The following is a 71,127-nucleotide window of genomic DNA, read 5'->3' as shown; positions in this document are numbered from 1 at the left end:
GGTGAGTGAGAGCTAAGGCTGAGGAAAGCTGCTGAGCTTTAGAAAATAGAGCTGCCCCTAGGTTTAGGCTCTATCTCAGCAAATCCTTACCACAGTAAGAAAAAATGTATGTTTCTCTGGCTTATACTGAGTAAGGTTTGCTCTTGCTCTGTGTTGAATCAAGTAGCTTTGTTCAGTGCTGCAGACATCAACAGGAAACTTGTAAAGAGCCACTTTCTTCAGTCTGGACTTCACACTTACACCTTCTAAAAGCTGAGGCAGAAACTAACATTTGAAGGTGTTGAGGAATTTTCATTGTTATTTTGTGGTGATGGGCATTGAACCCCTTCAGGGCCCTGCACATGGCAAATCAAGAGAGCTACACTCTCAGACCTAGTGTTTTCATTATATCTTTATGAATATATCTTGGTATATAACTTAGTACTTGTACACATCTTAAATAAATTTGTCTCTTTATATACATATACACTTGAAAAACTTGTCGTTGTTGTACCTGAAGTGTGAAACTTAACAAGTAGTCAAGCTAGTCTTGAACTTGCTGCAGGCCTTACTTCAGTCAAAGGGCATTTAGAAACAAAAAACCAAAAATCTGGCAGTTCTTAGTAATTCAAGGTGCTGCAAGTTGGAAAGCAAAGTCAGATTTTTTTTTCTTCTTTGTCTTAATTACAGTTCTACTGCTGTGAAGACTCCATGACCAAGGCAGCTCTTACAGAGGAAAACCTTTTCGCTGGGGGCTTATTTACATTATAGGATTGCTGATCACTATGATCATGGTAGGTAGCATGGGTGTAGACAGGCAGGCAGGCATGGTGTTGGAGAAATGGTCATGGGCTTTACATCCTGTCCCTCAGTAAGAGAGGGTGACACTGGCCTGGCATGGGCTTTTGAAACCCCAAAGTTCACTCCCAGTGACACACCTCCCACAAGGCTACACTCAATCCTTCTCAAACAGTTCCATTCCCTGGTGTCTAAGCCTGTGAGCATATGAGCCATTTTCATTGAAATCACTATTCCTGTTTTGCTAGTCCACACCATAGAGGCTCATGAGTGTCTTCAGCTGTTATCCCTGGGGTGAGGAAGGAATTCACCACAGGTAGCTAACTAAATGCTCAAAATCAGTGGTTCTCAACCTTTTGATGCTGCGACCCTTTAATACAGTTCCTCATGTTGTGCTGGTCCCAACCATAACATTTTGTCTAGTTATGAATCATAGTGTAATATCTGAGATGCAGGATATCTGATGTGTGACCCCCTAGAGGGGCCACCCACAGGTTGAGAACCTCAGCTCAAGAGGCTGTGTACACGGCTAAGGCGCCCTTGGTGCTGTTTGGCCAACACGATTGAGTCCTTAACTTTCTGTGTTGTCTGTGCTCTTAAGGTCTTTCCTATACCTTATACCCATCTTCACTCTTTAGGTGCTGAAGTCCCAAACCTCAGCAGACATCTTGATGTAAGATGAGGGTTTAGGTCTGAATCCACATATTTTAGTAGAGTCCTTGGACAGAGGAACAGCACTTCTCCAAGCTTGTATGCTCCTGTTGCCAGCGAGTGTTTCTCAGTGCTCTCCATTGGCGTTTCGAGTGATACCATCTACAGTGCCTGCACTGGTGCTGTAGGTAGGTCATTTACACTTTCCCCGGCTCTACTCACTAGATAGTAGAGTGTATTTCCATCCCTGTTGGAGCAAACTTATCACATTACCCAAAGGTAGCTGTTAAGATTAGATGATGCCAGAAATACTAAACGTGCATGCGTGTGTGTGTGTGTGTGTGTGTGTGTGTGTGTGTGTGTGTGTGTGTGTAGACTCTTTTCTGCTGGGACAGGTGGATCCAGTGAGGGGATCGAGAGTGCTTTGAGAACACAGTTGTATCGGCTTTCAGTGTTATCAGTTTTTATAAATGCTTAGACCTGGAGACTCCCTCTAGAAAACACCTCTCGTCCCTCCCTCATCAAGACCCTTCACCCTCTGGGGCTCATTTATTTAGGCTCATGAACATCTATCTGAAGATAGAAGTAATTTGTGACTGTTTTCCATTTTAATGAAGTTTGAAACACATTTTCTAAGAATTTATAGGGTTTACCAGTGCTGTGGAAAGCATCGAGAGATGGAGAGCTAATCAACCTGAACTTGCCCTCGTGAGTGCTCATGCAGTGTTGTAGTAGAATAGTTTAGGAAGAAACTGAGGTAAGATGTATGGGGGCTCCTGACTCTTCTCTGATCTCTGACTCTCTTGGGCAAGGCTTGGTCATCTTGTCAAGCCATGGGACCCTCAATGTCTTTCCATTGCTCTTTATCTCCACCCCCCCTGCTTCAGCTCTGGTATCACATAAATATGCTGTCCCTCCCAGTCTGGGTCCAGGCTCTGACATATTAGGGACCTAGGCAGATGTGGAGTTGAGTGAATGGCTCTCAGACCCTCTGCAAGGTAAAGATGCCTGCTTCCCAGATGCTCAGTGTACGACTGTGACTAAGACCCTCAGACTCGAAGGCTCGTGTTTAAGAGCTTGAAGTCACAGTCGTAACTGTTGGAATCACTTCTGGGGGACAGATCCTGAAGCATGTATCTACTTCAATCACTGGGCAATACAGGGAACTGCTTGGGGTGGCTGGGGTCCTCCAACTAGTCACATTCCAGATCCCTGGTGTCAGCAGCGGCTGCTGCTTCAGCCCACATTTTGGAGGCATTTATATACCTGAACCGACTAGGGGATCAGATTTCTCTGAGCCATTGGGCAGTGATTGATCAGAGGGAGTCCTGGGACCATGGGATGTCTCTGGTTCTGCACTGTCTAGAAGTCCCTTGACCGCTGCACCCTACCCTTCTCTGAGGGGCTCTGAAACCCTCAATGTCTTGAGGTCTGGTCTCTGGGGATCTCACTTGGACCTCCCGAAATATTATGATGTGTCCACCATATAAGGTCACTCGGGTATGGATTCAAGCCATAAAGTCTTTATTAACTGGCAACTAAACTGGGTGTTCAGGACCTGAGTGTAGTCCCAAAGTGCGAGCTTTTAAGCACAAAAGTCACATCCTGTGTTGATGCCTCAATTAGCAAGAATACTTAGCTGAGATACGGTGCTGCTTTTGCCGGAGAATAAACCCGTTTAGCATTCCGCAGGGTACTGTGGATGGAGAGCCTCTTTATCCTTCAACATCATTTACTCTTAATTTGTTTTGATGACATTTTTCCTTAAGTATATTTTAACAACAACGTTGTGGGAAGCACAACGGGCAGACTAATGTTAGAGCAAGTTTCTCCTGGGAGAGACTTTCTGAGCAGTTAGCATTCGTGCGTGTGATTCTTTCATACAGCCCTTCCACGCCCAGGCTTTCGCACTTTTTAAGACGATGCACGCATCCATGTGGCTCTTACTATGTCAGGAAATACGGACACACTCTGAAGGGAAGGGGACAGACACAAGGGGTTTTTAATGCTACAGAAATGAACATGCCAGCTTGACACCACGTGTGAAAGGTTCAGCCCTCGGACGGTAAAGCTAGCACATGGTCACCACAGCGTACGTGTTGCACCTGTTCAGAAGCACCTTCTGTAGAGGAAGAAAGGCCCATGTTCCTCGTATTCAAGGCGATGGACCCACAGTGGTTGAAAACCCTGGAGCGAGGCCAGGATAGAACCACCAGTCCAGACTGCGGTGTCTCTCTCGGGCAGCACATTTACCTGTGGGGTGTCGTTGGGACACATGCTGCTCAGTTCCTTCTGCAGACGGTTGGGGAAACCCCTGAGCATAGTGCTGCCCCCACAGAGCAGGATGTTCCCCATGAGGTCTCGTTTGAGTGCAATGTCACACTTGTTAAGGCAGGACACGGTTTGGGTGTGGAGGCCCAGCTGCATGGACTTGATTAGAGATGGCTTGAAGAACATCTCTGAGCAGAGGAACCTCTCCTGACCCAGACGGATCTCTTTCCCATCAGGCAGAGTATAATGGATCTCGTGTTCACTGGGAGGGATTTTCTTCTCTTCAATGGGATCCAGGGCCACAAAGCAGCATTTCGTCTTGATGTCTTCCACAATACTAAGGTGGTCCTCAGAGAAGTGTTTTCCACAGTTGTTCATCAGGTTCATCAGGTAGTTCGTTAGGTCAGATCCCGCGTAGTCTAGCCTCCCTGTGATGCTGGGCAAAGGATAACCCTCATAGATGGGGACCACATAGGACACACCATGTCCGACCTCCACCACCAGGCCAGAGGTGCGTCCGTAGGAGTACATGGACAGGCGGGACTGGTAGGCGATGTGCATTGCAGGCGTGTTGAAGGTCTCAAACAGCATCTCGGCGTACTTCTCTCTGTTGGTGTGAGGACTCAGTGGTGGGTCTGAAACCAGGACCGCATGTTCCTCTGGGGCGATCTTCATCTCCTGTCGGAAGAGGTATTCCCAGATGTCCTGTACTGTGTCCCAGTCCACAATGATGCCATGACGCAGGGGGTTGACCAGTTTGAGATGTATATCTGGGTTAAAGAGCTCACGCCCCACAAAGGTCTCTTTGCGATTATCCCCAGTCTTGGCTGTCTCCATGTAGGGCTTGCCCACTGTTGTTGAGATCTTATGAGTGGGCTTTGGCAGGCCAGCAAAGCCACATTTACAGAAGCCAGTACCTAGGTCCACAACCACTGCTTTGGTCACCTCTAGCCTTGGCCTATCCTTGGACACAGCTGACTTAACAGGCTCTTCTTTCTCAGCATTGTCCCGACGGACCCATACTGCCCTCTTTGCTGGGCCATCTCTTAGGGAGGCAGTCTGGAGGACCTGTGTCTGCATGGAGGTCTGGTCACTAGCTTTCTTGGCAGGCCCGTCCCCGATGTTTGCTGTCTGTGGAGCCCACACAGCATCCAGAGACATACTGCTCTCAGAAAGCTCTCGATCCTGCTGGCTACAAGGCCTGAAAGGCTTAAATCAGAGGACAGCTTGAGAATCTGCCCAACAGTGACATCACTGATTGTGACATAATTCAGCAACCCAGGGCTTTCTAGACCCTGGAGAGTGGTGCTAGGGTACATTAGAGATACTGTCTTTCAAGTCCCACTCCCCAATTTTGTAGGAAAGATTGATTTGTTCATAGTGGTTGAGTGCCTGTGATATGCAAAGCACCTAGGAGTACCACAGTAAAAAGAGGAGCAACAGAATCCCGCCCTTATCTGGTCTGCATTCGAGTTGGTGTGCACGGGGGTCGGGTGGAGTGGGGGCGGGGAGAGCACAACATATTTATTGGTTGAACAAAAAATAAAATTTAGAAAAGTTTTTAGAGAAAAATCAGAGAAGAGAAAGAAAGGGGATGGGCCAAGCCGATGTGGTGTAGGCAAGCCTCCCTGAGCTGGCAGTAGTTGTGTAGGGAGCTGAAGGTGACCAGGTGACATGTGTTAGGGACGCAGTAGGTGCAGAGGACTAAGTCACGTGGCTGGTGAGTTAGTGCAGGGGCAAGCAGGACACAGCCAGCTCCAGCCCATGGCGGTGTATAAACCGATTGGAGTAGCCATACTCATGTCCCTTATGGATTGCCTGGGAGTCTGGCAAACAGTTGAATCAACATCACAAAGACTGGCCCAAAAGCTGAATGAAAATAAATGTGACTGGTCTCTGAGAGAACACGTTTGCTGACCCCAACTGAGAGAATTTGCAAGAAGGCCGATGTGACCATAGGAAAGAACGTGAAAGCTTAGATGGGGTGGGTGGGAAAAGTAAGCCTGGTGGGGACAAACAGGTCCTGTCAGGCGTGGGCTATTGTGAGGGCTTCACTCTAGGTGGGCAGGGTTAGAAAGCACTAGAGAAATTAGGACAGGTTGATACCATCTGAGTTAATTTTTACCGGGGTCTACTGTTGCTGTAGTAATTGACAGGCCCTGCTGCCTCACTTTTGGGTACTAAGGTGACGAGAACATAACCGTAAGAACTATTTTTGAACATAGGCTTGCAATCCTTCATTAGAGTCATAGAGTGTGCACTGAATCAGACGCCGCTCAGTCCCACAGTGGGAACATTAAGGCTCAGGTGTACAGACAATGTCCAGAAGAAGACAGCCTTCCTCAATGTCTTGCACACACATGTTGACACCTACCGTGTGTCTGAGGCTGCTTGACCATCTAACTCCAGCTGGATCCACTGGATCCCATGTCCACCACACTTAGTGCAGAGGTCTTTAGACCTGGTTAATTGGTGTTGGATGAACTCCAGTTAAAGAATTATCACTCTGAACCTCTACACTAAGTGCAGAACCCAAACTCTAACCTTATGCCTCCCTCACCTTAGACCTTACCCTCAGCTCTGCTAGATGTAAGACAAACACTATGCTGATGGGTTCCTTCCTCTCAGGAGGTGGTGGCAGGTCCCCATGGCCTTAGATGTGAGATGAAAAGGGCAAGAGGCTGCTAGTTTCATTATGGAATGCCCTTGGCCTTGAGGAATGAAAGAGGGGCGGGCACAGGCTCTCTGAGTTTTGTGACTAAAACGGAAGCAGCCTTCAAGGTCTTTAAGAGATTTGGTTAATTGGTATTGGGTGAACTAAAGTTAAAGTTACTATAGCTCTTAAAAGTTTTCTCTTGAATTCTGAACCTCTTTAAGGTTCTGCCCAGCCCCAATATTCTGCAAAAATAACATACCAGAAGTACCTGGTGCTCTGCCTGATTTTGTTTAGGGGCTCAAATTATCAATGTCAAGGAGCAGAGGAGGAAATAAAAGAATTAATTATCACTGAATGATCAGTCATGGACAGGTGAGAGGGAACAGAAAGCATCGAGGCCGGTCAGGTCCTGGAGCAAACTGTTATTCACGGATGTGTGTGGAGGGCAAGAAAAGCAAGCCCCCCCCTCAACCCCCATCTAAATGGATCATTCCTGGTGACATCACAACCCAAGTGGTTGTCAAGGTACTGCTGGAGGTGGGCTCTCATTTCTCCCCAGGAGCTCTAGGGTGTGGATGTAGGAAGGTGAGGAAGGGAGGCAGATGGCGACAAAGAACAACCCTAGCCCTAAGCCCATGGGCACAGCTCAGGGAGATCCTGGAGAGGCAGGAACACTGCCAGCCCCCGAGGCTGGCATTCGGGACACAGGTTCCACTCAACTGAAGGCAAAACCCAAGAAAATACGGAAGATCAAGGCGCTGGTCATTGACCTGGGCTCCCAGTACTGTAAGTGCGGCTACGCGGGAGAGCCGAGGCCCACCTATTTCATCTCCTCTACTGTGGGCAAGCGCAGTGCCGAGATGGCTGCAGATGCTGGAGACACCTTCAAGGAGACGTATGTCGGCCATGAGCTGCTCAACATGGAGGCATCTCTGAAGCTGGTTAACCCACTGAAGCACGGAGTTGTGGTGGACTGGGATTGTATCCAGAACATCTGGGAGTACATCTTCCACACCGCCATGAAGATCCTCCCCGAAGAGCATGCTGTGCTGGTATCAGACCCTCCGCTCAGCCCCACCAGCAACCGGGAGAAGTACGCTGAGCTCATGTTCGAGACCTTTGGCATTCCTGCCATGCATGTGACCTCCCAGGCGCTACTGTCCATCTACTCATATGGCAAGACCTCCGGGTTGGTGGTGGAGAGCGGACATGGCGTGTCGCATGTGGTGCCCATCTCTGAAGGGGACCTGCTGCCGGGCCTGCCCAGCCGCGTAGACTATGCGGGCTGCGACCTCACCAACTACCTCATGCAGCTACTCAATGAGGCAGGGCACAAGTTTTCAGACGACCACCTGCACATCATAGAACACATCAAGAAGAAGTGCTGCTATGCCGCGCTGCTGCCAGAGGAAGAGATGAGCCTGGGCCTGGATGAGCTGCACGTCGACTACGAGCTCCCGGATGGGAAAGTCATCACCATTGGCCAGGAGCGCTTCCGCTGCTCCGAGATGCTCTTCAAGCCCTCTTTGGTGGGCAGCACCCAGCCTGGCCTCCCTGAGCTCACCGCGACCTGCCTCGACCGCTGCCAGGGCACTGGCTTCAAGGAGGAGATGGCTGCTAACGTGCTGCTGTGTGGTGGCTGCACCATGCTGGATGGCTTCCCCGAGCGTTTCCAGAGGGAGCTGAGTCTCCTGTGCCCAGGGGACAGCCCTACAGTGGCAGCTGCTCCGGAGAGGAAGACGTCAGTGTGGACCGGCGGCTCCATCCTGGCCTCGTTGCAGGCCTTCCAGCAGCTTTGGGTCAGCAAAGAAGAGTTTGAGGAGCGGGGCTGTGCAGCCATCTACAGCAAGTGCTAAGGGGCGGGCCCCACAGGCAAGAGCTGGAGAGCAGTGGCCCTCCCTGGGGTCACTCTATACCTTTACAGAATTTCGCATAAAAGTTTAACCTGTAACGGTCATGTCTGGTCTGGCGTTCTTGGTCGAATCTGATAGCGGGTGGGGAGAAGTTGAGGTTAGAGATGATAACCCTTTCCTTAGTGTTTATGACTCCGTCTAGTCGCCAGATGTGAGACATAACTTCTCCTGGGAGACAATGTGAATGGGGGAACTGCTGTGGCAGTGTTTCCAGAAAGGAAGGCAGCTCGAAATGAGTGGAGAGTCTTATAAAAATGGCTGGTGTCTGAGTCAAACCAGAGTGAGCTCCTCCCAGACCGTTCAGGGCTCTAAGCCAGTACATCCCACTTCCTGTGCTAGCTCCAGCTGCATGTCTGCCTGTTTTCCTTCTGTCCTTCACAATGGCCTTGCTCTGGAGCAATGGTGCATGGGAGGGCCAAGACTGGGAAGGCCTCTTATGGAGATATTAAAAGCAATACCCCACTTTTCCCTTCACAAAAGAACGACTACATAAGAATTTTGTTCAAAGTTTTAGAGAATGTCTGATACGCAGATGCAAAGACTAATGGGCATCCACCCATCAGTTGTTGTCTTGTGTCTGCCCTGTCCCTGAGGTTAGACCTGGAGAGTCTTGAGAGCAGGAACTGAACCTCCCAGATGCTCTTCAAGCCCTCCCTTCAAACCAATCTCTTGTTAACTTGTGTCTAAAGAGCCCTCTTGATTTTTTTTTTTTTTTGGCAAATTACCAATCCCCCTCTCTCTTTAAAGTATATAAAATATCCCTTTCACATGAGAAAAAATGGGTCAAAATTTCGTAGTCAACTTTAGGCTTTAAAATTAAGGCCAGGGCTGGAGAGATGGCTCAGCGGTTAAGAGCACCCGACTGCTCTTCCAGAGGTCATGAGTTCAATTCCCAGCAACCACATGGTGGCTCACAAACCATCTGTAAGGAGATCCGATGCCCTCTTCTGGTGTATCTGAAGACAGCTACAGTGTACTTATATATATAATAAATAAAATAAATCTTTAAAAAAAAAATTAAGGCCAGTAGCTTAGCAAAGGAGAGTTTTGTCTTACCTGAGGTTTCCAGAGCCATGAGTGACACAAAGTGTTTAAGTCCTACTTGGCATGGCACCTGCATGCAGTGCCTGTCCAGGCTGCCTGGTCTCTCCTCACCAAATATTACCAGGTATGCACCAAGTGTTATTCAAATACCTTTTTTTTTTAAAAAAATTGGCCAGTTTTATTATTTATTTTTAATTTTAGTTTTATTTCACTACCTGGGCTGGATGGCCTGGAACTCACAAAGATCCATCTGCGTATACCTCTCAAGTGCTGGGATTAGTGTGACAACCATGCTCAGCTTGTACAGAGTGTTTCAAGGAATCAGCTTGAGGGCTGGAGAGATGGCTCAGTGGTTAAGAACACTGACTGCTCTTCCAGAGGTCCTGAGTTCAGTTCCCATCAGCCTCATCTTCTGGTGTGTCTGAAGACCGCAATAGTGTACTCATATAAGTAAAATGAATCTTAAAAAAAATCAACTTAATTTTGATATAAGTCACTACGTTTTTTTGTTTGTTTGCAGACTGGAGAGATGGCCCAATGGTTAGCATAGGCATTGCTCTTGTAGAGGTTCTGAGTTTGGCGCCTAATGACCCCTCTGTTGGGCGGTAACTAACACCTGTAACTAGAGCCTCCAGGAGCTCAAGGAGATAAGAAACGGCACTGTGCACACATTACTCACACAGAGGGAGACTTCAAAATCTCTCTGAGAAAGATTTTGTTCGACTATTATATTTTTTCTGGCCAACCACTGGGAAGTTAAGGTAGAGATGTGGCCCGTTTGGTATGTATGCTGGGCTGCTTTTAATATCTGCTAAGAGTTGATAGTTAAATATTCTGGAGTAACTTGAAACTTGCCATGATGGGACCATTTATACCGACAGAGCAAATCCGTCTCCTCAAGCTTGTTTAAATTGGGAGAGTGGGGAGAGTAGTAGATCATCACTTGTGAAGGCAATTCCAAAAAAAAAAAAAAAAAAAAAAATCAAAAAACCAAAACAAAAAACAAAAACAACAAAAAACTCCAAACCAAAAACCAAAACCAAAAACAAAAACAAACAAAAAACCAAAACGAAACAAACATAAAAACCAAACAAGAACAGCAGACTCAAACATGAATGGTGGTCCTCTCAGGAGGTTCAATAGACCTGGGAAAGAAACAAGGACCCCATATTTGAAAAGTTCTCTGAGCAGTTCTAATAGACATTCTATGAAGTTGTTCAGAAGACAGTGTGACGCATACAGTCCATATTTCAAGCAAACCAGAAGTTTATTTGACATTAGTGGGACAAGCCAATAGTGCTGGTGCCCAAGATGCCACTCCTTGGAGTCAGGACAGCTGTGTGCAAGCTCCGCTCTCCCTCAACCCCTCATCCACTTATCTGTCTCCTCTCCCGGGCTATGCTCATGGATGTGCCGAGGTGTGGTGGTTCGTTTTATGTCAACTTGACACAGCTAAAGTCATCTAAGAGGACCCCTGTCAAGAAAATGCCTCCATGTAATTGGGCTTGTAGGGCTGGAGAGGTGGCTCAGCGGTTAAGAGCACCTGACTGCTCTTCCAGAGGTCCTGAGTTCAATTCCCAGCAACCACATGGTGACTCACAACCATCTGTAATGGGATCCGATGCCCTCTTCTGGTGTGTCTGTGGATGTCTATAGTGTACTCAGATGAAAATACATAAATCTTTGAAAGATTGGGCTTGTAGGCAGGCCTACATTTTCTTAATTAGTGATTGGTGTGGGTGGGCACAGCTCTCATGTAGGTGGGCTAGTGGTCCTGAGTTCAATAAGGAAGTAGAGTGAAAAAAGAAGGTAGGAGAAGCAAGCCAGTAAGCAGCACTCCTCCGTGGCCTCCCATCAGCTCCTGCTTCCAAGTTCCTTGCTTGAGCTCCTGTCCTCACTTCTTTCAGTGAGGAACAGTGATGTAGAGGTGTAAGGGTAATAAACTTTCCTCCCTGAGTTGCTTCAGTCACGGTGTTTGGTCACAATGATAGTAACCTTAATTAGGACAGATTTTTTTTTTTTTACCAGGATAGTAGGGTATGGGTCACCATGACAGAGGTGATCACACTGTTTTGGGAAGGTTTGTGGAAAGACATTGGGACACTGGCCAAGAGAAGCCATTGAATGTTCAAAGCTTGGTGAGCTGCTCTGTGGGAGCTTGGAAGAAAGGAGTGTTGAGAGAAATGCAGATGGTGGGAGCCTGTCTTGGGAAGTTGCAGAGGGAAGTGTAAAGACTCTATCAGGGCCATTCAGAAGAGATCAGGATTGCTGAAATCTAGGAAGTATTTCCTTAAGGTCAGCCCACAGAGGCTAAGACCCAGAGGTGTCCAATGTTGTAACTTGTGTTGGCAGCTTATCTCAGTAGTGTGTAAGAGTCACCCAGGTTTTGAAGGCATGAAGGGCCATGGATAGCACCTGAGGCTTGCCACTGGGAGAGGTCAGGGAAGGCCATTGGTGGAGGTGCAGGGCTAAAGGGGTCATGCAGAGAAGTTGAGTCTCAGTACCATGAAGAGGGCCCAGAAGAGCCTGTTGGTAAAAGCTCAGCCCAGTTGCAGCCAGAGATCCCAGAATTTTGGAGATGCCAGTACCATGGGATGACCGCCAAGAGCAGCAGCAGTGGTGGAGTGGAGCTGGCCTGAGAGAGGAGGTAATGTGTGTGTGCCACAGAAGGTGGAGATGGAGAAGCCCAGAAAATTGAGGCTGGTAGAATCTCAGAATATGTCTCCATAAGGTCAAGCCTACAGATAATTTTCTTAGTTAGAAATTGATGTAATAGGGTCCAGTCCACTGCGGGTAGTACCACCCCTAGGCTGGTGGTCCTGGGTTCTACAAGAACGCAGGTTGAGCAAATCATAGGGGCAAGCCAGTAAGCAGTACCCCTCCATGGCCTCTGCACCAGCTCCTCCCTCCAGGTTCCTGCCCTATTTTGAGTTCCTGTCCTGGCTTCAACAATTAAACAGTGTTGAGGAAGTGTAAGCCAAATAAACTGTTTCTTCCCTAAGTTGCTTTGGTCATGGTAATAGCAACAGTACCCCTAACTAGGATACCGGACAAGAAACTTCCGCCACCTACCTCTCTATGTTACTGTGACCATGGTTATGTCTGCCTTGGCTTCTGTCATCATGAAAGGACAGTGACCTCACTTGTCCTTCTCAGCATCATGGACCACTGATCTTGGCCTGAAGCAGGTGCTCAGTTTGTTTCTGGTAGACCTAAGAGGTATTTTCTAAGAGTCTCAAACCTGATGGTATATTACACTCACCCGGGGAGTGCCTGAGTTTACCCTGAATAAAATCAGAATGTCTGTGGTAGAGCAGTTACCCTGGCATGACCTCGGAAGCCCTCAATTCTGATGTGTAGCCCAGTTGAGAACTGCTGCTCTAGGGAAGCCTCGAGGGCCAGTCTTTTCCATTTGCACAGTTAGAAATGCCAGCATATCTAGCAATATCTAAATGCATCGTAACTCATCCTGGAAAATGTGTCTCCTGAATGTCAATCTGCTACTTCAGCATTCTAGAGGGGTCTGAAAAGGATCCAGGCTCCAAGTTTCGGCACTTACGTAAGTATGTAAATTGACATAAATCAAATGAGTCACCGCAAGGCAGAGTTCTGGCAGAGTTCTGGCAGAGTCAAGCTAGGAAACCCTGGAGTTACTCAGAAACAGAACAAACAGGGCCTGGAACAAAATGTCCTTTTGATAACACATGCTTGACTCTAGTCAAACGCCAATGGAAAAGCCATGCCTAAGCCCCCTGGAACTGTGATGTCTTCAGGAGAGAACCCTGTGCAAGAGGGTTCTGTGCAAGATTTGCACTTTTTAACCCTCTCATTCCACAGAAGTAGGGGTCCTGTTCATAATCCTCCTACCGGGCGTTAGTGGTTCCACACAGAGCTGAGCCTCCATTCCTGCTCAGTTACAAACAGGGGATGAGATGTGAGTCTGCTTAGCACTCAACCCGCCATCTCTCCATTCCCCCACCCCCAGTCCTCTGCTACTGTGGGGCTCGGTGGAGAGCTGATCTCATACCCCCTCCTCAGAGAGAGCCATGACAACGTTTACTGAACTTCTATCTAGCTGGTGTGTGACTAGGATAGGTGAGTCAGCATTTCACCATAGCCATGGAAATGCCCGTGACGCACAGTGGGGAGCTGAGCCTTCAGCCCAAGTGGTCAGTGAGCTTTACATCAATATGGAGTTGTCCAATTAAAAACACTTAAATGAGCTAGAGTCTTTGTGGGGTTGGGGATTTAGCTCAGTGGTAGAGTGCTTGCCTAGCAAGCGCAAGGCCCTGGGTTCAGTCCCCAGCTCTGGAAAAAAAAGAAAAGGAAAAAAAAAAAGAGAGAGAGAGAGAGAGAGTCTTCATGATGGTTTATATAGGCTTGGCCCAGGGAGTGGCACTATTAGGTGTGGCCTTCTTGGAGTAGGTGTGTCACTATGGGCATGGGCTTTAAGACCCTGGTCATAGCTGCCTGGAAGCCAGTCTTCTCCTAGCAGCCTTCATTCAGATGAGGAGGTAGAACTCTCAGCTCTTCCTGCACCAGGCCTGCTTGGATGCTGCCATATTTCCCACCTTGATGATAACGGACTGAACATCTGAACCTGTAAGCCAGCTCCAATTCCATGTTTTCCTTGTAAGAGTTGCTGTGGTCATGGTGTTTGCTCATAGCAATAAAACCCTAACTAAGACAGTCTTATAATATCAAAACATCCAGAAGTCAATTAAATGTTAAGTGACTTAACAAATGTTACTTAACATTTGGTTGTGAAAGAAATTTGGTCTTGCTCAAAGGAAGATTTGCCTTTTGCTCTTAGCATCTGGAAGGTAATCTATATCTTACCTCAAAGTAATACCTTTCCTTAGGGTTGGTCTGGTCACATCCAAAAATCTTAGGGTAATTGACTATGCCAGAAAGATCAACATTACTATTTAGGGAAGGGAGCTGGGGCCACAGTTGTCAGTTGACTTGAAGGCTGAAGTTAACTGTGTAGGTATTTGATCAGTTATGCCTACCTGTGAGTATGCTGTCACTGACACATCAGAAGAGGACATTAGATCCCAGTACAGATGGTTGTGAGCCACCGTGTGGGTGCTGGGAATTGAACTCAGGACCTCTGGAAGAGCAGCCAGTGCTCTTAGCTGCTAAGCCATCTCTCCAGCGCAGTTATGCCTACCTAATGTAACTCCAGTATAAACACTGAGCACTAAGACTTGGGAACTCTTTCTTGATTGATAAGACTTGTACAAAGTAGCAAGCATTGATATTGGGAGAATGATGTGATCTCAGGAGAGAGAATAATGGACATTTTTGAATTTGAACCACAACCAAACTTCTAATAGGGTCTGATGAATTCTGGGAGTCCGTGGAGCAAATGATTGCTTAGGGAGTTCCTGGGACTTACAGTTAAGATGTGACAATACTGTGGTTAGGGACAACTCCAAAGGACTTTGTAGTTGGCCAAAGCTTCCCATACCTGTCAGTAAACTGCACCAAGCACAAGAAAAGGCAACAAGTTGAATCGGGCAAATAAAGGTAAATGAAACAAGGCGTCAGGGACGACTGACAGACTCTTAAGAGGTCATTGTAAGGTTATTTAATAAGCTACTGGAAATTATCACCAAACACAGAAAGTTGGCAGAAAACTAAGCTGTGAACAGGCAGGGCCTGGGGAGAGGGCCCTCTTGGCAAAGTGCTTGCTGCATGACATGAGGGATGGACTCAGATCCCCAGCACCACGTAGGAAAGGTGGGGATAGCAAAGAAAGCCTGAGAAGCTGGTGCTGGGAGGAACTGAGAGGCAGCTTGGCCAACTGAATCCACCTAGTGAGAGACCCTGTCCCTAACAATAAGACAGAGAGCTGTGGAAAAGGATGCATCAACCTCTAGCCTCCTACATGCTGTCATGAGCAACCCTGCACAAGTGTGACTATGGATGAACACACACACACACACACACACACACACACACACACACACACACACACACACACACACACACAAATAATAAAAAGACAAACTCATGTAAATGATAGCATAGAAAAATCTACCTTCAAGTTTGAAAAACTCACTGGATGGGCTCAGAGTTTTGCTAGAAGACGAAGTCAGTGACCTTGCAGACAGATCAATATCATTTCCTTAGTAGACATGGGATATACCTTTCTTAAATGAATGGAGGCAGGGTGTAAATGGCAGCAGGAAAAGGGGCTTGCTGCCAAGCCTGATGACCCAAGTTCAATCCTCGGAACCTATAGTGTGGAAGGAGAGAACCAGTTCCCTCATGTCATCTTTGGGCCTCACCCATCCCACCCAGTGTGCCATGTGTGTGTGCACACACATATAATAAATACAGAAATAAAGTATAAAAGAAAGCAAAATATTGCTTACCTTTATGTGCAGGTAATCTGTCGGCCTAAGTAGAGTCCTGTGGCCAGTGCCAAGAATCTAACTGACATTCCTCCAATGGAAAGAGAAGACCAATAGTGTGCTCAAAATAAAATGGCTGGGATATCCCAAATTTGACAAAAGATAAAGAGTCAAGAATAAATCATGGCCAGGCCTGGTGGTGGGCACTCAGGAGCTGAACCAGGAGAATCAAGATTGCTCCAAGTTCAAGGCTAGTCTAGTCCACGTAGTAAGTAGTGGACCAACCTGGGCTGCAGAGTGGTCCCCTGTAAAACAAAAACAAAACAACAACAAACCCGGACAAACCAAACAACTGCTCTTAACTAAACAAAACAACAAACACTGTGCCAAGACACTTCACAGTCAAACCAAACAAGTGCTTGAGGAGATCAACGCCCCTGCTCACAGGGAACCCTGGCTTGAACGACAACACACTTCTCAATTGAAACATGTAAACCATAAAGAAGTGGCACGATAAATTTCAAGAACGGAGAGAAAAGAATCCCCAAACCGGTATGTCCCCCAAAGGCCAACCTTAAAGGATGGCTAGAGGAAACTCTCTGAATCGGAAGGAAATGGCAGTGGGCGAAGGTGTGGAGCTTCATCAGGGAAGATGAAGCTGAGATGGTTAAAACTGGGGAAACATGGACAACTGTTTAGCTGCTGGAATCCTGAAGTATCTTAAAACCATGCTTTATGGTCAAAGCAAACATTTATAGTTTTATCTGCATTGCCACTTAAGAAAATTATATCTGAAATGTGGGAAGAGCGAGGTCACTTGAATGAACACGAGGTCTATAGATTTGGGGGATGTGTGTCCACTGCGGTCTGTTACATAGGCTTCTGTTAAAATTTTCTGTTAGAAAATAATACAAATTGATATAAAGAAAAACACAAATAAGGCTGAATTCTTAAAATTATAAAACTTGTAGGCGAGACAGAGGAACAGACAATAGAAGGAACACGTTGTGTGTTTCAGCCTGAACTGCAAGTTCAGCTGTGGTCCTGTGATCACCCAGCCACATCACAGCCTTCTGAGTGCACGTAAATGTTTGCACAGATAAGGATACAGTCCTTGGTGATGTCAGTGGGATGGAATGAAACCAGGTGCCTCAGTTACTCTGTGGAGGCAAAAATACCAATCTATGCCTTAAGACAACTACTGACAGACCAAAACAAACAGAAACACCCCGCATCCCCGCGTCCCCGAGTCCCCGAGTCCCTGCGTCCTCGAATCCCCGAATCCCTGCATCCCCACATCCCTGCATCCCTGTATTCCGGAACCTGGGAGCTGGCTAAGTTGGTAAAATACTTACTCGTATAGCAAGCATGATGATAACCTCAGAACCACAGAAAGTTGGGTGTGGTGGTAGCTTGTGGAGTCAGCACTGAGGAGGTAGAGAGAGGTGGATCCTGGGGCTTGCTGGCCAGCTGGCCTTCAAGCCAATGACACACTCTGTCTTAAACAAACAAGGTGGCTAGCTCCTGAAGAACAACACCACAGGCTGTCCTCTGGCCTCCACATGTATGTGTATACATACATGCACACCTCTACCACCTGTTTGCACGTGTGTATACACTCACACCCCCCACATGCCCACACACCCTAAAAAAAGCCCTAGCTCTATCTATATTCGTGATCAGCCACAGTTTCAGAAAGCTGACTTCTCAGGACTCAGGTAGTGATCTCCTACACACAGTTCTGCGGGAGGCTGGGCAGCTGCAGGGCTTCCTTGGGAAAGTGTCCCTTTTTCTGCTGCTCTTGCAGCTGGCTCTGTGTTCCTTTCATTACCCAGCCTGGTGAGTGGCATTGTAGGGCTTCATTTTCCAAGATCAAACCAGTTCTTCTGCTCTCTTAGCCCAGTCTCCTGCCTGTGGCTCTAGCCGAAGAGAAACTGCAGTGCTGCGTGTGGACTTTGCAGGTTGTGACCCTTCCTTCTTCCATGTTCCTCCTGTTGCTATCTGATGGCTGCAGTGCAGCCTGGACTTGCAGCCAAAGGAGAGGCTCATAAAGGACTGAATGGGAGGAGCCTGGGGTGAGCAGGGATAGGAGTCATGAAGGCATGTGCCAATCGTAAGGGGTGACCTAGACTCTCTTGTTCCTGCCGTGGTCCTGGCGGTACTCAGAGATGGGAAGAAAAGCAAGATTGCACTCTTTGAACCTCTGCTTGGCAAGTCTGGGAAAGCCGAGTTTTCCCCGTGCGCCCTCTGGCTCCCCAGCTCCTTGCCTGCCTTTTCCAACCTTGGCCTGCACCCTTTCCCAGCCTCTGTATGAGTCCTCCCTGCTACTGTCCCGTCGTTGGCTGAGCAAATAATGCAGTGTTGTTGTTTTCAAAGTCGAGTTTTCACGTGAGGACCATGAAGGAGACAGTGTTATTTGAATGTGAAATGTCCCCCATATGCGCATGTGTTTGGACACCTGATATCCAGCAGGTGGCGCTATTTGTGAAGTTATGGAGGCGAGGTCTCTAGCAGACTGGATAGAGCGGCAGGGTCTGGGGTCTCAGCTATTTCCGAAGAAGCTCAGGCGCTGGTTGGCACAGCAATGCATTTATTAAGGTTTTGCATTAGAAACCCTAGTTATGACAGTGTTCACTAGAGTTAGAAGGGAATCTTTTTCTTTTTTTTGAAATATTTTCTCCACTTTGAGTATTATATAGCAATTTTTATAAGGATTATCTTGCAAATAACTATCATGAGAAAGATATTCTTATAGTAGATAGAGGTGATCCACAGATTGAAAACTACAAAAATACTTACTGCAAAAATACTTACGTATTTTTTTTCAGACTTTGCTGTACATATTTAATATTCAAATCATATGCATAATATATATATACATACATATATATATATATATTTTACAATCCAGCTGTTGTTCCTCCTCCTGGTTCCCCTTCTCATGGTTCCTCATCCCTCTCCCCCTGTGCCCCAGGGGATGCTCCCCTACCACTAGGCCTTCACCCTCCCTGGGGCCTCAAGTTTCTCAAGGATTAGGTGCACCTTCTCCCACTGAGGCCAGACTAGGCAGTCTTCTGCTATATCTGTGTCAGGGCCTTCAAATCAGCTCATGTATGCTGCCTGGTTGGTGGCTCAATGTCTGAGAGATCTCAGGGTTCGGCTTAGTTGACTGCTGGTCTTCCTATGGGGTCACCTTCCTCCTCAGCTTCTTCCAGCCTCTCCCTAATTGAACCACAGGGGTCCCAGACTTCAGTTCAATGGTTGGGTGTAAGTATCTGCGTCTGGCTCAGCCAGGTGCTGGTTGGGTCTCTCAGAGGACAGCCATGCTAGGATCCTGTTTCTAAGTAATATTGTCAGGCCTTGGAGTCTCCCCATGATACGGATCCCCAGTTGGGCCGGTCACGGGACCTCCTTTCCCTCAGGCTCTTCTCCACTTTTGTCCCTGCGGTTCTTTTAGACAGGAACAATTCTGGGTTTTTGACTGTGGGTTGGTAACACCATCCCTCCTTTTGAGGCCCTGCCTATCTACTAGAGGTGGCTCCACAAGTTCCCTCTCCCCACTGCCGGGCATTTCATCTAAGGTCCCTCCCTTTGAGTCCTGAGAGTCTCTTGCCTCCCAGGTCTCTGGTACTTTCTAGAGGGTTTCCCTACCTCCTGCCTTCTGAGGCTACATATTTCCATTCATTCTGGTGGCCCTCTGGGCTTCTCTCTTGACCACCACATCACACCTGATCCTGTTCCCCTTTCCCCTCCCCATCCCCTCTCCCACTCAGGTCCCTCCCTTCCTCTGCCACCCATAATTATTTTCTTCCCCCACTAAGTGGGATCGAAGCATCCTTACTTGGCCTTTCTGCTTGTTAAAGTTCTTAAATTCTGTGGACTGTATCCTACATATTCTCTACTTTTTGGCTAAGATCCACTTATCAGTGAGTGTATACCATGCATGTCCTTTTGGGTCTGGGTTACCTCACTCAGGATGATATTTTCTAGTTCCATCCATTTGCCTGCAGAATTCATAATAGTTGAGTAATATTCAATTGTGTAAATGAACCGCATTTTCTGTATCCATTCTTCCATTGTGGAATATCTGGTTGTTTTCAGCTTCTGGCTATTACAAATACGTTTGCTATGAACATTGTGAAGCACATTCCTCTGTTATGGTGGAGCATCTTTTGGGTGTGTGCCCAGGAGAGGTACAGCTGGGTCCTCAGGTAGTCCTATGTCCAGTTTTCTGAGGAACTGCCAAACTGATTTCCAGAGTGGTTGTACCAGCTTGCAATGCCACCAACAAGGGGGGAGTGCTCCCCTTTCTCCACATTCTTGCCAGCATTTGCTGTCACCTGAGTTTTTGATCTTAGCCATTTTGATTGGTGGAGGGTGGAATCTCAGGGTCATTTTGATCTGCATTTCCCTTATGACTAAGAACTTTGAACATTTCTTTAAGGACTTCTCGGCCATTCGAGATTCCTCTGTTGTGAATTCTCTGTTTAGCTCTGTGCCCCATTTTAAAATTGAGTTATTTGGGTTTTTTTTTTTTTGGTTAGCTTCTATATATTTTGAATATTAGCCCTCTATCAGGTGTGGGATTAGTGAAGTTTTTTTCCCAATCTGTAGGTTGCTGACTTGTCTTATTTACTATGTCCTTTGTCTTACAGAAGCTTTCCAGTTTCATGAGGTCCCAGTTATCAATTCTTGATCTTAGAGCCTGAGACATTAGAGTTCTGTTTAGGAAATTTCCCCCTGTGCCTCAAGAGTTTGAGGCTCTTTCCCACTTTCTCTTCTATTAGATTCAGTGTATCTGGTTTTATGTTGAGGTCCTTGATCCACTTGGACTTGAGCTTTGTGCAAGGTAAATATGGATATATTTTCATCCTACTATATACAGACCACAGTTAGACCAGCACCACTTATTGAAGATGCTTTCTTTTTTCCATTGTATGTTTTGGCTTCTTTGTCAAAGATCAAGTGACCATACGTGTGTGGCTTCATTTCTGGGTCTTCAATTCTATTCCATTTATCAACCTGCCTGTCTCTGTACCAATACCGTACAGTTTTTTTTTTATCATGATTGCTCTGTAGTATAGCTTGAGGTTAGGGATGGTGATTCCCCCAGAAGTTCTTTTATTGTTAAGAGTTGTTTTCACGATCCTGGGTTTTTTGTTTTTCCAGAAGAAATTGAGAGTTGCTCTTTCCATGTCTGTGAAGAACTGAGTAGGAATCTTGATGGGGATTGAGCTGAATCTGTAGATTGCTTTTGGTAAGATGGCCATTCTTGCTATCTTAATCCTACCCATCCATGAGCACGGGGAATCTTTCCATCTTCTGAGGTCTTTCTCAATTTCTTTCTTCAGGAATTTGAAGTTCTTGTCCTACAGATCTTTCACTTGCTTGGTAAGAGTCACACCAAGGTATTTTATATTATTCATGGCTATTGTGAAGGGTGTTGTTTCCCTGATTTCTTTCTCAGCCTGTTTATCATTTATAAAAAGGGAGGCTACTGATTTGTTTGAGTTAATTTTACATCCAGCCACTTTGCTGAAGTTGTTTATCAACTGTAGAAATTCTCTGCTGGACTTTTTTTTGGCTTGCTTATGTATAATGTACATTATATATTAAGGTTGGAAAAACACAATACCTTATCATGAGCATTATTTTATATGTTCCCTAACCATCATTTTCAATGTCCATAATGCTAAACTCCCCTTTTTTCCTTTTCTTTGATAGTTAGGTGATTTCTTTCTTTCTTTTTTTTTTTATTTTTTGAGACAGGAGCTCGATATCTAGGCTAGCCTTGAATTCAGAGAGCTGGGATTAAATGTTGGCATCACCATGGCTGGCCTAAATTTTTGATAGCATACGATGTGGCTTAACGTCTTTGTGGATACTCTTTCTCACTAATGAACAGTCTTTTTCCCAGTCAGAGAGCTGTTGTGAACCTCAGGCTTGGGGCTCTACCTTTGGGTCTCAGTTCTCAGTGAATTTTGGGTGTGAGAATGTCTCTGCCCTATGGTTCGGGTGTCCTTATATCTAAGGTGTTTTTCTTCGTTGCTTCATTTTCACTCTCCCCTTCTTCCCCCTATCCTTTCTTCCTTCTTTGCTCCTTTTCACTCAGACGGGGACTTCTGTGTGGTCCTCGCTGGCCTGGAAATTGCTCTGCAGATGAGGCTGCCGCAGCCTTCGAGTGAGACCCTGGGTTGAGATTGCAGGCTCAGGCCCTCACACCCAGCATAAGGGGGGTTTCTTTAGACAGCATAGGCGAAATCTTACTTGTAATGTGAAAATTAAGGTTTTCAATTAAGAGTAGAGACGACACTGTTGTGCTTTGGTTAGCTCTTTCTTTATCATTGTGCCTTTTCTTTGTCCCCTTTCTCTGGTATTCGGATGTTTTTCAGATAACTCTAAAACAGTTTTGTTTGTTTGGTTTCTTATTACATTTATGTATGTATGTATGTATGTATGTATGTATGTATGTATGTATGTATATGTATGTATGTATGTGTGGTATATGTATGAACGTGTTGTGGTGCATGTGTGGAAGTCAGGGGACAACTTCTAGAAATAGGTTCTCTAGGATCCATGACATTAAGCTCAGGTAGCTGGGCTTGGCCCTAATTCAGGAGGTTGCACTTGGCCGTCAGTGCTTTTAGCTGATGATCCAGCTCTCTAGACCTTGTGTGGTTTTTGACTCCCAGTACAGCCCGAGGAAGACCTTGAGTCCACTGCCTACATGCTGTTATTACAAGCCTGAGCCACTGTGTCCTGTTTATGTGGCATTGGGACTTGAACTCAGAGCTTTGTGAACTCAGAGCTCTGTGAATGCTATGCAAGCACTCTACCAGCTGAGCTACACCCTGGCCCTGGGTTACGTATTCTTATGACGCTGTTTTATCTTCACTCTTGTTTACTAATCCTCTTCTTCTCCATGTTTTATGCAAGCGCCTTAGGTTTTAGGTTTTAAAATACTAGCTCTTATTTTATTTACCAGCTTTTGAGACAGTCTCATGAATCCCACCTTGGCCTTGAACTCCTGATGTTCCTGTTGTCATCTAACAACCAGGGCTACAGGCATGCGCTATCACACCTGGCTTTTAGTTACGTCTTTTTTTTTTTTTTTTTGGTTCTTTTTTTCGGAGCTGGGGACCGAACCCAGGGCCTTGCGCTTCCTAGGTAAGCGCTCTTCCACTGAGCTAAATCTCCAACCCCAAGTTACGTCTTTTTAAATAGTCATCTTCAAATAACAGCATTCTATTTCACAAAGCTTGTGAAAACTTGTGCTTTCTTATACCCTCTGTAGGGCCCTTTGCAGCTTAATAACGACAGAACTATTAAAACATCTCAGAGTCCCTTTGACCATCCCGTTCTTTAGCGGTAAACAATGACCCTAGCTTAACAAACATCCTTCCAAACCTTTGCTGTGTGTTTACATGCATTTGTGTAGATACTTACAACACACATAGCTTATTTTCATACATAGAAGATAGCATGATGTGACATCCTACAGCAGGTGTCTTTTATTCTGCAATGCATCTTGGTAGTCCACCCTAATTAACACATCCAGATTGGCTTCATCGTTTCGGGTACCTTTATGGCATTCCATTAAGTGATTTTCCCAGAGTTTTTGTTAAGCTGTGGGATGTTTGTGTCTTATTCTCCGTCACGGTCAACAGTGCTGTAAGTAAGGGGTCCTTCCGCATGCCTTATCATAGGCATTTGCCCAGAGTGTGTACCTGGAAGTGGAAGTAACATTTTAATGGAACTGACCTTCCGGGGAAAGAGCAGAGATGGAAAGAAGCCAGAAGATCTCAAGTTAAAGTTAAATTGGAATTAGAAGGAGGTGGCAAAGGGCGCGGGTAAGGGTAAAGGCACGTGAGAGCGTTTAAAGCTTTGGGAAGTTTCTGAAAAAACTTACAAGGTAATGACCTCATATTTGGAATGAAGGACTTCTGGGGGAACACTACTAGGAGGTTATCATTTTTATGCCCCGGGAACAAAGAAGATACATCTCTTCATCGGAGAGAGCAAAAGTGTCGGATTGGAGCCACATGGGTGAGTAGACGGCGTCTTGTTACCTCTGAGGGCTGTGAACCTAAGGAACTTGGAAAGTCGCTGTGTCTGCAGGCCCGCTGGTCAAGTGCAGTCACTGTTCACCAGAAGCAAGACCTTGGGCGGGTCAGACTTGCTCACCGGCTCAATTTGAGCCCTAAACACTGATCTATCTATTTTGCCCTCGCTCTAGGATGCCGAACGGCAGAAGGAGACTGCTTAGCTCAGCTAAGGAAGCTGCAGTGGTGGGTAAGAGGCAGGGGAGTAGACCACATGGCTGCCACCCCTGCCCCTCTGCAGCCCACTCTGCTCTTCTCTCGAGCTTCCTGTGGACGGTCTCTCTTCAGCACCATCAAAGAGGTCCAAAAGGGAAAAGCAAACAATCCTAATTACAGGCTAGAGAAGGAGACCCATTTCCATGGAAATGTCACCAGTCTACAGACGATTGCTAGCCTGAACCAAGCACCGAGGAAGCCAGGAGGCTTCGGTTTGGGTCTGAGACGCGGAAGGCTGCCGCGCTTATAAATAGTCTCTTGACCGCCCAGTGGAGCCTCTCACCTTCTCCACGCCTGTAGAGGATGGGGGCTGGGCACACTACCCGCATGAGGCTGTTCAGAACGTCCTCCATGTTCCCTCCATAGCCATTAACTCAGGCAAGAAAACAAAACAAGCAGATGAAAACAATAACAGAGTGGAGGCAGGACACCCACACAGAAAGCTGGTACTTGGGAGGATTTCTTAGGGCCCGAAAATGAGAGAGGCGAGATTCGAAGTGGTGCCCCCGTAGGGACTTGCTGACTGTCACGATAGGGGTCCTCCCAGTGACCTCACAGGCAGACACCGTGAGAATGTGGCATGTCTGAGCTGTCTTCTGAGGACTTGGAAGCAGAACATGGTTCCCTTGAGTCCACAATCTCCCTGCAGTCGAATAGTTGATATGGCTCTTAAAAGGCGGACCTTGAAGAACTGTACCCCAAGTCTGGTGTGGAGTCAGGGTGAACGAGGGACTCGGAAGAGTCAACATCACTGAGATGAGTCCAAGAAGCTGGTGTCTGACCCTTCCCCTACCCCCACCTTGGGGTTGTCCATCACTGTGCAGTGATTGTGCACATCTTACTGCAAGCACTCCATAAACTCTATGGGACCCTTCCAAGGTTTGCAAGTCAAAAGAGTCAAATATTGGCAATTTTGCATGATCTAACTTAGCATGTTTTTTTTTTTTTTTTTTTTTTTTTTTTTTTTTTTTAGCTCAATGGAGATCTAGACAATGAGTTACCGAGACCTTTGAGTGAATACACATTGGGTGAAGAGACGTCTCCCAGGTGTGAATATTAACTAATAAGTGACCTAGAATAGAGGTTTCCGTGTCTGTGAGTTTAGAAACCATCTCGGTGGAAACTTTAGTTTATTACTTTTTAAAAAGAGATACTGGTACCTATGCTGGCCACAAGAGGAAGTCAGGTCTGGGGTGAGTTAGAATTTGGATACCGGAACCAAGCTCCAGTCCTCTGAGGGAGCAGCAGGCTTTCATTGCTGAACCATCTCTCCAGCCCCACTTAAGAATTCTCAGACATGATTTATGAGGAAGCAGGGCTTCAGGTTTTAGAGGTAGTTTTGTTCTTTATGTTTTCAGATCAACACCCCCCCACTCCCGGGAGCATTGTCTCCACAAACACTGTGGGAGGGGTTTCTCCCTAGACTGGAAATAGGATGTTGTTGTTGTTTTCTTGAGACAGAGTTTCTATGTGTAGCCTTGGCTGTTTTGGAACTTGCTATGTGGACCAAGCTGGCTTCAGACTCATAGAGATCTGCCTGCCTCTACCTCCTGTGTGCTGGGATTAGAGGCATGCCCCACTATAGCTGACAAAAGGGTTTTAGGGAAACCATAGTAAACCTTTTATAAACAAGGTAACAGCACTGCCTTTATTTTCTGCTGTATAACAGAGTACTTGAGACTGGGACACTGCAAAAGTTCCAAGAGCATGGTGGTATGAACATTTGCTTGACCTTTGGTAAGGGCCTAGTGCTGTGTCAAACATGGAGGAGAGCTGGTGAGTCCGATCGTCGTAGAGAGACAGCATGAGGGGCTGGGCTTGCATTACATTTAACAACCTACCTCTTTGGTAATTAACCTGATCTTTGGAGAAGCACATTAATCCTTCTTACAGACCTATTCACCTCTGAAAGATTTAACCTTCCACTACTATCTTCTTGGAGACCAATATTAATTGTACACAAAGTACGGCTGCCATTAACCCATCAAAGGATGAGAAGAAAACTCAGAGTGGATCACAATGCAGCACCCAAGTGAACTGGGCTTTGGACTTGATAACAATCCGGTGCCACAAGAAAGACTATACATCAGATCAGATTGGATTTTGGTCCTTAATTAGGGTTGCTATTTAATCATTCAGTTGCATGATACTGGTCTGATCAAGTATCCTCCAGCCATCCGCACCTCTAAAATAAGGAGTTTGTTATCTTGCAGGATCGTGTGAGGCACTGCTTCTGAGGAAGGCATAAGAGACCCTCACAGTATCACACGTCCAGGTCTCAGTGGCTGTTACTCTGATCAGATTCTAGACTGGAGGTTTTTCTAAGGACACAACAGCATCTCAGATAAGAGAAGACTTCCAGATACAAAACTCCCAACCCTGATCCAGCCTGTCCACACACAGGGCTATCCTAGGGCATCTGTTCTCCAGGGGAATGTTCCCGGATGAAGTAAAGCTGACAATGCTCACACTGAGCACCAGCAGGTGCCAGTACAAGCTAAGCATGCAGAGGGGGTATCCGATTTCATTTCCACATCCTTCTGTCCCTCAGTGTGACCCGTGAGAGCCCAGACTTCCTTTCCTTTCATCCTGAGAATGATTTCTGTCTCCCACAGGTTTTTGTTGTTTGTTTGTTTGTTTGTTCATGTTGGCTTGCGACTCTGAGTCAAGGACGAAAGACTCACGGTTGTACTGTTAAGACTCAGAACAACCTCCTGTTTGGGAGACCTGGCCAAAAATGGATATCAGTGATTACGTTTTCACAGTGCTTTACAGTTTGCAGACTATGTCCTTGTCCAGTAGCTGATTTGATAACTGCTTTGCCCTGGCTAAGCAGCATGATGTGAAGGGCTGGATCCTGGAGTCCATGGGTCATTTCCAAAACCCTACCTTCATTTAGACAGATTGTCTTTGACACGTGATGTCCCATCTCTGCCTATAACCGACCCAAGCCGCAAGTACTCACTCTATAGAAGTAGTTTACTGATGCTTAGTTAGATAATACTATTACTTTATTTCCTTTTTTTTTTTTTTTGTGCTAAATCAAACTGGAGATTTCTTCCTGTTAGCCGAGCTTGCTAGCACTGAGCCACACCGCTAGCCTTCATGGTGTCATTTTTATCATGTTTATTTCATCAAGTGGCTTTAGCTGTTCCCATAGTAACTGGCTTAGGTCAGGCCTCACTCCCTGTACACCCTCTCATCTGCCCTGGAAGCTCCTGGCTTCATGCTGTCCTCAACTGCTCTCCTATTCAAACCCTACAGTGGGCTCTCATTTTCCTGTTCCTTAAAGCTGTCTAGGGCCTCTGAATACCCACCACCTTCTATGCCCTAGGAATTCTCCGCCTTCTTTTCAGTTGACCCATGCTTGCTTGTCCCCACACGCCTGGTTCACATTCCTCACACTCTGGTTCCAATGGTTTTGTGGCTTGAGGTGGTATCTTTCTTTCCCTCCCAGTTTTCCCATCAGAATGAATACTCCCCGACGACAGACACTGTGCGTCTGTGAAGTGCCACATACATTTGTGGGGTACTGTGTAAGTGCTGGGCTGAGTGAATGCATGTTGTAGAATGTATGTGTGGCTAACGTCAGCGCAGACAAGCGATTGATCTCAGAGGCTCTGAAAAGCCCAGGTTCCCACACCCACTCCCCACATTCTCTGGGAACTTCCTAAGCTGCCTTGGGGTAGGGCCACCAAATATTGCTGGGTGATATTTTGGACAAAGCTGGACACAAAGAAACAGAAGCAATTCATACGAATGAACCAGACTTCATATTTACTGCCCAGTACAGACCGCCAGTGGTACAGGCAGCCAGTGTGTAAAGGCCTGCTTGGAACGCCTCAGGGAAGATGGAATTGCAGCATGACTGCCTTTGATGTCCCGTCTGGTTCGTCTTCCCAAATAAAAGGGAAACTCTGGCTCTGGGCTGAGTTTTCAATGGCAAAAATAGACTAAATTTCAACCCTTAAATTATCAAAAGGGCCACATACTTGCCGGGTAGCTAAGCAGAGAGCAGAAACTACCAAGTTAGTAATTAAACGGGCTTAAGTCAAATTAACAGAGACAGACATTCTTGTCTGGCAGTCACAGTCACAACAGAGGCCCTGGGAGCCCTGGATCCAACTCTGGTGCCTGTGTGCGTCAGACTTGAATCCTGATATATGACTATGACTGTCACATTCCTCGACCCCCATCTGCCCTTCTGGGAGGACTCCAAGGCAGTGGTTTTCAATCTTCCTAATGCTACTTACTATCCTTTAACAAAGTTCCTCAAACACAGTTCCTCATGTTATGGTGACCCCCAACCATAAAATCATTTCTGCTGCTACTTCATAATTGTAATTTTGCTATGGTTGGGAATTGTAGTATAAACATCAGATAAACAGAATATGTGACCCCCAAAGGAGTCAAGACCCACAGGTTGAGAACCACTGCCTTAAGTGGTTGAAGAATGACCCAGATCAAAGATGGAGAAGAAGGTAGGCCTGAAAGGAGTCGAGATGAGGCAGGGGGCTGGATCTTCTCCTCTTCAGAATCTGTTTCTAGATTCTATAAAGGGCCAAGGAAGACTTTCCTTTGTATAGACTAATCAGTGCTTAGCCCTTGTAAGTATTCTGACATAGATTAGTATCTATTCACATCTAAAATACCGAATGCCGCAATAGCGGCCAAAGCAAAGTCCTTAGAGGACCACATGCTGGTGGTAAAAGACAGACAGGAAAAGTTAATCAATACATGATCCACCAGGTGAATGTGGTTGTCATGAACATAACTTCTGTGAAAACAGAAAGATGGAGCAATTTGGGGGAGCATGGAGGAGAAGAAGACATTGGAATTTCTATGTGTATAATATGCACATATGTGCACATATACATGTGTATACATGCATGTGGAAGAGAGATAGCATCGATGTTGGATACTTGCTTCACTCATTCTCCACTCAATATAAAGTGTAAGCTGATTTGGCTAGACTGGCCGGTCAGCAAGTCCCAGAGAGCCTTCTGTGATCTACCTCCTCGGTGATGAACTTATAGGCAGCCACCGCCACACCTGGCATTTTATTTAAATGTGAGTCCTGAGAGACTGAACTCAGGTCCTCATGACTGCACTGCAAACCCCTTACTGACTGAGCCATCTCCCTAGATCTGGAGTTGCTGTTTATTTTGGACACCAAAGGGAAGCTTCTTTGACAAGGTGATAATTGAACAGAAACCTAGGCAGGGAAGAGAATTCCAGCAATGTGAAGAGTTGCGGAAGTGGTTACCATGCCTAAGGGAAAGTAAGGGGTTGAGAGGGGCCAGATCAGGGCAAGCATGGAGTTGGAGTGGGTACGCAATGAGGTTGAAAAGAGATGGGGGCTCAGTCATCCGACACTCTGAGGAGGCTAGCATTTAACCTCAGTTAAAAACGAAGTTCTGGGGGCTGGAGAGATGGCTCAGCAGTTAAGAGCACTGACTGCTCTTCCAGAGGTCCTGAGTTCAATTCCCAACAACCACATGGTGGCTCACAACCATCTGTAATGGGATCTGATGCCCTCTTCTGGTGTGTCTGAACACAGCTACAGTGTACTCATATATGTGAAATAAATAAATCTTAAAAAAAAAACGAAGTTCTGAGAGGTTTGGAACAGATACGCCATGGCTTTCAAGTGTCATTTAGGGTGTGATGTTGAGAGTGATGTGAGGGGCCGGGATGGATTAGGAGAGCTATCCACAGATGACGTATCAATCCAGCAGAGCCGCTTCTGTGGGGAGACTTAAGAGCAGGGACTGGCTGACGGCTTGAATGGGGGATACAGGAGGAGAAGATGCAGGGGCAGCAGTAAGGATTTTAATATGTCCAAGTGGAAGGAGCAGGTCTTGGGGATGTTCATCAAGACTTTGCCTTTCGCTATGCTAATCTGAGGAACCCGTGATATTGATAATGGTAGGAGGGTTCCTCATTGTCATCTTAGCTGAAGATGGGATGAAGGGCAAAACTGATGCTGAAAGCTCTTGCTGTAGTTGGAGCTGAGCCCAGCTTGCAATGACAGTCAAGGATCTGATGGCACCAAGGATGAATGAGCTGGGCATCCTGGCAGCCGGACAGGTAACTGGTCCAGGCACAAAGGTCAATGCAGCAACCAGAATCTGGTTCAAATTCCTGAGCACTCTTATGACCCACTTCTGATGCCCTCTACCACTTGGCTGGAAGAAGAACTGAGTCGCCAGAAGAACTTACTTGGATTTGGGTAGCTTTTTTTGCGTTCCCTGCCGGTGTTTGACAGCTTTCTTCTGATTGGTCCCTGTTCTATGCTTCATTTGCATATGCATATCCAGAGCGGGATTTTCATCAGATCAGCTTCCAGCCAGAGTCCCCTCTGGATGAGGTTAGGGGCCCGGGCTCCACAGCATTCTTGCAAAAAGAATGAAGACTTCAGAGTCTCTTGGACAGGTGCCCCAAAGCCTGTCGGGAACTTACAGCTGTAACACCCCTGGCTCCTTGGGATTGGTTGGCATCCTGTTCTTCTTCTCTATTCAAGTTTCTTCTCTCCTGCATGCATTGCTCCTGGCTGCAAACAGAAGTTCCCCTGTTTGCTTTTCCTTCTTTCTACGCACTCCATTCTTTGAGGGAGGGCAAGACAAACATCTTACTAGAGAACAGACAACGTGGGAACCACCTTCACAGGTGCCGAGAGCTCATTCATCTCACTGCTTAGAAACACTGAGTCAACGCATGCTATTAATGCAAGTGCAAACCCTTTCACGGGACAAAGAAGGAAAAGCTCGTGGAATGTCTGCTCACCGTCAGGGGTGCCGCTGTGACGCTTTTGAGTGGATGTACAAGAACCTGAAACTGGTGATAGAAAGCTGGTTTGGGGCTCTTGCTCTGTAGCACGCACGTGAAGCCCCATTGGTCCTTGAGAGATTCTTTTTTTCTTTTTTTCTTTTTTTTCGGAGCTGGGGACCGAACCCAGGGCCTTGCGCTTGCTAGGCAAGCGTTCTACCGCTGAGCTAAATCCCCAACCCCCTTGAGAGATTCTTGAATCCCATCCTAGGAGGGGAGGCTGCCCTTGATATATATTTTTCTTATGAGGACATTCCCATAATTTGGGGGAAGAAGACAGAGCTACAAATAAAGACATTTCAGTCCTTTCTCAATGATTTATTTTTCTTCATTTCCTTGAAGAGCACTTGGCCAAGTTCATCCCATAAATCAAGACGGTGAAGAGGATAGGATAGTGGCTAAGCATAAAGAACTGGGGTGGAGCCTCCTGAGAGCCTTCTTGCCTGGCTTCAACATAGCTTCTCTTGGGTGGTGACAGAGGGCATAGCTCTGACATCACAGATAGGCATGATTGATGCCATGCTAATGACCTGAAAGAAATCCCCACCTTTAGCCAGGCAGAGTGGTGCACTCCTGTAATCCTAGCACCTGGTAGATTCAGCGGGAGGATCAAGAGTTCAAGGTCCTTGTCAATGACAGTGAGTTCTAGGCCAACACGTTAATCACGTGCTTTCTAAGCAAGGTCTGGTTTCAGTGACAGGGCAGAGGCTCATATTCTTGCACATATCAGTGGTCTATCGGCTTTTCCTGGTGATCAAGACAGGTCCACAGTTCATCAGGTCCCAGGCTGCTCAACATCCAGCATCTTTGCTTCTCGCGTCCTGGATTTAGTTCTTGAACAACATAGGGAAAAGATGAGGAGGGGATATCAAGGATAGAGTAGACGCCTTGTGCTCAGCCGGAGGTGGATTTAAATAGCCTCACTGAAACCCCACAGCATCTCTGTAGCATGGGGTTGGCATACTGCCCAAGTGTGAGGAAACTCAGTCACACAGAGGTACTTTACTGAACACCCAGAAGCCTGTTTCAAATCAGGATACCTTAGGATTATTTCTTCAACATTAGAATAAACAATTTTCTCTTCCTTGTGGTCAGGATACAATGTAACACCCACTATTGTGGTCTACCTGCTCTGCCTTTGCTATGAGTAGGCTTCCTGCTACTAGGGTCTGGAGCAGAGAGTATCTTTTTACTTCTTTTTAAAATGGGTATATTAATTATACCAAATAATGGGTTGCATTATGACATTTTCGTAGATGTGCTTATATAGCGTATTCTGACCATATTTGCCCCGTGACTGTCTCTGGTCTTTTATCCACTCCCACTGGTCTCTTTTCACTTCCCAAATAGTCTCCAGTCTGGTTTCTTTGCTTTCTTAACTTTCTTCCTCCCTCCCTCCCTTTCTTTCTCCCCCATCTATCTTTTTTTTTGAATGTGACCCAATGACTTGAATAGGGTTGCTCCCAGGAGCATGGTGAGGGGTTATCTCTTGGAGCACGGGTAACCTACCAGTATCTACCCTAGATACTCTTAGCTGCCTACAGATCTTGAGGAAAGGATAATTCCTTGTGGCCCCCACTCCCTCCAGGATTGACTATCGATGGGCTCAATCTTGTACAAGTCTCATGCAGGTAATTTCAGATGATGGGAGTTCATGAGTGTGTGGCACAGATACTCTTCTCCCCTGATTTTTTTATTAGAAGAAATTGCATGCAAAGATACTCTACAATTGTTAAACCATGTTTACAAGGAAGTAGGTTGTTTTACACAAATAGAGAATAATGGTAGGCAAATCCATGAACATAACTATAGAAAGATTTATTTTTTATTCACATTACATCCCAATCACAGCACCCTTCCCTTCTTTCCTCCCAGTCCCACCCTTGCAAGTTCCTCCTCCCATTATCCCCTCCCCTTCTCCTCAGAGAAGGGGAAGGCCCCCTTGGGTACTACCCCACCCTGGAGCCTCTAGTCTTAGCAGAACCAAGCACATCCTAACTGAGACCCAACCAGGCAGTCCATGTTTAGGAAGGGGACCCAATGACAGGCAATAGAATCAGATACAGTCCCTCCCAATTGTTTGGGGATCCATATGAGGATCAAGCTGCATATCTACTACAAATATGTGTGGGGACTTAGGCCCAGCCTCTACATGCTCTTGGTTGGTAGTTCAGTCTCTGTGAGCCCCCATGACCCAGGTTGGTTGACTCTGTAGATCTTTTTGTGGTGTCCTTGGCCCCTCCAGCTAGCTCAATTCTATCACCCATCCTTCTACAAGTTTGGCTGTGAGTCTCTGCATGTGTTTCTAGGAAGGTGAATGAAGCCTCTTGGTAGACAGTTATTCTAGTTCCTGTCTTCAGGCATAGTCGAGTATCATTAATAGTGTCAGGGGTTGGCTCTCTCCCATGGGATAGGAGTCAAGTGGGCAGTCATTGTTTAGCTGTTCCCTCAGTCTCTGTCCCATCTTTATTCCTGCACATTTTGTAGGCAGGACAATTTTTGGTTTGAGGGTTTTGTGGGTGAGCTTATATACCCCTCCTTCCACTGAAAGCCCTGCAGTCTCTATATCCCCTGTTGGTAGGAATCTCATCTAGAGTCATCCCTAAAGACTCCTGATAGCCTCCCCCATCCCAGGTTTCCAGCTGTCCCAGAGATGCCCTCTCACTGATTTCCATTCCCTAGCCCTCTTCTGCCCCCTCCCCCATACCTGACCCACATCCTCATACCCCTCCTCACCCTCTCTCCCACCCAGTTCCCTCTCTTCATCCACCTCTGATGACTGTTTTGTTTCCCCTTCTGACTGAGATGCACACATCCTCCCTTGGGCCCTCTTTATTACCCAGTTTCTTTGGGTCTGTGGATTGTAACATGGTTATCCTGCACTTTATGACTAATGTCGAATTATATGTGAGTAAATTCCATACATATCTTTCTGTGTTTGGATAACCTCAGGACGATATTCTCAAGTTCCATCCATTTGCCTGCACATTTCATGACGTCTTTGTTTTTAATAGCTGAACAGCATTCCACTGTGTAGATGTACCACATTTTCTTTATCCATTCTTCAGTTTGGGGACATCTAGGTTGTTTCCAGTTTCTGGCTGTTATGAATACAGCTGCTATGAATATAGTTGAGCAAGTGGGGCATCTTTTAAGTACATGCCCAGGAGTGGTATAGCTTGGCCTTGAGATGGAACTATTTTCTGAGAAATCACCAGATTAGTGTCCAACGTGGTCGTACCAGTTTGCACTCCCACCAGCAATGGAGGAGTGTTCCCCGTGCTCCACATCCTCACCAGCATGTGCTGTTACCTGAATTTTTGATCTTAATCATTCTGATGGGCGTAAGATGGAATTTCTGTCTTTTTGATTTGCATTTCCCCGATGGCTAAGGACATTGAACAATTCTTTAAGTGCTTCTCAGCCATTCCACCATTCAAGATTCCTTTGTTGAGAATTCTGTTTAGCTATGCTCCCTATTTTTAAATTGGATTACTTGGTTTGTTGGTGGTTGGTGTCTAGTTTTGATTCTTTTGCCACCATGCACTCCTTTTCCTTGATAGCAAGTATATATATATATATATATATATATATATATATAATCTACTTTACCAGAACATAGCCACATGGCCACATTTAGCTCAAGGAAGACTGATGTGTTAAATGGGCTACAACCACACTTAAAAATATTTTTTCAGATTATAAGACTGATGTGCTTCCTACTGAGCTAAGGAGATGACAAAAGAGGCTGGGAGCAAGGTAGATATGGTACAGAGGTGAAAGGATGTCTTATTAAAGCAGACATGTGAAAGACTGCTTTCCTGAGGCAGACCCAGGTGAAAGGATGTTTGGAAATAACAAACATGTGGAAGGACCTGTGATGAAGGAGGGTAAATATGACCACAGACAGTGGGAGACAAGCACTGAGCCTGGTTTGGTTTGCTCTGCCTCACTATTCTTTGTTAATGACATCCATGTATTGGTTCGTCTTACATGGTTTTGTTGAACTCAACTTGTGATAAAACCACATTGACACTTCTGCAGCCTCCCCTCAGGCTGGTTGGGAAGCCTGGCGGTTTCTTCAGGATTGAACTACAGCTGCCTGTTGTCTGCCTGCTGGTTTGCCCCTGCTGAATCCTATTTGGTGTTTGCTACAGGACTGAACTGCTGAGAAAGAAGACTGAGCTCGCCCTGAAAGAACTATTACTGAACAGGTCCACTTCTCCCACATCCTAATAACTTTTCTCTTCCACTGGGTGGTGAGCAAGAGGAGAAGTTGAACCCTTATTAAAATTGCAAATATGCAAAAAAGAATAAATAAGGATTAAAAAATATTTTTATTCTTTGAAATTTCATGTTTATACAATATACATTGATTATGTACAGACTAAATTAGTCTGTACCTCCAACTTCTCCTTGTATCCTCCAACCTCTCTCTCTCCTAATGTCATGTCCTTTTTGGTTTGTTATTAATAAGTTCTTGAGTCCCATTAGTGCTGCTCACAGGTGCAGGGGTGTGTGGCCATCTACTGGGGCATGAACAACCTTCTAGAAGTCAAGTCTCCAAAGGAGAGTGATTCTCCTTACTTCAGCTGCCATCAACTGCCAGTAGCTCCTGTAATAGGGGTACATCCCCCATTCATGCTAAAATTTTAACTGTCTAGATGTCTAGATCTCTGATAACCACAGTTGCTGTGAGCTGCTGTGTGCAAGAGCCATGTTATGTCCCAGACTCAGAGTTGTACAGATCTCCCTTTCTGGCCCTCACATGCCTTAATCCCCATGTTATATGAAGTTCCTTGAACCACAAATAGTGAGAGCATGATATAGACAACACATCCACAATGGGGCACTCAGAGTTATACTAATCACTTTGCCCAGTTATGAATCTCTGTATTAATGAGAGCCCACTGTAGAAAGAAGTATTTCTGAACAAAGGTGAGAACAGCCCAGATCTATGGCTATAAACATAAACATTTAGACTGCAGTTTGACAGCATGTGGGGATTTGAATGAAAATGGCCCACATAGGTCCATAGGGAGTGGTACGATTAGAAGATGTGGCCTTGTTGGAGTGGGATGGTCTTGCTGGAGGAAGTGTGTCATCGGGGGTGGGCTGTGAGGTTTAAGAAACTCAAGTCAGGCTCAGTGCCATTCTTCCTGCTGCCTGCTGATCCAGATGTAGAACTCTCAGCTCCTTCTCCAGCACCATGACTGCCAGCATGCTGCCATGTTTCCTGCCAGGATGACAATGGACTGAACCTATGAACTGTAAGCCAGTCCCAATGAAATGTTTTCCTCTATAAGAATTGCTGTGGTCTCGGTGTCTTTTCACAGCAATAAAAGGTCTAACTAAAACAACCACTTAGCAAAACAATAGTAGGATTCCCCCTAGGGCCCAGGATCTCCCTATCCATCGACTTTTGGATCAGGTTTTCGGTATCTGCCATGAAACCCTTTCTTTGGAGCAGGTCTCATCTCCAAGCAGAAAGTGGTTGGTTATTCCCATAGCCGTTGTATGACTCTTGCACCAGTGGGCACATCTTCCAAGCAGGTCAGTATTGTAACAGGCAGAGTCAAGTGCTGGGTAAGACCACCGGTGTCTTTTTCCCTCCAGCAGCTTGGAAGGGCATTCCAGCATCCCATAAGCTAGGCAACAGGAGTGAGATTCTTGTTCAATTCAAGGTTGATTTCTCTGTGTCCCAGTGACTTTAGCAATACTGTCTTACTATCTAGTTATAGTGGGAAACCTAGAGCAAATGTAATAGTATGGGTTGTTTTCCATGATCCTGGGGCCTCCTTCACTAGTAATTCATAGAGAGGTAACCCATACCTGATACTGGAACTTTTACTTAATAACCCATGTCTTCTGGGATCAGTGTTCTTAGCACATCAGGCAGAGCATCAAAGATTCTGAAGACACCCCTCAACTTTTGTACAGAGCCTTTGGTGACATGATGGGCCCATTAAGAAAGGCATAGGTCCTGAGAGTGAGGTGAGAGAAACCATTTCCCATTTAAATTTAAATACATTTCTTTACATTTTGCCATCCATCCATCCGTCCATCCATCTATCCATCCATCCATCCATCCATCCATCCATCCATCCATCCATCCATCCATTCACTTATATTTTGCCAGCAGCTTTTTGTTTTTAAGGAACTGGAAATATTTGGTCACTTTTCAAATATTTCTGTTAGCTGTTTTCCCACAGGAAATGCAAAAAAAAGCACACATTTAATCTTAGCTCATTTGGAAAATTTCAGGGAAGCAGATCTACTACGGAAATAGGTAAGGAAGAATAAATAAAATAACATTTTTTTAAATCAGGAAAGAAGTAATTTCTTGTGATTTTTACTGGGGACCAGTTAATACTCGGTGTGGCCACTGTTATTTGAAGTTCAGATGTCTTTGGAGGGCAGCACTGGAGGGAGTCTAATTTGTAGGGTCAGAGACAAATTCTACCAGGACCCCAGTATGGGGACACTGAGTTGAGAGACCAACAGAAGAAAAGAATTCCATTACTGAATATAATGGGTTCATGACTTTTTAAAAGTGTGTGTGTGAGTGTGCGTGTGGGGGCATATTTCTGTGGATACATGTGTATATGTGCACGCAGGTATATGAACACGGAGGTCAGAGAAAACTCTTCTGTGCTATTCTTAGAAACGTCATCTGCTTCCTTTGAGGAAGAGTCTCTCATTGATCTGCTGCTCACCCATTAGGCCAGTGAGTTCCAGCGTCTTGTTTGTCTCCACGTTCCAAGCCTGGAATCACAAGCACGTGTGACTACACTGCTTTTATGTGAACTCGAGGGAGCAAGTTCAGGTCTTCATGCAGTGCGTTACCAACAGATCCACCTCCCTGACCCCAGCATCATGTTTGAACACTGCAAGACAGCCTTACAAACGTCTGACTGTTCTCTGTTGTGTGGGAGACATGTGGCAGTTCAGCAGATTAGCCTCACAGATAATATTGGGCTTAATTCTAATTATTAATGAGTTTTAAAACACATTGTTTTGTTCTGAATGAGAGGTGATACCCACAAATAAATGGAAATGTTTGACTTTTATGCCCTTGGTTTATGTCTCCATCATAAAAATTACAGCAGGATCTAAGGTTAATTAATTACCTTGACAGTTTGAATCAGAACCTTTTGCCTATGCAGGCATAAAGTGCCTTCTGCAATGGTAGGGTAGATGGAATTCTCAATGTGTTTGCTGACCCACTGAGTCCTTTCCATCAGGTTAGCCCTGTAGAGTCCAAGGGGAAAACTTTTGACCCTCTAAATTAAAAATATCAGCACTTAGGGATGCCTTGTAGAATCTCTCATGGATTTTGTCTTATTTAGGGCTTTACTGTTGTGAACAGACATCATGACCAAGGCAGTTTTTATAAGGACAACGTTTAATTGCGGCTGGCTTACAGGTTCAGAGGTTCGGTCCATTATCATCAAGGCAGGACCATGTCAGCATCCAGGAAGGCATGGGTAGGAGGAGCTGAGCATTCTACATCTTCATTTGAAGGCTGCCAGCAGAATACTGACTTCCAGGCAGCTAGGATGAAGGTCTTGAAGCCCACACCCACAGTGACACATTACTCCAAGAGGGCCACACTTCTAATAGTGCTACTCCCTGGGACAAGCATAGAAAAACCATCACAGATTTTCTATCAGTGGCTTGTGAAGCTATGGCTCATTTGCCACATATCTGAGAAACAAATTTGTCTTGATGCTTTATTGCTTCCTTCATTTCCTTCCCTTCTATTCCTCCTCCTTTTCCCTCCTTTTTGTTTGTTTGAATAGATCTTGCTATGTAGCTAAAGCTGGCCTGATTCTTGTTATGTAAGCAGCTGACCTTGAACCTCTTACACCAGCACCCCCTCCCATTGCTGAGATTACAGGAATGTGCCATCATGCCTAACTAAAGATTTAAAGGACAGTCAAATGCACATTCAGAAAGGCATAACGTGTATTATAGCTTGAATTTTCACAAATTTCTACCCATGTCTTTAAGACTCAAAATAAGAAACAGAAACGTTATTAGGACCCTAGGAACTTCCTCCATTCTTCCTTGAAGTTTCTTCACAGGACTGTACTTTTTAGGCACAGGAGAAAGCTCTTTCTTTGTCCCCACCTACTCTCAATGCTATCCAAAAGTGAATGAGCCCTGCTCAAGGTAAAGTCATCCCTTGATTTATTCTGGTAACAACAGCAGCAACAAATGTGAAGCCTTCCACTGTTTTTTTATTACGGTTTCTCTTGTTTTGCATACGTCTTCCCATCTAACTTTGCAGCCACCATGGCAGTATGGTTCCCATTTACCACAGAACACATGAAGAGCCCGGGGAGCTTCAGAGGGGCCATGCAGCAGACAGCCCAACCCAGCCACTTTCCTATCTAAGACATAGAGACCTTTGGTGCAGCAAATGTGTGACATCCGTCTCTCCAGAGATGGCCTTGAGAATCCCTGGAGGAATAGACTGAAGAGGGAGTGTGCTCCTCTTTTATCCCAAGACATGCTAACGCTCGGGAAGTCACAACAGGACTGGAGGAAACCATCATTTACTAGTTCACTCTTTGGTCTCTTCTCTTTGCCAGGTACAGCACGGACATGAGGGATATGACCTGTGGGTTATTGTTAAGTCTCTCTTGGTACTTAGAGCCTAGAGAAAGACAGAAAAGAGACACATGAACTGGCACATAGACACATCAGTGGAAGACAGTTAAAATGTCACAGAGACAGCTAACGAGAATCAATGGGAGTCAATGGCTCATATATTTGAATGCTTGGCTCCCAGATGGTGGAACAGTTTTGGGAAGAAAGATTAGGAAATGTGGGACCTTGTAGGAGGAGGTGTGTTACTGGGTTCAGAAGGCCACACTAGGCCCAGTCTCAGTCTCTTTCTTTGCCTCCAACCTGCAGATCAGGATGTAAGCTCTTAGCTATTGTTCCAGAGCCATGCCTGCCTGCCTGCCGCCATGCTCCCCACTATAATGATTGTGGCCTTACCCTTGACATTGTAAGCAAGGGCCCGATTAAATGTTTTCTTTTATAAGTGCCTTGGTACAGTGTCTCTTCAGAGCAATAGGAAAGTAACTAAGACAGTGGTTTTCTGTGATTGTCTCTTGCAAAGAGAAGCCTCTTGGTTGAAGGGTGAGCGGTATGCTTACCATGCAAAGCTGGCTCATCAGCTGTGGGCCAAGAGACTTACAACTTATTTTATTTTAATTTACTTATTTTTTGAGACAATGCCTATTTCAGCTGGACTAGTTGGCCGGAAGTCCCAAGGATCCACTGGTCTCTGCCTTCCAATCCCCATTTCTGGGGCTACGGATGTGTGCTGCCATGTCTAGCTTCTGTGTGGGGACCCCGTTCCTCCTGTTTGCACAGCAGGCCCTTACCCACGGAGCCATCTCCTCAGCCTTGGACTAGCAGTTATAAGCATAGTGACCCAGGCCCATGTTCTGGGTTGTGATTGTGTCACAAACACAGACCTCAAATCTTGCTGTGCCGAGTCTGAGTCAGTAGACTGGTATAAGCCAGTTTTCTTTGCTCTCCTCTACTATGCTGAGTCTTCCCTTAACCGTCTCAGTAAATTTTGTCTTCTGCTGAAACACTCTAAATCCAGGCTTTTAAGGAGCCTTTAATTTCACATTCAAGTTACAGCTTCAGTATAACCTCCTCAGGGCACAGAAATGGCACTAGGGCAGAGGTTCTCAACCTGTGGGTCGCAACCCTTTGTCAACCTCTATCTCCAAAAAATATTCATGATTATATTTTATTCATAACAGTGGCTAAAGCACAGTTGTGAAGTAGCAACAAAAATGATTTTATGATTGGGGATTACCATAGCATGAGGAACTATATTAAGGGCACAGCATTAGGAAAGTTTCAAGCCACACTGCCCTAGGCTTTTAAGTGTGTTTTATATTTTGGTTGATGCCTTTGTAAACATTTATCAAGTGCTACACATGCCACATGCAGGCTTTGATATGTATTTATACTTCAACAAAAAGGTTTATCTTAACAGATGTCACTATCTCCAGTGGGTAGCACAGCCTCAAGTGAACTGAGATTTTGGCTTGGCCCGGTGACTACTCTGCTCTGTTCTTGGCCAAGCAGGGCTGTGACTTCTCCTGCAGGCATGACTGCAGGTATGAACTCTCTGGGCCTAGAGATTTTGGCTTGGTCCGGTGACTACTCTGCTCTGTTCTTGGCCAAGCAGGGCTGTGACTTCTCCTGCAGGCATGACTGCAGGTATGAACTCTCTGGGCCTAGAGGTATAGAGGGATCAGTTTCCTAGTGTTTGCTATAGTTTCTTCTGGAGACTTCCCAGGCAGCCTCTTCCCCTAGGATCCATTTTCTCCCAGGAGGCTTTAGACACTGTTCATGCAGACACTTGTCATCTGTCCCTGTCCAATAGTCCCTGTCACAATCACATGTGCCCCAGAGACCTGACTCTTAGCCATGCTCAGCTGGGTCTCTCTCTAAGGAGCTCCACACCCTGCATGTGCTTCACCATTCAGGGCAGGGGCTTGGACTGGGAGCCCTCATCTCTCCCAAGACTGTATTCTGTGCTTTTACAGCTTCTTAAAATCTTCAAAAGCTGGTCAGGCAGCGTCCCAGTCATGAGTTGAAGGGGATTGTGGGGAACCTTGGTTTCTCTGTTTTGCAATCACTATGAAGTGAACGGGCCTACTCTACAACATCCTGCCACGATGTTCTATGCTGCCATGAGCACAAATAATGGGGCCAAATGATCATGGGCAGAAAACTCCAAACCTGAGCCAGTAGCTTCTGAACCTGTTCTCTTTTAAGTTTATTTGTCTCATATATTTATTACCATAGTGGAAAACTAGCTAACACATACATCTTGCTCATGGAAGAGATAGTTTGCTGTTTTTGCTAAGGGCATGGGGTTGAATGCTTGCCCATGCAAGTGAGGTCATTTAAAGTTTCTGAATAAGGTGGGCAGCAACGTCAGTGTTGGTTTTAGGAGCCACGTAAAGATGACAGCATCAGGGGTAACTGGATAATGGATTCTTCTTTATTTCTGGTGCTACATATTTTTCCTTCTTCGGTGCTAGAGAATGACCATAAGGTCTTACTACACCACAGTCTCTTCTGTAATGTTGATTATGACGGCCTGTCAGCCTATACTTATACCTTATAAAAAGTCCTGGGGGAACACTTTTGATTGGAATGAAGACCCTGATAGCTTTGGGGGTAGGAGGTCAATCTACGCGTTCGGGATCATCCCACCTACCACCAACCTTCTCTCTCCTTACTCTCACTGGACCAATTTTTAAGAACATTTTTCAGGTTTCTTTTTTAATCTGCTTTCTTGAAGCCTTAATGCATATTTTTTTATAAGCATAGATTTTTGCGTGTATGTTCCTGTGTGTATATGCGTATATGTGTATGTATGCGTGTGTGTGTGTGTGTGTGTGTGTGTGTGTGTGTGTATGCTTGTGTATAGGGGCATGGAGAGCTGAGGCTGATGTTAGATGACTTCTTCCATTACACTTACTCTTCTTTGCTGACAGGCAGGTCTGTTGCTGATCCTAGAGCTTGCCTTGCTAGCTAGCCTGCCCTAGGGAACCCCTGTCTCCACCTCCCAGGGTCTGCTGGGATTACAGGCCAGCTCACGCCTATCTGACTTTTACATGGGTTTTAGGGATCCAAACTCACCATATTTGTTCTGAAGCACTTTATCTTCAGCTAGACTGGCTGACCTGTGAGCTCCAGGGATCCCCCTGCCTCTTCCCCTCCTTCCCAGGGCTGACTAGGATTATGGGCATGTACTGGGCACTGGGGAATCGAACTTAGGTCCTTATGCTTGTGCAGGAAGCTGTTGACTGAGTGAGGTCAACTCCCTGGCACTTCTCCTTGCAGCTTTTGTTTGAGTTTCTTCCACAAGTGGGCACAAATGCCCGTAAGTACAAACAGTAACCATCCTGCCTGGCAGCGTACCGTATGTCTCTTTGCTAGTCTCCTGGTTATTTCCTCTAGGGTTCTTCCACCCAGCTGCCTCTAATCATCTCAGTTTTCATTCTTAGCCACCAACATTTAGTGCTCTGGGGTAAAGGCAAGATGGTGCTGGGGGGAATGGAACTGCTTTCTGTTGTTGTAAAAATATAAAAAATAATAAAAGTACGTTTATCTTTTACCTCGCTAGGTCACACCGCAGTGCTCCAAGATATCTGCTAGATATTTTGGCAGAAACATCCCAGCTCCGTGGTGGCGGCCCAGCGTCTCCAGCCGCCACCGCACACGTTCCTACAACTCAAACCGTCACATAAAAGAACACACAACACAGTAATCTTTGACCCAATTGATAAGATATAATTGCCCACCTAAACATACAAAGCCCAGCACCATCCATCCCTTAAGAACATTAATAACAACCTGTTAATAACAGAGTGGAATCTTAACATCACCTACCATGGCTTCTCCCCCTCTCTCTCCTCTCTTCTTCTTTTCCATTTCTATCTCCTCCTCTTCCTTCAAACTCTTCTCCCGCCCATCCTTCCTTCTCATCCAATGACAGGCCTCCTTCTATCCTGTTCCTGCCCTCACTTGTATTTTACAATTTAAATGGGGAGAAGGTTCTGGTGAAGTCCCCTGAGTCCTGAGCATGTGACTAGGCAGCTGTCCTTGGGACAGTGAAATTAGCATCAAAATACAGATAACTCCTGGTAAGTGGGCCAAAGCAGCTTCACACTCCAAGAGGAAGCCTGCAGTCACAGGGTGGGTTCCCCTGGGTTGAGCACCCTACAGGACAGAGAGTCTGCCTTTTAGAAGAGAGTGAAGGTGGCCTGTCATCTCCCCCAGGGGACCAGGCTGCCAGTGTTTTCAGTCTGGGCATTGGCAGGAGGACCTGGCTCCCGAATGCCACTCAGGCCACTCCTGGCTCTGTTTCCTTCTTTGTTCCTTCTCAGCCACTTTTTCTACCTAATTGAGCTCAAATTGCTGAAAACAAACTTTCTCAGGGTTGTTTGTATCCTACTGGGTACCAGCTTTCCATAAAACCAAAATTGCTTGCTTCGTCTAGGCCTGCACGCTTGTTCTTCTATTTTGAGAGGAGCCCCCAGTTCACTCCAGCACGGAGGAGGTCATAGTTCCACAAAGGTCCGCCTCCTTTGCTGGCACCCTCTCTCAGTCATGCCAGCTTTGTGTGGCATGTCTCTGGGTGGTTTCTGAACAGACCTCTGCAGCTCTGGTCTTGCCAGGGATGACAGCGAAGACAGAAATAGCACATTCAAAGCGAGAGAGGAGAAAAAATAGCCCAGAAAAGCAAACCCGAGACCTCAGGGTAGTCACCAAAAATCCCTAGTCACAGAAGGCTGGGGTCCTCAGGCTTTCTTTTTCTCAGACTCCACAGGCTTTCCTGCCTGCATTTCTTGGGGGTGTTAGAAGCATTTTTTTTTTCTGTCATTGTCTCTCTCTAGACAGTGGCATTCCCTAACTGGCTATCCAGGAAAAAACATGTGGTTTGCTTGTTTGCCCGTTTCCATAGCATCAGATTCTAGGCTGTTATTATTCCAAGTATCTGCATGATCTAGCAGCCAGAGGTGGGGGGACATGTGTGGCCACACAGCTTTGTAGGGGCTCCACCTTATAGGTAAGAATCATGTCAGCTGCTTGCAGATGACAGCATTGAGGCTAAAATTGACCTGTGGGCCGGGAGTGGCCTTTTTACCTTAAAAAAAAATCTTAAAATCTTACACTGTGGGTCATAGAGATAGAACTCAGGTGTCAGGTTCAGTATTGAATAACTTTACTACTGGATCATCTTCCAAGCCCACAGAAGCTCATACTGCCCTGGAGACTGTTGTTATTCCAGGCCCTCTGAGGGCTCCTAGCTCCTCATGTTGTAAGTGGGGAAACTGAGAGTCAAAGAGGAGGAGGGTTCCACAGTGATTGGCAAGTCACTGGCAGAGCAGGGTCTCTGAGTCTGCACCCCTGACCTTACACATTCTGTGCTTTGCAGTATGCACTCACGGTTCCCCTTCTGTTGCAGCTGTCTGCTTCCTCCAGGATCCCCATGGATGTCTAAGTCAACCAGGTTGGCTTCAGTGCAAGGGAAGTTAGTGACTTCTCTGGCTGATGTTTCAATGAGCTGGTGTGGTCTCAGAGCAGCACATGGAGGAGAAAGGAGGCTCCTCCCATTTAGTGTGTGGATTTTCCCAACACTGTGTAATTTGAGGGGACAAGTTCACCTCCTCTCCCCAGGGATTTGCCCAGGAACTGACTTTTTTTTTTATTTAAACAGCAACAACAACAACAACAAAACCAGTTGTCACCTTGGCTTCCTTTACAGGTCTTCCTTGAGCCACCCTTCTGCCTTAAGCTCTCTCCAGGGTTTGCTTCCCTCAGACTCAGGCCTGATTTCCTGTGACCAGAAGTTGATGTTTTCTGAGAGGGAGAAAGCGGAGGGGTTGGAGGAGGCTAGCCTGGGTTCCCGGGAATGCTGTCAGGGTATTGAGGAGGGGCTGGGTGGGTTATACCCCTGTGAGATGTGGATACAGCATCCGGGATCTAGGCTGCCGAGGAAGGAGGGAGGAGGACAGGGGGAAAGGGACATAAAACTGATTTTACATTGATTGACTGAGTGTGTGTGTGTGTGTGTGTGTGTGTGTGTGTGTGTGTGTGCGTGCGTGAGCGTGCATGAGTATGGGGAGAGAAGAGATAGTGACCCAGCGGAAATACACAGGGAGAACAGGTACAGACAAACAGAGAGAGACAGAGGCGGAGACGAGAGAGAAGCAGAGAGGGGGTAGAAGAGAGGCAGAGAGAATGTGAGCAGTGTTGGAAGCCTGGGTTCCAGAGTTTCTCAGTGCCCCGTGTCCGTCTAACCCTCCTGAGTACTCTGATGTGCTAGTCTGAGAAAGGGAGCAGACCTATCATCCATGGCATCCTTACCTGTCCTCCAATCCCTTTGTGAAGAGTAGCCCATCAGCTCTTCAAGTGGATGCAAAGTGAACACATCAAGCTCTATGACTTTAAAAGTCAACGTGACAGGAATGCTCGGTTACAAAAAAGACACTTCAGGGAAATTGGAAGCATACAACATGAGTGCTTACAAAGAAAAAAAAAGATTTAAACAAAAGCAGCCCAAAGCACAGCATGGAGCAAAGGGGGCTGAAATAAGAGAAAGAATCAAAGCCCTGGCTTGGAGAGGGACGAGGTCAAGGGTAAAGGAACCGAACTTTCCCTACACCTTTAGACTTTGCTTGACTGGCTGAGGGTTGGCCCCATAGGATTCCAGGATTCCTTTTCTCCAGCTGCCAGCTGGTCCCCTACAGGGGCTCTCTGACTCAGTTGTCCTGTCAGAGGGGACAGGTGTAGCTGCAGAGAGTGAACAATGCCTCTTTGTAAGCCCTGCTGTCACAGGAATGCTCTGCTCCCCTCAACCCACTGGTCTGCCCTGCTCTGCTGCCAATGCCTCCATGCTGAGGGCAGACAATGTCCGGCTGTTTCCCTCTCTGAGGGGGCTGCCCACCTTCCTCTGTAGAGCGGCCTTCAATAAGCAGGGTTCCCATTGCACAGCCGAGTCCTTGGCACTAGAGACACCTAAGTTCCTGGGAACCAAGTTGAAGTGACACGGGGCCTCACTGCTTTCCATGAAGCTCCAGTGGCAAACTGAAGGGGAGGTCCTGTAGCTCCAGAAGTGCTCTTCTGGAAACTTCCACGGTCTCTATAACAGCCCTTAAACACCCACACTGTGTACCAGGACAACTGCTGTCTCCTCATTGTTGCCTTCAAATCAAATACAAGGACTTGGTGTTGAGCACCAATGACTCGAGTGTTTGCATGGGGACAGGTGATGTACGTCACCCTCTTTCCAGCGCAGGCTCAGGGAACCTCACGGAAGAAGGGAAGAAAGCATGTAAGAGTCAGTGGATGGGGTGGGGAGGGCTGTGACTTGCTGACTTCTGGACATGGCGTGGCTCTTTCTCGCACCGACTTATGGCAGCTGTGGTTAACGTACAAGACCTACACAAGATCAAGTCAGTCAGAATCCCAACATGGCAGGGAGGAGCGCTCCTGAGGCCCTGCCCCCAGCAGAGAAGCCACTGGCAGTTGATGGCGGCTAGGGGAGGCCGAGTCACTCCCCTCTGGGGATGTGGCTGCTAGTAGGTTGCTCACGTCTCAGTGAATGGCCGCACACTCATGTGCAGATGGGCAGCACAAGCTAGCACTCTGGGGATTATTAATAACAAATATCAATGGATACCCATAAAGAGGCGATGGGGCTGGGAAGGAGAACCAGGGCACTAGGGAAGAGTTGCAGGGAAGTGGTGGGAGAGACACATGATAAATCAACATCGTACAAGTGCTCAAAACTTTCGGATATTAAAAATATTAAAACTTTGTGAGGTAGGCAGGGGGTTTCCAGATGTTTATGCTGTTCTAGTTTCTATAAGACTCATTCTTCCTATCTTCATGATGGGGGAAGGACATGGGAAAAGCTAAGGTCCAGGATAGAAGGGCAGTTACTAAGCTTGGAAGGTGGGGTTTGGGATGTGGGATGTGCATATTCCTGGGCAGGACTATGTTCTTGTCCCCCCATCACTTCAAGTTCAGTCAAGAGCAGGGCATGGAAAGGGAGGGGGAGAAGGAGAGGGACAGGAGTGAGTGTGGAGGGGCTGGGGAGATTTACTGTATGGGAGCCACTCAGGTGTGTAGTTTTTTGAGTTTGGCTTGCACCAGAACTTCTATTTGGTGATCCTCTGGCATTCTAGATCTCCCTCCCTCCCTTCCTCCCTCCTTCCCTTCTCTTCTCCCTCTCTCCTTCTGTACCTACATATCTCTCCTCCCCTTCCATCCCTCTTTTTATTTTTCATTTGCTTCGTTTGTTTGTTTGTTTGTTTTAATGTAGGATGTTATGCAGTAATGGCTGGCCTCAAACATAGCTGAGGATGACCTTGAACTCCTGACCTTCTTGTTTCTAACTGGAATTACCAATGTGTGCTACCATATCTGGCTTCATCTTAGGTCTCTTGCTTAGTTCTTCAGACAGGAAGGCATTCTTCAGCTGAACACAGTGTATGTGCCTTTGACAGAAGTTACTGAGGGCTGGAGGAAGATGGCCCCTGGACCCCAGGTCGCTCTACTGGGGACCCACAGTGGATATTAATCACTTTTGTGGAAGTCTCAATGTTTCTCCCTTTCAGGCCTATCCTGCCATATTAACAAAATGTTGTAGGTTTTCTATTACTGTGACAGAACACCATGAGCAAAATCAACCTGCAGAAGAAAGGATTTAATTTCACTCTAGAGTAAGAACCATATCATGGTTTATCATTGAAGGAAGTCAGGAACCCGGAGGTAAGAACTGAGGCAGAGGCTATGGAGGGTGCTGCTTACTGGCTTGCTCCTCATGGATTGCTCAGCTTGCTTTTTAATAGAATCCAGGACCACCAATCCAAGGGCACCCACAATGGGCTGGCCCACTCACATCAATTACTAGTTAAGAAAATGCCTTACAGACTTGCCTACAGCCCAATCTTACAGAGGCAAATTCTCAATTAGGTTCCCCCCACCCCCGCTCAGATATCTCTAACTTGTGTCAGGTTGACATAAAACTAGCCAGGACACAGAAGAAAATAGCTCTGCTAGATAATTGTTTCTGGCTATTTGCTTTAGGACAAGTCCAGGTCTTGTGAGATTGTACACAAAGTCTAGACCTATGGGAGGGGATGGGGTGAGAGCAGGGCTCATCAAGCACTCTGGTTGGCTATCCAGCCTCTGTGCTGAGTCATGAACACCTTTCCCTCAGTGGGATGTCCTCTGAACCCACTGTGTGGTCACGGCTCCTGCTGGAGCATGATGACCCTCCCCCAGCCCTCTATCTTCCTCCTCTCCAGAAGCAAAAGCTCTGGAAGAACAGGATCCAGTCATTCTAGAGTCCTCAGTGAGGCAAGAGTCATCATGGGCTATTCAAAAATCCGTTCACCGAGAAAGGGTCACAGCATGCCACCATGTTTCTAATTGAACACACAACACATAATCACTCCTCTGGTTGGGTCAACGGAGCATGCATAGGGCATATGGACACTTCACTGGTTATGTCTGTGATGTACCCTAAATGACTTACCTTAGTCTCAATCCAGTTCCATCCATAAGACCCGTAAAAGGCTATTGGTCAGAGCGACACAGCAGCAGTCTTCCTGGAGCCCTCCCACCACCGGGAGGCTTCTTACTTTCCCCTAATAAGACTACATTTTCTCTGCTTGCCCCTTGTCTGTGCTTCCCTAGCCTTCTTTGGTGTGAGACACCGAACTTGGAAGCCACTGATTTGGGGTAGCTTTGGTGACATCCGCTCGCTGGGTACTCTAGCTCCAGGGTTGAGCTCACTAAGCTGAGAAAGGCTCCGTGGAACTCAGAGAATCCATATCTTTGGCAATGAGTCCAGTCTCTGTGCTCAGTAAGGGTCAGAGCCTTTCTGGGCTCCAGCTCATCTCTGGGCAGCAGGCGAGCATCCTCTGAAGAGCACGGGTGACTCCAGATTGTCCCTGTGCCCAAAACCCCCTAGTGGCTTATGGTAGTGCACTCGGTGAGATTTTTGTCCTGGTGGTGCATTTCCGCAGACCCCACTGCTCCTATCACTGTGGCCACACTGGGTCTTTACGTGGGACATCCTTTCTTGTCTTAACATGCGTGACATAGAGTCTTAGACACATAGAGCTACCCATCCCTTTGGGCATGTGAGACAGCCTGGTTCAGTCAACTCAGCTGTGGGTGGTGAGCCAGCTCTGGGAGGTGCAGTTGTCTTTTGCTGAGGTTTGCACCTGTGCATCCCGGCTCTGCCTTGTAGCATTTTATTATAATTATTTAAAAATTTTAATATTTTACTTTTTGGTCATCGTAACAGAGATTATGTAAAAAATATATACATGAGAATTTATTCAGATTGCTTAGATGAACAGGGCCAACCTGGACTACATAGTGAATTGAGGTCAGCCTGGGCTATATCGCAAGGTCCTGTCGCAATCTATCCCCCCAACAAAATTACCTCACAAAAATTACTCCTGAATCTTTTTTTTCTGTCTCCTTTTCCCTCCTCCTTACTGTCTTCTCCCTCCCTCTATCTCCCTCTTCTTCTCCCCTCACTTTTTTTTCTAAGATAACATTTATTCAACTTTATTTGCTGCCTACTGTGTGTCAGGCCATATCCCAGAATATGGGAGAAAAGAGACTTTGGTGAGAAGATGACTTTTGTTGTCCTTCTCTTGTTCATGTCCTGGAGTGAACTTTGAGTCTGTCTATACGTCTTGGCCTCAGAGGGCAGCCCAGCAAATCGGGGATGCGTGGGGAGGAAAGTGTGGACAAAGAGCCCTGAGGATGAAAAAGATCTTCCTTTCTGGAGTGAGCCCTCTCCACCCACGGCCCAGCAAGACACCTCCCTCATCCTGATATGGCAATGCCCTTCCAGCCGCAACCCGGAAGCTCAGATGTTGTAATCCTTGTTTCATTTTAGGAGCCAAGGTATAATTTTCTGAGCTGTGACCTCTTCAGACCCTCCAAATACCCTGAGTGTGGAATGAAACCTAAGCCACGAGATCTGAAACTCTTGAAACTGAAAGGAAAAAAAAAAGTCAATTCTATGCTTTGGCGTGAAGAGGTTTGCTCAAAATAAGATTACCCCAAAGTAATGCTCTCACATTTCCTTTCGAGAAATCACATGCCGGTGGCTGAACCTTTGTCACCCACAGAAGTTAAAGGTGCAGTGTGGGGTAGTGGCTGTTTTGTGCTGTCAACCGCTCAGAGAATGTGAAAAGCTGTTTTGTGTGTGTGTGTGTGTGTGTGTGTGTGTGTGTGTGTGTGTGTGCTGGCTAGTTTTATGTCAACTGGGTACAAGCTAGAGTAGCTGGAGAGGAGGGAGCCTCAGTTGAGAAAATGCCTCCATTCAATTGGCAAGCCTGTAGGACATTTTTCTTTTCTTTTTTTCTCAATTTTTTTATTGATTCTTTGGGAATTTCACATCATGCACCCAATCTCACTCATCCCTCTGTTCCTTCATATCTGCCCTCTGCCCTTGCAACCCCCCCACACCCCCCTGCACAATAGAAAAAAAACCGCTAAAACCCAAAAACTCCTCACTGTGGACGTTGCAGTGTGTCCCACCATATACCTTTTGCCCAAACAGCTTTACCTTCACATGTTCTCTGCAGTGAGGGGTTGGTCTGGTCCCAGGCCTGTGGTTTCTGCTATAAGACAATACTGGACCCTCACCAATATCCTGCTGCTGCCCTGTGATGTGAAGGTCCTGCAGCTTCAGTTCTGCAGGATCAGCCCCTTCACGTGCTCCAGCAGTTTACGATGTTTGGGTGGGCCAACTCAGAGCCCTAGATCTGGGTCAACGCCGAGGTGGTCAGCCTGCCAGATCTCCCATGATCATGTCACCAGGGCCAGCTCTCATGTTTTACCCCCATGGGCCAGCTCTCCAGCCCTCCCACCCTCAGGGCCAGCTCACCTGCCTGCCACAGGCGGTGGGCGTGGGGGTGGTAGGGGCAGGGGTAGGGAGGAGTTGTAACTTTCCCAAGCCCACACTATCAATAGCAGAATTATTTACATTTTAAAGATAGATTTCAGAATTATCCTTTTCCAACATAAAGAGGAGTTATGACAAAACTGATCGTATAGCTTGAGGCAGAATTGGGGACCATAAAAACCTTGGGTCTAAAGTGAAGTGACACTGGTGAAATGTTGATAATAAACAATAATATAATGTTTTCTGACGATTCTTCAGATTTCAGTTATTTTGTAAAACATATACATACCTTGTCTTCCTCTTCCCCTCCCCTTTCCCTTCAGTGTGTTTCTAATTGTGTGTGCTCTGTTTATGGGCATGTGCAGGCCAGAGGTAGACATCAGTGTCTTCTTCAATTGCACCATATATATATATATATATATATATATATATATATATGTGTGTGTGTGTGTGTGTGTGTGTATGTATGTGTGTGTATATATGTGTGTGTAATATAGATATGTGTGTGTATGTATATGTGTGTATATATGTGTGTGTAATATATATATGTGTGTGTGTATATATATGTGTGTGTATGTATATATATGTGTATGTGTAATATATATGTGTGTGTGTGTGTGTGTGTGTGTGTGTTCCTCTTCTTGGTGTGCTTGTATATTTAGCAGTGAGAGATCAAGTCCAGGCCTCTCGCTTTCCTTGGTCAGTACTAGTGGGCAGTAAGTGTGAGCAAGTGCTTCTGCCCTCTGTGCTGCAGGTCTCATGCAGTCCTGGGTATTCCGGCCTTTGGACCCACAATTGTTACAGCTCTTCTATGGGCATAGGAAGGCTGGACTCCCTAGTCCTTACCTGCAGCTGGAATCACAGCTCCCAGCCATTCCAGCTGTGTTAAGTATGGGGATTCCTCAGACCTTGGTCATAGCCTTGTCACAGCTTGGGGAAGGCAGCTCTTTAGGAAGCGTTACAATTCTCAGCCTGGGGTAGAGACCCTTGTCTCTCTGGAGCTCCTGTGGTGACTGTGGCCTGTAAGCCCCGCCCCCACCCTCAGGTTCCTTTTAGACATCTTCCTTCAGCCTCAGACCTCTTTGGTCTGACCTCGGCCCTGGTGGCTTTTGAACGGTGCAGTGTCCCCTTCATCTGTCAAGCAGCCAGGTGCCCTGCTGCTTTCACAGCTGGGCCTGCCCCGGCCACTGTTGTTCTGTTATTTCTTCTGTTTCTTCGTGTAATTAGCACAGCCTCATTACTAAAAGCAGTCAAAAGATTGCTGGAGAGAAGCCTTTTACATCAGCCCATGTTGCAAAACTCAGGGATGCAGCACAGGGGCTCACAGAGCCTGAGTGGTTGGCTTATATAGTTTAAAGGGGCATCGCATCAACCACAGCTATTAGTTTTGGACCAATCACAGCCCAAGGCACCAATCACAGCCATGGAGGTTTGTGTTTTGGATCAGCCATTTACTAACAACCCATTCTTTACTAACAATCCTAGCAGTCCCCTTACTAGGTCCTCTCTGGACTAGGTGGGCATGGTTGTAGGGCTATCTAGAGTTCACTAGGGCTTGGAATAGTTTAAGTCTGCTACAAAGGATTTCAGAAAGCACCTGAGGCTGCATCTTCAAAGGCTAAGGCAATGAGTTAAGAGCTTCACGTAGGTTTCTGAATGTGGCCATGGAGTGCTCAGGATGGTTGGTTCTGATATAAAGGAGGTACAGCTGGTTGCTTGACTGATGGCCTTTTCTTTTTTCCTTCAGGCATCTAGGGCAGAAAGAGTCTAACTACTTCTAATTAGAGAGTTAGTTTATGCATCCACCAGAGTGTTTGCTTATTTACAGAAAACTGAGCATCATGAGGGTGCTTGAAAGGAGGATGTATCATTCTTTCTCTTGGGAGTTTTTAATCTCAGAATCTAGGCATCCATGTTGTTAGGAAGCCCAGGCCCAAGGAGAAGTCATGTGCAGTAAACTATGATATGTGCCAAATGCAGAGTATCATGTAGACATTACAAGATATTGTTTTTGAAGAACCTATGGGGGCTTGAGAGGTGGCTCAGAGGTTAAGAGCACTGTGTGCTCTTCCAGAGATCCTGAGTTCAGTTCCCAGCAACCACATGGTGGTTCAAAACCATCTATAATGAGATCTGATGCCCTCTTCTGACCTGTAGGCATACAGATAGGCAGAATGCTATTATGTAATAAATAAATAAATCTTAAATCTATGGTAACTTGAGGACATAGTGATAATATTTAAACATTAAGACAAAACTGCATATCTAACAGACTCCATTTTGTTTTAAAAACTTGAGAGTTGGGGATTTAGCTCAGTGGTAGAGCGCTTGCCTAGGAAGTGCAAGGCCCTGGGTTCGGTCCCCAGCTCCAGAAAAAAAAAGAAAAACAAAAAAACAAAAAAAACTTGAGCTTAGGAGAATAGCCAGCAGCAAACATAGCCACATAATGATGTAATAGGATTAAAGGTAATTTTAAGTAATTATTTTCCATTCCAAAATTTCAATAGTGATTATATAATATTTGTAGAGTTAGAAAAAGTGATAATATCTAAGAATAACAATCCCTTCTTTCCTGTATTTGCTGGCGTGCGTGCATATGTGTGTGTGTGTGTGTGTGTGTGTGTGTGTGTGTGTATCTCATCTGTTCCAGTCTCTGTTATGTGTTAAGTAGAGATTTTGCCTTTACTCCAGGAAGCATTGACAGATAGACGGTGGTAACTGGAAAGTTGGCTTTACCAGAGCTAGTCTGGAACAAACAGGCTCTGGTCAGACTCTCAAGAGCCCATTCAGCTCCACTTTCTTCTCCACTTATGTAAGCTTGACCCTCAACCTTATTTCTTCCTGCTGACAATTGAAACTCGAGCTTTCTGGAACAATCTCCTGGAGGCTCTTCCTTGACTTGTTCTGGCTTCCATTCACAAAATGTTCTTTTTAGGACATTTTGCTCTCTTAAGAGGAAGAAACATCTTTCTGGAATTGTGTCTCGGAATATCACATATGCTGCTCAAAAGCAGCCTCCACATGAGATTCACACTTTCTCTCCCCCTCCTCCTTTCTCCCTCTTTTCTTCATATTTCAGAAGATAAGGGGATTCAGGAATGTCAGAGATGCCTTCCTTCAAGATCCAGGAAGTTAAGAGAATTCCTAGGACTATAAGGCAAGAACTAGAAACTAGTGCAGAGGCCCAGGTTTTTCTGTTTGTTTTGGAGTAGCAAAGCTTGCTAGAAAGAGTGGCATCAGCCACTCTTGAGCTCAAGAGTCTGCTCTACTGACTCAAGAGTAAAACTATTTCATCTTGTCCAGATGCCGATTCCCTATTGTACTGGCTGGTTTCGTGTGTCAACTTGACACAAGCTGGAGTTATCACAGAGAAAGGAGCCTCTTTTGAGGAAATGCCTCCATGAGATCCAACTGTAAGGCATTTTCTCAATTAGTGGTCAAGGGGGGAGGGCACAGCCCATTGTGGGTGGTGCCATCCCTGGGCTGGTGGTCCTGGATTCTATAGGAAAGCAAACTGAGCAAGTCAGGGGAAGCAAGCCAGTAAGAAACATCCCACCCCTCATGGCCTCTACTTCCTGACCTACTTGAGTTCCAGTCCTGACTTCCTTTGGTGAGGAACAGCAATGTGGAAGTGTAAGCTGAATAAACCCTTTCCTCCCCAACTTGCTTCTTGGTCGTGATGTTTTGTGCAGGAACAGAAACCTATAAAACTGTATTGGAAATATTTTTCTTCTTCTTTGTAGATAACCAAAGTGAACATTGTTATTGTTGGTTTTATTTGATGATATAATTTTCTTCCTTTCTTTCTTTCTTTCTCTCTCTCTTTCTTTCTTTCTTTCTTTCTTTCTTATTTTATGTATGTGGATATTTTGCCTTGTATGTATGTATAAATGTATTTATGTATATAAGTATAAATGTATGTATGTATAAATGTATGTATGTATGTGCATCACATGAATGCCTGTCTCCTATAGAATACAGGAAAGAGTATCAGATCCCCTGAAACTGGAATCATCGTTGCTTGTGAAATGCATAGAGTTCTGGGAATGGAACCTGGGTTGTCTAGAAGAACAGCCAGTTCTTATAACCACAGAGCCATCTCTCTAGTCCCTGATCACATAATTTCTTAGATTTTTTGATCATATAATTTTTTTTAAGAAAACGTATCCATAATGTAGATTATTGAACTCTCTTGAAACTAATATAGGTTTTTCCCAGGGCCTCAGCTGTGAACACATAAGTTAACTGAACATCTTTCCCAGGTCAACAGTGGCCTCCTTCCAATCTGTCCAGGTTGATGATAATATTTCCCCTTGACTGTTTTTAGGTCTTAGGCTGAACACCTCTGTTTTGTACTCCATTGTCTGTAATTAACTTTGCTTCTGAGCCTATTTTTAAAATCAATTCACTTTTAAAAATTTAAAAAATTTCTCTAATGACCCCCTCAACCCCCTCAGAATCCAAAGTTGAGCCTGGGAGCCTTGACGTTAGGAATGAAGTCGAACCTGGATCTGGAGTTGGGCAAGATCAAATCGGGGATGCTCTCATAATGAATGTCAACCGGTCAGCTCCACCTGTTCCACCATTTGGGCAGAACCAGCCCATCTACCCAGGGTATCATCAGTTTAGTTATGGTGGGCAACCAGGATTGCAGCCCCTGCTACTCCCTATGGAGCCTACAATGGCCCAGCGCCAGGCTATCAGCAGGCACCTCCTCAAGGTGTGCCAAGAACCACACCTTCCTCAGGGGCACCTCAAGCCTCTGCAGCGCAGGTCCCTTGTGGTCAGACTACATATGGCCAATTTGGCCAAGGTGCTATACAGAACGGGCCAAGCGTCACAGCCCAGAGGGTCCCTGTTTCTCAGCAGTTTGGGCCCCCATTGGCCCTGTGGCCAGCCAGCCAGCTGTGCTTTAGCCCTATGACCCTCCCTGCACAAGTACAAAGGTGACTGCACAGCTGGGGGGAATGCAGATCAGTGGTGCTGTGGCCCAAGCCCCTCCCCTTCTGGGTTGGGCTATAGTCCTCCAACACCATTGGCCTCAGCCTCAGGAAACTTCCCTAATTCTGGTCCCTATGGCTCCTATCCTCAGAGCCAGGCTCCTCCCCTTAGTCAGGCTCAAGGTCATCCTGGAGTCCAGACTTCCCTGCGACCTGCCCCACCACTGACTTCCAGCTTTACATCCCCAGTTCCAGGTGGTCCTCGGATGCCTTCCATGCCTGGCCCACTCCCGCCTGGACAGGGCTTCAGGAGTCTCCCAGAGAACCAGGCTAACCATGTGACCTCACCTCCTGCTCATGCTCTGCCTCCAGGCGCTCAGATGACGGGGCCCACAGCTCCACCACCACCACCTATGCACTCCCCGCAGCAGCCAGGCTATCAACTGTGACAAAATGGTTCCTTTAGGCCAGCCTGAGGGCCCCAACCTAATCATGAAAACCCATACCCTGGAGCACCTACCTTTGTCAGTCAGCCTGGGCCTCCTCAGCCATTGCCTCCTAAGCGCCTGGACCCTGATGCCGTCGCAGCCCTATTCAGGTTATTGAAGATATTAGAAACAACCAAGGTTCAGAGCCATTTGTTACTGGTGTACGGGGACAGGTGCCACCTTTAGTCACCACCAGTTTCCTGGTGAAAGTCCAAGGGAATGCAAATCTCCCTTACATTCTATGCACATCCTGTAATATCCCGTGTGCATCCGACATGGCTGAGCGGGCTCAGGTGCCTCTGGCAGCTGTCATCAAGCCACTGGCAAGGCTGCCCCCAGAGGAGGCTTCACCATATGTTGTACACCATGGCGAATCTGGCCCCCTGTGCTGTAATCCCTTCAAAGCATACATGTGCCCTCTCATGACATTCATCCAGGGAGGGAGGCACTTCCAGTGCTCCTTTTGCAGCTGTTTCAGTGATGTTCTCCCCCAGTATTTTCAACATCTGGATCATACTGGCAAACGTGTGGATGCTTATGACCATCCTGAGCTGTCTCTGGGATCTTATGAATTCTTGGCTACTGTAGATTACTGGAAGAACAATAAATTCCCTAGTCCTCCTGCCTTCATCTTTGTGATTGACGTCTCCTACAATGCCATCAGAACTGGTCTTGTTCGGCTCCTCTGTGAGGACCTCAAGTCACTCTTAGTCACCCGTCTAGGGCTGGCGGGACAGAAGAGTCAGCAATCCAAGTTGGCTCTGTCACCTCTAAGAAAGCGCTCCACTTCTACACTCTGAAGAGCCCCTCAGCTCAGCCACAGACGATGGTTGTATCTGAGGTGGCTGACATGCTTGTGCCACTGCTGGATGGCTTCCTAGTCAATGTCAGTGAGTTTCGGGCTGTCATCACCGGCTTATTGGAGTAGATTCCAGAAATGTTTGCAGATACAGGAGAGAGACAGAGACAGTATCTGCTCTAGTTATCCAGGCTGGGATGGAAACTCTGAAGGCTGCCGAGTGTGCAGGAAAACTGTTTCTGTTCCACAGTTCTTGCCCATTACAGAGGCCCGGGGAAGCCGAAAAGTAGAGATAGGAAGTGATCAACACAGACAAGGAGAAGACTCTGTTTCAGCCTCCAACAGGTACCTATCAGACCGGCCAAAGAGTGTGTGGCCCCAGGCTGCTGTGTGGATCTCTCCCTCTTCCCTAACCAATATGTCGATGTGGCCACACTCTCTGATGTTTCCCAGCTCACTGGAGGCTCTGTCTACAAATATGCCTGCTTCCAGGTGGAGAATGACCAGGAACGGTTCCTGAGGGATCTGTGTCGGGATGTACAGAAGGTGGTTGGCTTTGATGCCATTACGTGGGTTCGGATAAGAACCGGTATCTGTGTTGTAGGTTTCTTTGGGATTTTCTACATGAGCAAAACATCAGAGGTGGAGTTGGCTGGACTGAATGGCGATGAGACAGTGACTGTGGCATTCAAGCGTGATGACCGGCTCAGTGAAGGGAGTGGGGCCCTACTGCAGTGTGCCCTGCTTTATACCGGCTGTGCAGGGCAGCGTTGGCTCTGCATCCACAACCTGGCCCTAAACTGCTGCACACAGCTGGCTGATCTGTATCGAAACTGAGACTGACCCGCTCATCAACTACACAGCCAAGTTTGTATACTGGGCTGTCCTGAGTGGCCCTGTGAAGACTATCCGAGGCACTCTCATCATCCAGTGTGCCCAGATCCTGGTCTGTTATAGAAATAACTGGGCCAACTCTTCTTATGCAGGGGAGTTGATCCTTCTTGAGTGCATGAAGCTACTCCCAGTTTACCTGAACTGTGTGTTGGAGAGTGATGTTCTGCAGCCTGGACCTGAGGTCACTACTGATGATCATGCCTATGTTCGACAACTGGTCTCCTCCATGGATGTGGCTGAGACCAATGTCTTCATCTACCCTCGGCTCCTACCACTGACAAAGTCTCCCCTTGATAGTACCACTGAACCACCAGCAGTTCGAGACTCTGATAGAGCGTTTAAGCAGTGGAGATATATATTTTCTGGAAAATGGGCTCAACCTCTTTATCTGGGTGGGAGCAAGCGTCCAACAAGGTGTTGTCCAGAGCCTTTTCAACGTCTCTTCTTTCAGTCAGATCACCAGCGGCCAGAGTGTTCTGCCAGTTCTGGAGAATCCACGGTCTAAGAAAGTTTGAGGCCTCATTGATAGCTTATGGGCACAGATATGTGGTACATGAAGCTTATCGTGGTCAAACAGGAGGACAAGCTGGAGGTGGTGTTCAAGCACTTCCTGGTGGAAGACAAGAGCCTAAGGGGAGGTGCATCCCATGTGGACTTTCTCTGCCACGTGCACAAGGAGATTCAGCAGCTACTGAGCTAAACCGGGTGGGTAAATGTCAAGGTCCCAGGCCAGCTTCCAGGAAGAACCCCAGGATAGCAGAGAAATTGGGACAGTTCCATATCTTAGAATTTATGTAAGCTGACCTCAGTTGACTTCTTTGGGGGGAGAGAGGGCGAGATATAGGGGGCACTTTCTTTCTGGGCTCAAATGCCCTACCACTCTGTCATATCCTGCTGATCAAAGGTGCCCCGGGTCCCTTACTCTACCCTTTTCCCTACAAATCCTGTTGTAATGAATGTAGTTTCTTAAAAAAACCTCTTTTTTCCTCTGACACTTGTAAATTACCTTAGGAAATCTTATTTATTTATTTATTTATTTATTTATTTATTTATTTTTGAGACAGTGTCTCACCACATAGTTCTGGTGGCCATGAATTCCCTATGTAGATCAGGCTGGCCTCAAACTTACAGAGGTCTGGCTGCCTCTGCCTTCTGAGTTCAGAGATTAAGAGCCTAGGCCTTGCTTTCATTTTATCCATAAACAATTCACTTGTGTGCAAAACAAAACATTAATTTTTTAACAGTTTTCTTTTTTTTTCTTTTTTTTTCGGAGCTGGGGACTGAACCCAGGGCCTTGTGCTCGCTAGGCAAGCACTCTACCGCTGAGCTAAATCCCCAACCCCAAAACATTAATTTTTATATGGTGTGTGTGTGTGTGTGTGTGTGTGTGTGTGTGTGTGTTTGTGTGTGTGTGTGTGTGTGTGTGTGTGTGTGTGTACTGTGGAATGCATGTGGAGGTCAGAGGACAATCTTATGATGGCATTTTCTTCTTTATGTGAATTCTGGGGATCAAACTCTGGTATAAGACTTGGCAGCAAATGTTACCCACCAGACCATCTTGCTAGACCAAGGAACAGGTTTTTAGGCTTAGTGAATAATAAACCAATTGCAAGAAAAATGGCAACGCCTTCTATTCTGCTTCACAATTTCTTTGGTGAAAGTGACTGTGGGCAGAGCCTGTTTGGAAGCCGTCTTGTTGTATTTATTAACTTAAGCTTGTATTTAGGTTTTATTTGTATACATGAACAACAAGACACGTCTAAGAACGTTCATTGAAGCACTGTTTATAATCTAGAAACATCAGCAATGGTTAATAGGAAATGATTAACGAGTGGCTCATTCCTTTCACAAAATGCTCTGAAGCTGGTGAAAATAATATAATTCCTCCATGTTTCCTCAGGGAAGGCCAGCAGAACACACTCGTGAGCACGGCATAAAGTTTGATATCACATGTTACTGTTGAATCCAACTGTTGTTCCTAACACCTCATGCACTGGGGCCTTGGTGCCCTGTTGGTGGCATTATAGAGAAGGCAGGAGGTCATGAGGATGCTAACTTATGAGTGAATGAATCCACTGATGAAGGTGTCAGGGGTGGGGGAGGTTGAAGGGAACAGGTCGCTGGTGCACGAAACTGAAGGTACATTTAGTCCCTGGACTCCTCTTCTCTCTTGGCTCCCACCATGTGCTTTCTTCCATGGTGTCTAGCTTTGTCTGGGGACCATGGGACAAACCTCTGAAACCATGAACTAAAACAGAGCCTTCCTGCTTTCATTTATTTTTTTCAGGAATTTTTAAAAGATTGCTCAAACATGCGTAGATGCTCCCAGTGGACAGGGTATTTTGGGAAACCAGAGTGGAGTTTTTCTTTAGAGACTTTTCTAATAACTAGGATTCTTTATTTATGTAATTACTTAACTAATTAATTCTTATTTTTTTGAGACAGAGTCTCACACTGTCACCCAGCCTGTTTTGGAACTCACTAAGCTTAGGCTATCCTTGAGCTCTCGGCAATCCTCCTGCCTCCTCTTCCTCCTGAGTGATGAAGATATAGAAGTCAGCCACCATGCTTGGCTCTTAGTAAATTAAAAAAATGGTTTGAATTATGTTTAAACCCAAACAGTATCTAAATGACTTTGATGGGCACACATGCTTGGACATAATTATGATATTTATTGTTGTGTAAACAAATGACTTCATAGTTCGATAGCTTTAAGCAGCACCCACGTTGTCTGCTGCGCTGTGTGTGGGTCAGCCATACAGACCAGTCTTGCCTACGTCCCCAGTTTTAGAATCTATCAAGAGGCTGCAACCAAGTGTTTAGCTAGCTAGGGTGGTCATATAATTTTGAGTCGAGATTGGAGAAATTTCTGCTTCTAACTTTCCATACACAGTTGTTGACAGGGGCCGGTGTCCTTTATAGGCCGTTGAACTGAGGCCTCCCAATGGATAGGGTTTCTTAATGACTATTGACTGGAGGTCCTCCTCAGTTCCTCACTGTGTGAATCTTTCTAATAAGGCACTGGCTTCACTGAAGCACATACACTAGAACTACACACACACACACACACACACACACACACACACACACACACACCCAGAGAGAGAGAGAGAGAGAGAGAGAGAGAGAGACAGAGACAGAGACAGAGACAGAGACAGAGAAACAGAGAGAGACAGAGACAGAGACTAGAGACAGAGAGACCAGAGAGAGTGGGGGGAGGGGAGGGAGAGAGAAGAGAGAGAGAGAGAGAGAGAGAGAGAGAGATCATCCTCAAGATAGAAGCCCCCAGTGAACGGTAACCTCACAATGGACTTCCTTTAGCTTTGTCAAATTCATGAGAAGCAAAACACCAAGTCTAGCTGACGCCCAAGGAGAAGGTTGTGAGTGTGGAGTAACAGGAGTGGGCATCATGAGGAGCCGTACGTATCAGACTGTTTGCTACAGAAGCCAGAAGCTTAGGTAATTGAGAAGAAGATGCACTTTCAATCTTCCTTGTGTTAGAATTACTTGTGGCCAGCCTCTTCCTCAGTTCTGTTTGCTCCCACCCAGTTTCTGTTTCAGTTCGATTTGGTGCATAAATCAATTAAAAATCTAATGTTGTGAAAAGTACTAATTGTACAATTATTGTTCATGAGTGGGTGGTTGACTGGCTGTTGTACAGGCAGCTGGGTTGCCTGACTGGTCTGTACTGGCCACCCTCACAGGTCTGGTGTTTGCCATGCTGGTTGCTCTATGGGGCATCAGTAGGACAACTGTTTCCTTTGTGCGGTCTTCCATATACCAGGGAGCTAGCCTGGGCTCTGGCACATGACATATACCAGGAAGCTAGCCTGGGCTCTGGCACGTGACATATACCAGGAAGCTAGCCTGGGCTCTGGCACGTGACATATACCAGGAAGCTAGCCTGGGCTCTGGCACGTGACATATACCAGGAAGCTAGCCTGGGCTCTGGCACGTGACATATACCAGGAAGCTAGCCTGGGCTCTGGCACGTGACATATACCAGGAAGCTAGCCTGGGCTCTGGCACGTGACATATACCAGGAAGCTAGCCTGGGCTCTGGCACGTGACATATACCAGGAAGCTAGCCTGGGCTCTGGCACATGACATAACATGAAGGGAAATTTCACTGGTCAAAGTGTATCACGTGGCCACAGTCTATATTGTAATTTGTGACCAATGTGAGAAACAGCCATGGAAAGAAACCTGTATTCTTTTAATAAGTCAAAATGGAGGATGCTATGGGGGATTTTTCAATGTGTTGCACATTAACTGCTAAGTGATAAATGCCTTCTAGAAATGACTATCAGACGACTTCTTTTCTTGATAAATGGTAACCTATTTTTCTGCATAAGGCAACAAGAAGTGGATCTGTCACTTCTTCTGTTTGAGGATTAGGGAGGAGTTGAATGCCAGAGTTAAAAAAGTAAACTTTAGGCTTTCTGCTCCTCTCTGTTCCAGAGACAGCCACATCTTCATGTGCTGTGCCAGACTTGTTCCTTAGACAAATGGTGAAGGTGGGTGTGAGTGGATTTGGCTGTATTGGGTGCCTGGTGACCAGGGCTGCTTTCTCTGCATCTGACAAAGTGGAGATTGATGCCATCAACGACCCCTTCATTGACCTCAACTACATGGTCTACATGTTACAGTATGTCTCTACCCATGGCAAGTTCAATGGCACAGTCAAGGCTGAGAAGGGAAGCTTGTCATCAATTGGAAGCCTGTCACCATCTTCCAGGATCGAGATCCCACTAACATCAAATGGGGATGGTGCTGAGTATGTCGTGGAGTCTACTGGTGTCTTCACCACCATGGAGAAGGCTGGGGCTCACCTGAAGGGTGGGGCCAAAAGTGTCATCACCATCACCTCTGCCCCCATGTTTGTGGTGTGAACCACAAGAAATATGACAACACGCTCAAGATTGTCAGCAATGAATCTTGCACCACCAACTGCCACTGCCACTCAGAAGACTGTGGATGGCCCCTCTGGAAAGCTGTGGATTGATGGCCATGGGGCTGCCCAGAACATCATCTCTGCATTCACTGGTATGCCAGGGATGTGGTAAAGGTCATCCCAGAGAAGAAAGGGAAGCTCACCAGCATGGCCTTTCGTGTTCATACCCCCAATGTATCTGTTGTGGGATCTGACAAGCCACCAGGAGATCCATACCACACATGATGATATCAAGAAGGTGGTGAAGCAGGCATCTGAGGGTCCACTAACGGGCATTCTGGGCTACACTGAGGACCAGGTTGTCTCCTGGGACTTCAACAGCAACTCCCACTCTTCCACCTTTGATGCTGGGGCTGGCATTGCTCTCAATGACAACTTTGTAAAGCTCATTTTGTGGTATGACAATGACTATGGCTATAGCAACAGGGTGGTGGACTTCATGGCCTAAGAAGTAAGAAACCCTGGACCACCCACCCCAGCCCAGCAAGGACACTGAGAGCAAGAGAAAGACCCTCAGTTGCTGAGGAGTTCCTGTCCCAACTCTATCCCCAACACTGAGCATCTCCCTCACAATTTCCATCACAGACCCCCATAATAACAGGAGGGGCCTAGGGAGCCCTCCCTACTCTCTTGAATACCATCAATAAAGTTCACTGCACCCTCCCCCCAAATAAAATTTAGTATGTTGTTATAGAAGGTTTTTTCTTTCTCTTTTCTTCCCCATCCCTTCTCTCTAAGACATGGTCTCTCTATGTAGTCTTGGCTATCCTACAATTCAATTTGTAGACTGGGCTGTTCTTGAAACTCACAAAGATATGCTTCTTCTGCCCCCTAATCTTAAACTTGTTGTAGTATTCTCTCTCTCTCTCTCTCTCTCTCTCTCTCTCTCTCTCTCTCTCTCTCTCTCTCTCTCTCTCTCTCTCCTCTCTCTCCCCTCTCTTGAATGACTTTTTCCTGTCTATATGATTTTTTTTTTTTGTGACTGAAGATATTTATTTTAAGTAATTGTTTTGGCAGATGTTAAATAGCTTCTAACTTCTAGAAAACCAGTTTAATTAATTGATATTTATACACAGTAGGTCTTTTTTTTTTTTTCTTTCTTTTTTTTTTTTTTTATTAACTTGAGTATTTCTTATATACATTTCGAGTGTTATTCCCTTTCCCGGTTTCCGGGCAAACATCCCCCTCCCCCCTCCCCTTCCTTATGGGTGTTCCCCTCCCAACCCTCCCCCCATTGCCGCCCTCCCCCCATAGACTAGTTCACTGTAGGTTCAGTCTTAGCAGGACCCAGGGCTTCCCCTTCCACTGGTGCTCTTACTAGGATATTCATTGCTACCTATGGGGTCAGAGTCCAGGGTCAGTCCATGTATAGTCTTTAGGTAGTGGCTTAGTCCCTGGAAGCTCTGGTTGCTTGGCATTGTTGTACTTTTGGGGTCTCGAGCCCCTTCAAGCTCTTCCAGTTCTTTCTCTGATTCCTTCAATAGGGGACCTATTCTCAGTTCAGTGGTTTGCTGCTGGCATTTGCCTCTATATTTGCTGTATTCTGGCTGTGTCTCTCAGGAGCGATCTACATCCGGCTCCTGTCGGTCTGCACTTCTTTGCTTCATCCATCTTGTCTAATTGGGTGGCTGTATATGTATGGGCCACATGTGGGGCAGGCTCTGAATGGGTGTTCCTTCAGTCTCTGTTTTAATCTTTGCCTCTCCCTTCCCTGCCAAGGGTATTCTTTTTCCTCATTTAAAGAAGGAGTGAAGCATTCACATTTTGATCATCCGTCTTGAGTTTCGTTTGTTCTAGGGATCTAGGGTAATTCAAGCATTTGGGCTAATAGCCACTTATCAATGAGTGCATACCATGTATGTCTTTCTGTGATTGGGTTAGCTCACTCAGGATGATATTTTCCAGTTCCAACCATTTGCCTACGAATTTCATAAACTCGTTGTTTTTGATAGCTGAGTAATATTCCATTGTGTAGATGTACCACATTTTCTGTATCCATTCCTCTGTTGAAGGGCATCTGGGTTCTTTCCAGCTTCTGGCTATTATAAATAAGGCTGCGATGAACATAGTGGAGCACGTGTCTCTTTTATATGTTGAGGCATCTTTTGGGTATATGCCCAAGAGAGGTATAGCTGGATCATCAGGCAGTTCAATGTCCAATTTTCTGAGGAACCTCCAGACTGATTTCCAGAATGGTTTTACCAGTCTGCAATCCCACCAACAATGGAGGAGTGTTCCTCTTTCTCCACATCCTCGCCAGCATCTGCTGTCACCTGAGTTTTTGATCTTAGCCAATCGCACTGGTGTGAGGTGAAATCTCAGGGTTGTTTTGATTTGCATTTCCCTTATGACTAAAGATGTTGAACATTTCTTTAGGTGTTTCTCAGCCATTCGGCATTCCTCAGCTGTGAATTCTTTGTTTAGCTCTGAACCCCATTTTTTAATAGGGTTATTTGTTTCCCTGCGGTCTAACTTCTTGAGTTCTTTGTATATTTTGGAAATAAGGCCTCTATCTGTTGTAGGATTGGTAAAGATCTTTTCCCAATCTGTTGGTTGCCGTTTTGTCCTAACCACAGTGTCCTTTGCCTTACAGAAGCTTTGCAGTTTTATGAGATCCCATTTGTCGATTCTTGATCTTAGAGCATAAGCCATTGGTGTTTTGTTCAGGAAATTTTTTCCAGTGCCCATGTGTTCCAGATGCTTCCCTAGTTTTTCTTCTATTAGTTTGAGTGTGTCTGGTTTGATGTGGAGGTCCTTGATCCACTTGGACTTAAGCTTTGTACAGGGTGATAAGGATGGATCGATCTGCATTCTTCTACATGTTGCCCTCCAGTTGAACCAGCACCATTTGCTGAAAATACTATCTTTTTTCCATTGGATGGTTTTGGCTCCTTTGTCAAAAATCAAGTGACCATAGGTGTGTGGGTTCATTTCTGGGTCTTCAATTCTATTCCATTGGTCTATCTGTCTGTCTCTGTACCAATACCATGCAGTTTTTATCACTATTGCTCTGTAATACTGCTTGAGTTCAGGGATAGTGATTCCCCCTGAAGTCCTTTTATTGTTGAGGATAGCTTTAGCTATCCTGGGTTTTTTGTTATTCCAGATGAATTTGCAAATTGTTCTGTCTAACTCTTTGAAGAATTGGATTGGTATTTTGATGGGGATTGCATTGAATCTGTAGATTGCTTTTGGTAAAATGGCCATTTTTACCATATTAATCCTGCCAATCCATGAGCATGGGAGATCTTTCCATCTTCTGAGGTCTTCTTCAATTTCTTTCCTCAGTGTCTTGAAGTTCTTATTGTACAGATCTTTTACTTGCTTGGTTAAAGTCACACCGAGGTACTTTATATTATTTGGGTCTATTATGAAGGGTGTCGTTTCCCTAATTTCTTTCTCGGCTTGTTTCTCTTTTGTATAGAGGAAGGCAACTGATTTATTTGAGTTAATTTTATACCCAGCCACTTTGCTGAAGTTGTTTATCAGCTTTAGTAGTTCTCTGGTGGAACTTTTGGGATCACTTAAATATACTATCATGTCATCTGCAAATAGTGATATTTTGACCTCTTCTTTTCCGATCTGTATCCCTTTGATCTCCTTTTGTTGTCTGATTGCTCTGGCTAGAACTTCAAGAACTATATTGAATAAGTAGGGAGAGAGTGGACAGCCTTGTCTAGTCCCTGATTTTAGTGGGATTGCTTCAAGTTTCTCTCCATTTAGTTTAATGTTAGCAACTGGTTTGCTGTATATGGCTTTTACTATGTTTAGGTATGGGCCTTGAATTCCTATTCTTTCCAGGACTTTTATCATGAAGGGGTGTTGAATTTTGTCAAATGCTTTCTCAGCATCTAATGAAATGATCATGTGGTTCTGTTCTTTCAGTTTGTTTATATAATGGATCACGTTGATGGTTTTCCGTATATTAAACCATCCCTGCATGCCTGGGATGAAGCCTACTTGATCATGGTGGATGATTGTTTTGATGTGCTCTTGAATTCGGTTTGCCAGAATTTTATTGAGTATTTTTGCGTCGATATTCATAAGGGAAATTGGTCTGAAGTTCTCTTTCTTTGTTGTGTCTTTGTGTGGTTTAGGTATAAGAGTAATTGTGGCTTCATAGAAGGAATTCGGTAGGGCTCCATCTGTTTCAATTTTGTGGAATAGTTTGGATAATATTGGTATGAGGTCTTCTATGAAGGTTTGATAGAATTCTGCACTAAACCCGTCTGGACCTGGGCTCTTTTTGGTTGGGAGACCTTTAATGACTGCTTCTATTTCCTTAGGAGTTATGGGGTTGTTTAACTGGTTTATCTGTTCCTGATTTAACTTCGATACCTGGTATCTGTCTAGGAAATTGTCCATTTCCTGAAGATTTTCAAATTTTGTTGAATATAGGTTTTTATAGTAAGATCTGATGATTTTTTGAATTTCCTCCGAATCTGTAGTTATGTCTCCCTTTTCATTTCTGATTTTGTTAATTTGGACACACTCTCTGTGTCCTCTCGTTAGTCTGGCTAAGGGTTTATCTATCTTGTTGATTTTCTCAAAGAACCAACTTTTGGTTCTGTTGATTCTTTCTATGGTCCTTTTTGTTTCTACTTGGTTGATTTCAGCTCTGAGTTTGATTATTTCCTGCCTTCTACTCCTCCTGGGTGTATTTGCTTCTTTTTGTTCTAGAGCTTTTAGTTGTGCTGTCAAGCTGCTGACATATGCTCTTTCCTGTTTCTTTCTGCAGGCACTCAGCGCTATGAGTTTTCCTCTTAGCACAGCTTTCATTGTGTCCCATAAGTTTGAGTATGTTGTATCTTCATTTTCATTAAATTCTAAAAAGTTTTTAATTTCTTTCTTTATTTCTTCCTTGACCAGGTTATCATTGAGTAGAGCATTGTTCAATTTCCACGTATATGTGGGCATTCTTCCCTTATTGTTATTGAAGACCAGTTTTAGGCCGTGGTGGTCCGATAGCACGCATGGGATTATTTCTATCTTTCTGTACCTGTTGAGGCCCGTTCTTTGACCAATTATATGGTCAATTTTGGAGAAAGTACCATGAGGAGCTGAGAAGAAGGTATATCCTTTTGCTGTAGGATAGAATGTTCTATAAATATCCGTTAAGTCCATTTGGCTCATGACTTCTCTTAGTCTGTCTACATCACTGTTTAATTTCTGTTTCCATGATCTGTCCATTGATGAGAGTGGGGTGTTGAAATCTCCCACTATTATTGTGTGAGGTGCAATGTGTGTTTTGAGCTTTAGTAAGGTTTCTTTTACATATGTAGGTGCTCTTGTATTTGGGGCATAGATATTTAGGATTGAGAGTTCATCTTGGTTGATTTTTCCTTTGATGAATATGAAGTGTCCTTCCTTATCTTTTTTGATGACTTTTAGTTGGAAATTGATTTTATTTGATATTAGAATGGCTACTCCAGCTTGCTTCTTCTGACCATTTGCTTGGAAAGTTGTTTTCCAGCCTTTCACTCTGAGGTAGTGTCTGTCTTTGTCTCTGAGGTGTGTTTCCTGTAGGCAGCAGAATGCAGGGTCCTCGTTGCGTATCCAGTTTGTTAATCTATGTCTTTTTATTGGGGAGTTGAGGCCATTGATATTGAGAGATATTAAGGAATAGTGCTTATTGCTTCCCGTTATATTCATATTTGATGTGAGGTTATGTTTGTGTGCTTTCATTCTCTTTGTTTTGTTGCCAAGACGATTAGTTTCTTGCTTCTTCTAGGGTATAGCTTGCCTCCTTATGTTGGGCTTTACCATTTATTATCCTTTGTAGTGCTGGATTTGTAGAAAGATATTGTGTAAATTTGGTTTTGTCATGGAATATCTTGGTTTCTCCATCTATGTTAATTGAGAGTTTTGCTGGATACAGTAATCTGGGCTGGCATTTGTGTTCTCTTAGGGTCTGTATAACATCAGTCCAGGATCTTCTGGCCTTCATAGTTTCTGGCGAGAAGTCTGGTGTGATTCTGATAGGTCTCCCTTTATATGTTACTTGACCTTTTTCCCTTACTGCTTTTAATATTCTTTCTTTATTTTGTGCGTTTGGTGTTTTGACAATTATGTGACGGGAGGTGTTTCTTTTCTGGTCCAATCTATTTGGAGTTCTGTAGGCTTCCTGTATGTCTATGGGTATCTCTTTTTTTAGGTTAGGGAAGTTTTCTTCTATGATTTTGTTGAAGATATTTACTGGTCCTTTGAGCTGGGAGTCTTCACTCTCTTCTATACCTATTATCCTTAGGTTTGATCTTCTCATTGAGTCCTGGATTTCCTGTATGTTTTGGACCAGTAGCTTTTTCCGCTTTACATTATCTTTGACAGTTGAGTCAATGATTTCTATGGAATCTTCTGCTCCTGAGATTCTCTCTTCCATCTCTTGTATTCTGTTGGTGAAGCTTGTATCTACAGCTCCTTGTCTCTTCTTTTGGTTTTCTATATCCAGGGTTGTTTCCATGTGTTCTTTCTTGATTGCTTCTATTTCCATTTTTAATTCCTTCAACTGTTTGATTGTGTTTTCCTGGAATTCTTTCAGGGATTTTTGCGATTCCTCTCTGTAGGCTTTTACTTGTTTATTAATGTTTTCCTGTGCTTCCCTAAGTGTGTTCAGGTCTTTCCTGAAGTCCTCCAGCATCATGATCAAATATGATTTTGAAACTAGATCTTGCTTTTCTGGTGTGTTTGGATATTCCATGTTTGTTTTGGTGGGAGAATTGGGCTCCGATGATGGCATGTAGTCTTGGTTTCTGTTGCTTGGGTTCCTGCGCTTGCCTCTCGCCATCAGATTATCTCTAGTGTTACTTTGTTCTGCTATTTCTGACAGTGGCTAGACTGTCCTATAAGCCTGTGTGTCAGGAGTGCTGTAGACCTGTTTTCCTCTCTTTCAGTCAGTTATGGGGACAGAGTGTTCTGCTTTCGGGCGTGTAGTTTTTCCTCTCTACAGGTCTTCAGCTGTTCCTGTGGGCCTGTGTCTTGAGTTCACCAGGCAGCTTTCTTGCAGCAGAAAATTTGGTCTTACCTGTGGTCCCGAGGCTCAGGTTTGCTCGTGGGGTGCTGTCCAGGGGCTCTCTGCAGCGGCAGCAACCAGGAAGACCTGTGCCGCCCCTTCCGGGAGCTTCAGTGCACCAGGGTTCCAGATGGTCTTTGGCTTTTTCCTCTGGCGTCCGAGATGTGTGTGCAGGGAGCAGTCTCTTCTGGTTTCCCAGGCCTGTCTGCCTCTCTGAAGGTTTAGCTCTCCCTCCCACGGGATTTGGGTGCAGAGAACTGTTTATCCGGTCTGTTTCCTTCAGGGTCCGGCGGTGTCTGTGGCAGGGGTCCTGCCGCTCCTGGGCCCTCCCCCACGGGAGCCCAGAGGCCTTATACAGTTTCCTCTTGGGCCAGGGATGTGGGCAGGGGTGAGCAGTGTTGGTGGTCTCTTCCGCTCTGCAGCCTCAGGAGTGCCCACCTGACCAGGCGGTTGGGTCTCTCTCTCACCGGGTCTGGGAGCAGAGAGCTGCTGCGGGCCGGGATCCGCGGGTGTGGGACTTCCGGTAAACACAGAACGTGCCCGGTTCTAGAGAAATTCTGCTTCCGTGTGTCCCAAGCTCACCAGGCAGCTTTCTTGCAGCAGAAAATTTGGTCTTACCTGTGGTCCCGAGGCTCAAGTTCGCTCGTGGGGTGCTGCCCAGGGGCTCTCTGCAGCGGCAGCCACCAGGAAGACCTGTGCCGCCCCTTCCGGGAGCTTCAGTGC

The 71,127-nt window shown here is 45.9% G+C and overlaps 3 protein-coding genes, 1 long non-coding RNA gene and 3 pseudogenes across 4 annotated transcripts in view; 5 read left to right on the top strand and 2 right to left on the bottom strand.

Moving 5' to 3' along the window:
* Elp1 (elongator acetyltransferase complex subunit 1) overlaps positions 1-477 on the top strand; it is a 52,446-nt gene extending 51,969 nt beyond the window's left edge. The window contains 1 exon segment of the mRNA NM_080899.2: positions 1-477. This exon segment is cut by the window's left edge and continues 3,106 nt beyond it. The gene's annotated coding sequence lies outside the window, so the exon portion shown is untranslated.
* A 2,454-nt stretch (positions 478-2,931) lies between these two features.
* Actl7a (actin-like 7a) lies at positions 2,932-4,907 on the bottom strand. Its single transcript, NM_001011973.2, is given in 1 exon segment — positions 2,932-4,907. A coding segment is annotated over 1 exon segment (1,323 nt). The 5' UTR covers positions 4,861-4,907; the 3' UTR covers positions 2,932-3,537.
* Positions 4,908-6,917: 2,010 nt separating this feature from the next.
* On the top strand, positions 6,918-8,306 carry Actl7b (actin-like 7b). Its single transcript, NM_001025417.1, is given in 1 exon segment — positions 6,918-8,306. A coding segment is annotated over 1 exon segment (1,254 nt). The 5' UTR covers positions 6,918-6,957; the 3' UTR covers positions 8,212-8,306.
* A 30,737-nt stretch (positions 8,307-39,043) lies between these two features.
* On the bottom strand, positions 39,044-43,310 carry LOC102553455 (uncharacterized). The gene is made up of 2 exons (XR_015620884.1): positions 43,265-43,310; positions 39,044-39,482 (listed from the first exon to the last, which is right to left on the bottom strand). It is a non-coding gene; the product is annotated as an uncharacterized LOC102553455 (long non-coding RNA).
* Positions 43,311-55,855: 12,545 nt separating this feature from the next.
* Positions 55,856-59,141, top strand: Sec24c-ps1 (SEC24 homolog C, COPII coat complex component, pseudogene 1; annotated as a pseudogene).
* A 3,808-nt stretch (positions 59,142-62,949) lies between these two features.
* On the top strand, positions 62,950-63,333 carry LOC148005805 (glyceraldehyde-3-phosphate dehydrogenase pseudogene; annotated as a pseudogene).
* Positions 63,334-63,372: 39 nt separating this feature from the next.
* Positions 63,373-63,843, top strand: LOC148005804 (glyceraldehyde-3-phosphate dehydrogenase pseudogene; annotated as a pseudogene).
* Positions 63,844-71,127: the final 7,284 nt, after the last annotated feature.

The sequence above is a fragment of the Rattus norvegicus genome, chromosome 5, assembly GCF_021556685.1.
Source record: "Rattus norvegicus strain SHRSP/BbbUtx chromosome 5, alternate assembly SHRSP_T2T, whole genome shotgun sequence".
Taxonomy (NCBI): Eukaryota; Metazoa; Chordata; class Mammalia; order Rodentia; family Muridae; genus Rattus; species Rattus norvegicus.
The sequence above is the reverse complement of the archived record's forward strand: the minus strand, read 5'-3'. Positions and strand labels throughout refer to the sequence as shown.